This window comes from Abrus precatorius, unplaced genomic scaffold, assembly GCF_003935025.1.
Source record: "Abrus precatorius isolate BTA unplaced genomic scaffold, Abrus_2018 Scaffold5, whole genome shotgun sequence".
In the NCBI taxonomy this organism is placed as follows: Eukaryota; Viridiplantae; Streptophyta; class Magnoliopsida; order Fabales; family Fabaceae; genus Abrus; species Abrus precatorius.
The window spans coordinates 5079827-5151915 of NW_020874395.1; the positions used below are offsets into that span (position 1 = coordinate 5079827).

Consider the following 72089-nt stretch of genomic DNA (forward strand, 5'->3'; position numbering starts at 1 on the left):
AGGAAGAAGACATTTCCGGCACTTTTCAATCTGTATCGGCAGGTTTGATAGCCTCCGGTTTGTTAAATTAAGGACAAACTTTGTGGACCTTTTTATTTAGTGTTTGATAGCAAAACAAAAGGATTGGATATGGATGATCATTGAACTAATAGTGGACCACTGAAAGACCCTTGATGAAATGTGTTTCAGAATGCTGTAATTCTAATCAAGCACTCACAGTTTTGAGTTAGATGTTGACAGCCTAACACGACCCTCATCTTTTATCTTCGCTTGGGAGTTGGGACTGGCTATGTAAACTCCAAGTGAAACCATTAAAAAGGATTTGATCTAAATGGTCTTTCTGAACAACTGGTTTAGGACAAAACACAATGATATCAATTGATTCATGTAGCTAACCTCACCTTGCGGGAAAAGGCTTTGATTGTTGTTGCTATTCATGTATTCTACTTGACAATCTGAGGCAGATATCTATTCCTAATTCACCTTTTTCTTGGAAGATTGCGTGGATATCTTCTATTCCTATTCCTTCATCTTATAAACAGGCCATGGAGAATGAATGTTGGCAGCGAGCTATTGAAGCTGAACTTCTCGCCTTGGAAGAAAATCAAACATGGGACATAGTCCCATGTCCATCATCTATTAAACCTTTGGGAAGCAAGTTTGTGTTCTCTATAAAGTTGCGTTCGAATGGCTCTATAGATCGTTATAAGGCTCGTCTAGTTGTGCTTGGAAATAAGCAAGAGTATGGACTAGACTATGATGAGACGTTTGCCCCAGTCGCCAAGATGACAACTGTGCGCACTATTCTTGCTCTTGCTGCATCACAATCTTGGCAGCTACATCAAATGGATGTCAAAAACGCATTCCTTCACGGTGATCTTCAGGAGGAAGTTTACATCAAACTTCCTAATGGTATGCCTACACCTTCGCCTAATACTGTTTGCAAACTAAAACGATCTTTATATGGATTGAAACAGGCACCAAGAGTATGGTTTGAAAAGTTTCGATCGACATTACTTGGTTTTGAATTCACTCAAAGTCAGTATGATCCATCTCTTTTCCTACAAAGGACTCCTCAAGGAATTGTGGTGCTTCTCGTTTATGTGGATGACATTGTGGTAACTGGCTCCGATCAAGATGCTATCTCAAGAATCAAACACCTACTGCATTCAACTTTCCATATGAAAGAGTTAGGCCAACTCACTTATTTTTTGGGTTTAGAGGTGCATTATCATCATGAAGGCATTTTTCTAAATCAGCAAAAGTATATTCAAGACTTGGTCCAGCTAGCTGGACTCACAAATGCAACCCCTGTTGACACTCCCATAGAAGTTAATGTTAAATATAGACGAGATGAAGGTGACCTTCTAGATGATCCCACTCAATATCGCAAGCTGGTGGGAAGTCTCATCTATGTAACTATCACTCGTCCCGATATTTCTTTTGCTGTCCATACAGTAAGCAAGTTCATGCAATCTCCACGGCATTTCCATCTTTCAGCAACACAACGAATCGTTAGATATCTCCTTGGCACTCCAAAGCGTGGTTTATTTTTTCCTACTGGTTCATCAATGCAACTCCAAGCATATAGTGATGCTGATTGGGCTGGATGTCCAGACACCCGAAAATCTACTACCGGCTGGTGTATGTTTTTAGGAAATGCTCCTATTTCATGGAAATGTAAGAAACAATATTCAGTCTCAAAGTCATCCACTGAAGCAGAATATCGCGCAATGTCTGCCGCTTGTTCTGAAATTATATGGCTGCGTAGTCTTCTTACAGAGCTTGGATTCTCTCAAGAACAACCAACTCCATTGCATGCTGACAACACCAGTGCCATACAGATTGCAGCAAACCCAGTTTACCATGAACGGACGAAACACATCGAGGTTGATTGCCACTCTATTCGAGAAGCTTATGATCGAAGAGTCATCAATCTACCACATGTCTCAACATCTGTTCAAATCACTGACATTTTCACTAAATCCTTGACACGTCAACGACACAATTTTCTACTTGGCAAATTGATGCTTGTAGATTTACCAGCATCAATTTGAGGGGGGATGTCAACGGAATTAATGGGAATTAATGGAAAACAGAATTGTATGGGATTGATTGCACAATTATTTGTAACGGTTATTCTTTTATTTAACATAATTAGCTATAAATGTATATATGGTAGTTTAGCTGATTTATTGGGCTGAAATCAACGTTACAGCTTGTAATATTACTGTATTTATATGAGCAATCTGAATGAGAAGGACACACAGTTCTTGGCCAAATATTTTCTTAATTTGACATCTATCCCACTTTCTGGTTGATATAACAATTGCAGGTTCTTGAATCAGTACTTCCAATTAAAGACGATGAAGTTGTTCTTGGACAATATGAAGGCTATAGAGATGATTCAACCGTACCTGACCATTCAAACACTCCTACCTTTGCAACTGTTATTCTGCGAGTACACAATGAAAGATGGGAGGGTATGAGAATAACTCCAGCAATCTTTTTCCAAACGACAAATTTGTATTGTAGGTTCAGGGCAGGCTATATGGGAATTTGTCAGACCTCCCTTTGTTTTATTTAGGTTGAATGTTTGGAATATAATAGTTTATTCTGTCTGGTTATTTACTTCTTTTTTTTTGTCTCTGTGTATTATTTTTAATTGTTTGTTATATATTTTTTGTGCATTTGATCAATTAAATCAAAATTGAGACATTTTCATACCAAGTTCCTTTATGCTGTTAGGAGTTCCTTTCATATTGAAAGCTGGGAAGGCTCTAAATTCAAGAAAGGCAGACATACGGGTTCAATTCAAGGATGTTCCTGGTGATATTTTTAAGTGTATGGCACCAGACTTTTCAATATTGGGGTGTATTCTCTTCAATGCATGAATTTGCCGTGCATCTTTTGTTGTCTATATAGTCAACACATCAATCTTTGAGCATGATATGTATATATATATATATATATATATATATATTGGATGAGGAGTCACCCATCACTTTCGAAAAATAGGCATTTCAGTTGGACGTTTTCTGTGCTTTGGTGTCTATTGTAACGAGTGCTCAATTCATATCTTCTATTTGAAATAGAAATATTTGGCTGTGTTCATAAAATTATCTTGTCACTGTGGAAAGTTTTTTTTTTTCTTTTTTCTGAGAGGTGGGTCATCTCTATAATGCATAATCATAACTAAGACAACATGCAGGAGGAACCTGTTCTTGATTGGCTGTGACACAGTAAGAATGCTTTGACAAGGATAATTTAGTTAGGGTGTATTATTCCATATCTTGATGCAAATACCTTTTGATCTAAAATATCAACTTGTGTTTAAACCTTATTATTAAACTGATTCTTGTTTAGGTCAAAAGCAGGGGAGAAATGAATTTGTTATACGCCTACAACCTTCAGAAGCTATTTACATGAAGCTCACAGTAAGTCTATGATTCTGATAACACTTTAAAATGAACTATTCTGCCATTTATTTGATCTGATTGCCTCTGAAAGTTCCGTAAATGTGTCATTGAGAAAGTATTTTTCTCTGTAGGATTGGGATTAGGATATTTATTTAGTGTTTATATATTGAAAAATATAAAGATACACTTTCCATGACATTCTTTGGAATCCTGAAATGAAAATGGCAACTTTGCTAGTTAACTTGCTGTTAGCTTCTTGCAAACATTTTATGTTTTTTAACCTGTTATATTGTTTTAATGAAATAAAAAAAAACTTTATGTTAAATTCATCAAATTGCTAAAATAATTCAACGGTTTTTTAAAAAGAATCGACTGACTAATTATATGGACACTTGCAGGTCAAGCAACCTGGACTGGAGATGGCAACAGTTCAAAGTGAACTAGATTTGTCATATAGGCAACGCTATCAAGGGGTAACCATTCCAGAGGCTTACGAGCGTCTAATTCTTGACACGTATGTTACTTTTATTACTTCATGTTTAATTGCTTTTGCCTTGTTTCTACGAAACAGACATTTCAAGATGTTAAACGAGTATAGAAGAATTTGGATTACATGAATTGCGAAGCAAACAGTTCTGTTTGAAGGAAGTAGTTTTAAATGAATATATTCATGAGAATTGAAATATGTTTTGCAGAATTAGAGGTGATCAACAACATTTTGTTCGTAGAGATGAGTTGAAGGTAATATCATTGACATCAATGACATGCTTTATACACTGTTGCAACAGGGCCTTGATTCACACTACAGTAGTTATATTTTGTTTCGCATCAGGCATCATGGGAGATTTTCACCCCACTTTTGCACCGCATTGATAAGGGGGAGGTCAAATCAATCCCTTACCAACCTGGAACCAGAGGTCCTGCAGAAGCAGATGAGTTGTTGGAAAAAGCTGGTTATGTTCAAACACACGGTTATATATGGATCCCTCCTACATTATAGAACGATCAATGAAATACTGGCTTACATTGCCTTGAAAATTTTTACATGCTTTTACTTAATAAAATTGAGATTTCTTTGGTATAGGACTTTATGCTAATGAGTGAGTTTATCAAGCATTTGAATAAATAAGTGGTTGACAATTTATGTAAGTAAGAACGTATTAAAGAGTGAGTTGTTATCTATTTGTAAATGCAAAGAAATGGAGAAACTCATTTGGTAGTATTTGTATTTCATTATTCCCTGATATAAGATTGTAACAACTCTTCACGATAAATTTAACTAATGTCATATTTGCTATAGTATATATCAAGTGTTTAAATGAACATAAGGTTTGTTTTACATTTTAGTAGAATTAATTTTAATAAAATTAATTTTATTTCAGCGTAAATAAAATGTATAGTAAAATTCAATATTTATAAAGTGTCTTAATTTTAACAACTATAGTAGTCAAAATGAGTCAATTGAATGATTTCGTAATTGATCAAAATAATAAAAAATTAAATGCAAGAACTAGGTTAAGTTAATTTAAGTCGTATTCTTAAAAATTATTGGATATTAATTGAATATTAAACACTTTTTATGTATTATATTTAGACTTTAGGAGAATTTTTAATTTGATTTGATCGAACATAATTAAAAATTAAATTGAATAATATTTAAATAAGTAATTGATTTATTCACTAATTACCAATTTAATTTAGAAATTTTCATTGGATTCAAATTATGTTTCTCATTATCAAAATCTAACTTCAATTTGTGATTAATGCAGAATTAACATTTCAAATTTAATGTTTAACTTATACTAAGCAATTAAGAAATTCTTGACAAAAGGTTAGTGAAACTTTATTCCCATATGTTGAAACTTAAAAATATAGTTAGGCTCACCATTAATGTAACTTCAATTAGAAAATTTCAAAATTATAGTTGTCGAAGCAATTTATCTAGATATGTATGTCTTATTAAACAATATAATACTTATCTATACTAATTTTATCATTATTCTGGACATTAAAGAAAGTTTTAAAAAGACAAGTAAAATTAAGTGTTGAAACTTGGAAACCAAAATTATGATTTGATTTCACACTTCAAACAAGAAATGAATATATCAGATGTTTAAGATAAAGATTACAAACATAAGAGGGACCTATGAAGATATGCAAATACTATCCTAAACTAAGTGGGTATAAGCACATTTCATCCATAAAAGCTAAAATATATTTCAAATAACTATCTCATAAATACTCACAAATCTGTTATATATATACCCTTTAAGTCCAAAGAGCATAATAAGTCGAGGGAAAAAAAATTAAAACTATGATTGTGTCCACACATATCTAAATATTTACATAAAAAAAAAAGTTACTTTAACTATAAGGTGATAACATCACGAATCAAAAGATACATTACTTTGATGTAATAGCTATGAATATACTCTTAAACATGTGCAATTTAGCTCTCTTCTTTTTTCAATGCACTATTGATTTACAGTTCTAAAAATCATAAGTATAACAGGGATAAGAAAATCAATCATTTTGTAAGATTGAATATCTCTCCTAAGCACAAGAGAGAATTTCATTGCCACCAAATATAACTTATGAAGTTAAACAGTGGCACTTATATTTAATGGTTGAAATTGAAATTATACCACAACTACTAAGTTTTTAATTTTGGTCAAGATACTAAAACTATTAGTCTAATAATTAATTTATGAGCTTGAACCAACTATTCTTCTTCTTGATGGATTGAGCCAACTTCTTGGTATTTTTTCTCTCAAAAATAATATAAACTAATTTTTATATGAATAATATCAAGTTTTAAAATATTATATTATGTTATTTTAATTGGATCATGCTATTTAATATAAATAATTGGTTTATTTTATGTATTTTATTTTAAAGACATTGATTATGAGACAAATGCCTATATAATAAATTGTAAAAAAATTAATAATTTTTAAATTAACCCTTATAAAATTTTATTTTCTCTTTTAAAATTTATCATTCGTCAAATGAATTAAATATTAATAGATGAAACAAGATATTTTAATAATTTTTAAAAATTTATCATTATCATCTAATAAATTTTAATAATAATTCAACTAAATAACTATATCAATCATTTTTTATATATAAATTGTGAAATCTAATTTCTAAAGAAGAGTATTTTGAAAGTATTCTTAAAGAGAAAGATTTTTAAGCGTATTATTAAAAAAATTGTTTTAGAAGTTTTCTTAATTAGTAGCATTTTTAGATATTATGTTTTTTTTTTAATTATACCATATTTTTTACACCATTTTTTATTTTTTTAATTTAATAAATTAAATATTCAAATGTTTATAATATTTAATTTTTTATTTATTATTAATAATTATAATATTTACTTTTTAATTTATGAAATTTACTAAATTTAAAAATAATTACATAATATATTTGTTTATTTACTTAAAAAATAATCTAATAATATCATGTCGTGTACCAAAACAATTATTAATATTTGTAATAGATAACAAAAATTGTTATAGTATTACTAAAATATTAAATAAATAAATTTAAAGAATATCTAAAGTTAAAACGCTGAAAAGAGTGAAATATGAGTCTAAACTCTTATTGGCTCTCTCTATTTTTTTTCACTTTTTATTCTGATTAGTTAAAATTAGGAAGAATTTCATTTGCTTTCTCTTTGTATTTCTTTTTTCATTTTGTTAAACAAATAAAATTAAATATTAAAACTTGAGAAACAATTATAAATAAAATCAATTATAGTAAAACCATGATATGATATTACTTTCAAATCATGAAGTAGATATACCAAATTACATTTAAGGCAACAATTATAAGAACAAATTGTCTTATTTAAATACAATAAGTTTATTTAAATAGTAAATTTTTAAAACTTAAGAAAATCTTCCACCCGTCAAAATATACAAAAATTGGGATAAAATTAGAGTTTCAAATAGTTCCTTATAGATAATTGTAAATTCATTAAATATATATATTTATTTAATATGAATTATGAATTTTTTTCACTTTATTATAAGATCAAAATTTACTCTTTTATTTATTACTGTTTTAAGTCCAACACAATAAGATGGAGAGAAAAGAAAATCTAAAAATCATATTTGTCATAAATATATCTTTAATGAATAAAATTAAAAATAATTAATATGTTCTCGCTTTTAGGGTTTTTTTTTTCAGTTTCAAGAAACTTTTCCTTTTTTTCAAGAAAAAGAGAGGCGCCGTCGCAATTCTCACCCTAGCTTCTTTGAGGTCTTGCGGCAGAGCTTTTACAACAAAGACAATGACCTTGAAGATGAGCATTCTGGAGTTTAGGCTCTAGGCCAATGGATTGCATAGAAATGGAGCGACACAAGGTAGAGAAGCGCTTAAAGGAAAAGATGAATTTGGTAGATCAAAACATAAAGAAGGTAAAGATGGGACCGAAGGTGTCCATTGAAGCTCAAAAGGAGTACATGCACAAAGAACAATGAACTGTAGAAAAGAAGTCATATCAGGTGTTTTCTAACCTTATTCTTTCTAAACATGTATTGCACAAGGATAAAGTACTAGAGTCAACAAACATAAATCTAATTCTAAATGGTAAAGAAATCATAAAATCAATTTTAGATGAATTTAATTTTGAATATGAAGAAACTAATGAAATAGGTAGTGTTCAAAATCTTTGTTTAGACCTTAAAATACCTTCAGAAGACTATGAAATGTGGTATTCCCTCTAGAGATACGCCGTCATGGTCAAATTCTTAGTCTTAATTACTTTAACTAAAAACTTACTAAGAATTCTTGATTTGAACAATGGCTTCTTTTTAGTCAAGTTTGAGAGCTTGGAGGATAATAATCATGCTCTGTTTGAAGGACCCTGGCTGTTATTAGACCACTATCTTCTTGTTTAGAAGTGGAGACTCTATTTAACACTAAGGATCATAACTTAAGGAAAATAGCAATCTATATTTGTATTCCTGACTTGCCTTTAAAGCTCTATAACAATAAGTTTTTATGGCAGGTTGGAACTTGCCTAGAGTAAATGTTGAAGGTTGACTCTTAGACCTCTTTACTATCAAGAGGAAAGTTTACCATAATTTATATTGAAATTGATCTTAGGAAACAAATAATCCCAACTTTTAATGTCACAATCCCTTTTTAGGAAGGATTTGTGACATGCGTGTCCAATTAAGATCTGTATAAAATTTTTGTATTTTAACGAGAATCGAAACTTAACTCACATTTTAATAATAAAATAAGGCCTCAAAGACATTATCATAAAATTATGAATATATACATATATATGATCATACTTCAACAATATTTACAAGTGTTGCTCCGCGTGGAACTCAAAATAATACAAAGTTAAAAACAAACATTTATATTTCATAACCAAATCTGTAGCTAAATAGTCTAAACTTATGACTAAGACATAAACTAACAAACTAGAGCTATAGATCCCAAAATTGTCAAACTTGAGTCCTTCCTCAGCCAGACACTTTAGCATGGGAAGTAGATGCACCACCTGTTATACCACCATACGGTCATACAACACACACACATCCCAACACAAACAAATGCAAATGTGAGCTTATGCGGCAAATAGTTATAAAATACAAAGATATAACATAATTATTTATACAACTTAGTATATATCCACAATTTTCAGCAAGGTCAATACAATATATTCAATCCATTCCCAACCCATTTAATGCAAATGCAATAGCTCAGTTCCAACTGGTTTTACAGCTCAAATAATCTAGAAAGAATCTACAATTTTCTGGTCTGGGAGTGACCAATCTCGGTATCTGAATCTAGAAAAGTACAACTCAATAATTTTTTTTTATTGTTACATGTCTAACCACCTAAACATGTAACTTGGCTCTAGAATGATAAAAATCATCATGATGTAAAACAACTATATATCCACAACTTGGGCAAGGAGACAATTGGGGTAGTCCTATCTTATCTCGCTTGAGTGAGATTACTCTAGAATGCCTAATTCAGCATGACTCAATCTCGCTTGAGCAAAGAACACCAATATGTTCAACCCATTTCTAGCCTATCTAATGCAAACGCAACATTTTAGTTCCAACTAGTTTTACAGCTCAAATAATCTAGAAAGAATCTATAAATTTCTAGTCTATGAGTGACCCATCTCGGTATCTGAATCCAAATAAGCACATCTCAACATTTTCTCATCGTTATATGTCTAACCACCTAAACATGTAACTTAGCTCTAGAATGATAAAAATCATCATGATGTAAAACAACTATATATTCACAACTTAGGCGAGGAGACAATTGGAGTGATCCTATATTATCTCGCTTGAGTGAGATTACTCTAGAATGCCTAATGTAGTACAACTCAATCTCGCTTAAGTGAAGAACTCCTTGCTTGAGTGAGAAACCCTGCACCAGTATTCTCATTTCCCATAGAAAGAAGGTTTTACAAATTCTATGCTATAATCCATAAGTTATTACACACATAACACACTTAATAGTTGATCATAAACCCATATTGCTAATAACATCAAACAAAACAACCATACAACACTGCAAATGCACGACTCTTTATTCAACAACTATACACTTCACATATTTATATTTCAACATATGAAAATTCATATAACCCAAGCATATACAACACAATTTAAAAGGAACAATATATAAAAATATACAGGTCTTACATTTAAGGCTTTAGGTTAAGAATTTAAAGTAGAGTATGATAATTGCATTTTATTTATTTTTAAAATGTGGAAAGTATGAGCATAAACAAAAACAATGTATAGATACTATAAAAGTTAATCAACTAGTTATGGAATAAGAGGATACCTCAAACAACAATTTTGTAGAAAATGGGAAAGAATATCTAGTAGCCTTAGATCAACTAAGAAAACAGTTGTTGATTACCTAGGTAGTGAGGCTATGAAGAAGGACAACATTTTTGGTCCCTAGATGCTAGCAAAAATAATTTAGGAAAAAACTTAGCCACTCCTAGACATTTAGAACCATTTTGAAAAATGGAAAACCAAAAGATACTCCTATAGGATCCAAATTTGATATTTTAGGTGAACCAACCTAAGAGTTGAAACAAGACTTAGAATATGATAATAGTAAAATCCCTAAAACTCTTATAAATAGTATCGCAATAGCTCTGGAATATACTTCTAATAAATTGGTAAATAAACACAAAAATTGTAAGCTAGGTGTTACCCTAAAGAAAAATGTTAAAACCAAAACTACAACAAAATCTGAAAAGCCAAAAAAAGAGAAAGCAAGTATATCCCATATTGAGAGCCCTGGTAACTTTATTAATGAACAAGATAATACGAGAAATACCTCTGATCAAGAAAGTAAGGAAACCTTGAGACTATTGTCAAGGATCCCAAAGAATATTCAGAAAAATAATAAGGTGGGACATAACATTATGGACCTTATAGGTTTAAATTTTGATTAATTTTGGAAAGATTAGGGGACTGCAAAACTAATCTCCACTTATATGGCACCTAACACTTTTTTAGCAATGGAGGTGGATAAAATAAGTAAAGTAGATCATCTTTGTCCCAGAAATTTTCCTAGTGTTGATAAAGACACAATACTTTCCCAGCATCCTGAGGATGCACCTAAACCCCTTCTCTAGCTTATGAATTGATTATTTTGGAATTGTAGAGGGGCAAGAGGTAAGATTTTTCCTACACTTATTAATCACTTAATTGCAATTCATAATCTAAATTTTGTTGCCCTTTTTGAACCTAGAATCAGCCTTGATAAGGATGACATGGTCATTGATGGATCGGTTAGAGTAGATGTCATAGGTTTCTGGGGGAATTTAGTACTGTTAGAACACTAGCAGAATTAAGGTTAGTATTTTGGAAAAAAATAATTACCTTATCTACCTTAAAATTGGTAATGTGTAGAAGGATATGGTTCTTTCCTCTATTATGCTAGCCCTCAAGAAGGGAGGAGAGCAGAGTGTTAGAAACTTTTGACAAATTTTAACTCGTCTATTAATGATCTTTGGTGTGTGGTTGGGGATTTTAAAACTATTTTATTTGAGAGAGAGAATTTGAAAGGTAGACCCACAAACCTAGCTCTCATAAACCAGTTTGCTGATTGACTGCATGCTTGTGGCCTTTAGGACTTAAGTTTTAAAGAAAATTCCTTTACCTCACATAGGGGCAATATTAAGGAAAGGATTGATAGAGATGTTGTAAATGATTCCTGGATGATGCTATTCTAAAATGGTTCTCTTATCCACATCCCCATTTTAAAATATGATCATGCAACTTTATGGTTAAAAATTAAAGGACAGGATAACACTAGGATCTGTCAGGCCTTTTAAATTCTTAGCCCCTTGGCTATACCATGAAGATTTTAATAACTAAGTAAAAAATTATTGGTTAGCATCTAGGTCTTGGACTAAAAATATAATAAGCTTCACTAATAATATATTTGATTGGAATCTTAATATCTTTGGCAATATTTTCATAAAGAAAATAACGTCTTTCAAATAAGATAAGGGGTATTTTATGTAAATTAACTAATAAAGACAACCTTTTATCTCTATAAGCTCATTAAGTCTTTGTGGATGAATTATAAAACAAAATCTTAAATTATGAGGAAATTTTTTTTATTTACCTATATAAAGCTAAGTGTATTAGACTTGGGACAAAAATACTAATTTTTTTCCACAGAGCTACTATTATTTGTAGATAGAAAAATCAATTTGAGGCCCTCAGAAATGAGAGGGATGAATGAGATTATAACCATCTGAAACTCCAAAACCTACTTGTGAACTATTTTAGTAACATTTACTTATATCCCTACCCTAATGAAAACCTTCTTCTCATTGTTACTAGCCTCTTAAAGAAACTAACCTCACTATAATTAATTATGAGTTAAGAAGTTAAAACAACCCTAAAGCACAATAAATTTTAAATCCCCTTGCCCCCTAATGGCCTTCATGTCTTGTTCTTTAAAAATCAGTGAGACTTTTTAGGTCTGGAAATTTTTTTCAAACATTTTCAATAATCTCAAAGACATTGCTATTGTTAATAACATTGTCATCACCCTTATTCTTAAGATTGATAATCTTGAACACATTAAACATTTTAGGCCTATCAGTTTATATAATGTTAACTATAAAATCATTACAAAAATCCTTGCTAACATAATTAGGGGATCCCTGCCTTATATTATTTCAATCAGTCAAACAAGCTTCATTCCTAGTAGGTAGGGTATTGATAATACTCTCAGTGGATGAAACTATCCACTCTTTTGATAATCTAAAAAATAGGAATGGATTCATAATTATTAAACTTGATTTCAAAAAAGACTTATGATAAACTCATATGAAAATTAATTGATACCATCCAAGAAATTGAGTTTAATCCTAGAATAACTAATCTAATAAACCAATGTATTTTCTCAACCTCTATGACTATCAAATGGAACAATAGAAGAACTAAAATCTTTAAACCTAGTAGGAGAAGTAGGTAAAAGAACCCTATATCTCCTTATTTATTTGTTATGTGTATAGAAAAACTTGCTCACTTAATTTAGGATAAGATTAGTAATGATAATTGGACCCCTTTCTCTTTTAGTTGCTCTACTCCTAATCTCTCCCATCTTTTCTTTGTTGATGATATCATTTTTGTTGTCAAGGTTCAATTGTAATGTTTAACTACTCATTCAAAAAAATATTTCAATCTTTAAATGTTCCACATTGTAATTAAGCTGTATATTATAAACTAGTTTAGTTACTATCTCAAATTTATATTCTTTTTAAGAATTGGTTAGAATAGAGATAATTATTTGGAAAGTGAAACATTAATTAAATTAATTTCTCTTACAATTTCTTATATATATTTTAAGAAAATAAAATAAAAATTAATATGTAAATTACACCTTTTTTACTACAATCATTTTTTCTTTCACCTACATATTTGTTAATTTTATTTTAAATTTTGAAAATTAAAATTGTTATTCAATTTTTATTATATTATATAATATTTTTATATATTTTTATTTTTTATTTTTCAAATTTAGAATTTACTTTTATATTGATCGTTGATATTTAATTTAATTTTTTTACACTATATTATATTTTAAAATTATTTAATTTTATTAAATGTTTATTAATTTAATACACACTATTCATAGTTATAAAATTAAGTTATTTTTTAAATTATTATTTAAAATAGTTATTATATATATAATTATTTACAAAAATATAATATTTTACTCTTTAATTATTAGATTATATGTAAATTTATTATAAAATAAATTAAGTCATATATTGCACGATCTACTAAACTAATTCTTTCCTATTTCATTAATAAAATATTTAATAAATAAATAAAATTTAAATTTATTTTTGTTAAGAAAAAATAAAACTTTATAGATAGTCAAATAAGAAAATTTGAAAATGTACAAATTAATCTTATTCATACATTAATTTTTATATGAATTTAGAAGAATGAAAAAAAATGTGTTGTGAAATTGTGCACCGTGTGATTGAAAAAAGTTAGTGCAAATAAAAGTGCAAAAATGTTAGAATAAGATAAATGAGTACACAGAAAACCAATGAAGTACTATTGTATAAAAGTTTTGAATAAATATATAAAATTACTATGTGAGAATTGCCATAAAATATAATTATATATAATGATATTAAACAATTGGTCCCTTCTTACTGTGCATGCGTTCACACGTGCATGCATATAATATATTATTTAAAAAAAACATTATTTTAATGATAGTAGCTATGGATATGCTTTTAAACAAGTGTTATTTAGCTCTTTATTCTAAATGTTAGGGTTTTCAAAACCGCAAACATAAGAGAGAATCACAAAGAGAGTTACATTGTCACCAAACATGACTTGTGAATAAGACTCTTCCTCTTACTATAAGCAGTGGCACATATGTTTCATGCTTTAGATTGAAATCTTAACACGACTATTAGTCTTATACTACTCTTTTATGATTCTGCTGGCTCAACTTTTCATTGATTAAGCTTTATTTATCAATTTTTTAAAATACCATATGAATTAGGTTAGATTTATGAAATTAAGATTTTTATTTTAATAATATCACATTTTAAAATATTATATTTATTTATATTATACATTTAAGTTAAATAAATTAACAGTATTAAAAAATTACACTGACACATAGATAATAAATTATAAAATCCTAACTTTTAATTCACTAAATTTCTAATTAATACTTATAAATTCTTATTTTCTCTTAAAAGACAATTTTATTTTGAATGAATCAAATATATGTAGAGAGGGGGATGAGATAAAAAAAAAAATACTATAACAATAATATTTTCTTTTTAATTTATAGTTACTTTAATAATTTTAAAAAAAAAATGATCTTTATTGTAATACCTGATATATTTTTATTATAATCCAACTAGATAACTAGAGTAATATACTGTTTATTAATAGAGAGCAAAAAGGGTTACTAAAAAATAAAAGAATAAAAAATTATAAAGCATATCTAAACTTAATCTTCTCCATTTGTTGAGGAGAGTGAGAATCTGAGTCTCGACTCCTGGTTGGCGCTCTCTATCTTTTTTCCTTTCTTTCCTGAATTTGCCAAAATTAGGAAAAGATCTCATTTTTCTTCTCCTATGTATTCTTCTCTCCCGTCTTTTTCTGGTCATTTTTTTTAGTATCCATCAAACCCTAATTTTTCAAATCACATTTTTCTTCTCATAATTCATTCCTCTTCTTCTTCTACCCCATGTTGTATCTACTTCAATCCGCAGTAATACATTGTTATTATCTCTTTCAATGATCCAATTGGTCCCTACCCCACTTGGATTTTTCCCCAAATTTCTCTCATCCCTTCATCTTCTGCCACATTGAATTGGTGTGTTGGGGGCGTGTTTTTTTGTGATTCCCTTATACCCAATTGAAAAATTTTTAGAACGTGCATTGCAGATTGATGGGGTTGTTTTGAGTCTCTATTCTTTGTTTTAGGGGTTGTGTTTCTCTGTTATTGTGAGGGTTATTGGGGTAAAAAATGTCCTTCGAGTCTTCTGGAGGATCGGGTTATTCAGTTTCGCATGAGAAGAGTTCGTGCCCCTCAATTGGGTCAGTGTTGGATGACTATTTGATCAAGAATTGTGGTAATTTTGGTAATTCTTGCAACCTTTGTAGTTTGAATGGGAATTTGGAAGGAGAGCCATGTTTTGAAATGATCAAGGCTGTGTTAAGTGATTTAGATGATAAAGAGGAAGTGGTCATCGATGATGATGCTGATGTTGATGGTTTGCCAATGGATCCTTTTGGAATGAACAAAGAATCTAACTTCACGGCATTCTCGGATTGGTTTGAAGATTTCGAGTGGGGTTTCCGATCAGAGGATGGTGAATTTGGGGTGGATGAAAATGAAACACGTCAAAAGATTGGTGTTGATCATGATCATGATCATCTTCACTTTTTGGGTCTGAGTTGGGCTTGGAATGGCGCAGAGAATTTTCAGCCGCAGAATGTTGGGAATGAGAATAATGACATGTCAGTTTCAGGTGATGTTTTCAATGGATATAAAAATTTTGATGGTGTGTTTGATGAGGGTGTTGTGGTTGATGGAAATGCCGGAGGTTTTTTGAGTGTTAGTCGTAGGGGCTATGAAATTTCAAGCAGTGAAGCTGATGAATCCCAAAACATCACAAAAATTGAATGTGATGCTCAAGGAGGTGCACCACATGATGCTTTGTTTTTTGTGTTAGGCTATCTAGGTATGCAAGACCTTCTCTCCGTCGAACAGGTTTGCAAGTCCTTGCGTGATTCTGTTAGAGGTGATCCTTTGTTATGGAGGACCGTGCATGTTGATAAGCCATTAAACGAGAGGATTACAGATGATGCTCTTGTGAAGTTAACTAATAGGGCTCAAGGTACTCTTCAGGGCCTGATCCTAGTGAACTGTTTATGGATCACTGATAGTGGTCTGGGACGTGTTCTACAAAGCAATCCAAGATTGATGACGGTTAGTATTATTTGTAACATGATCCAAAACCTAGCATGCTAATATTTATTGTGTACGTGCTGTTGTTTTAACTTTAGAACTAATTCTAGGCTGTTGAATCATATTTATCTCTCCTTTATATCAAAGACTATTTCAAGAATGAGCTTTGATTTATATAAGTGTGTTAAGTTTTATGCTGGTGGTAATTTGTATTTATTTGTTGTAAGTACAATGATGTCAATATACAACATCTTATTTTGCCACGGCCAATCAAAGCTTATTAGCTGGATTGCTGTGTTTACTTTAGCTTGATATGAGAAACATAAAGATTCTTGTGCTACTATGCAAATGTACTCTTCAGCTAGTGGTCAGTAATTCAAAAGTGAATTGATCTGGTCTTGATCATCTACCATATCTTTTGCTGTATTTATCAGAGCATTTTGTCTACGTACGTAATGTTTTGATACCTTAAATTTATTTCAAATGATATATATATATATATATATATATATATATATGTATATATATATTATATTATATTTATATATGTATGTCCCATTTCCTTGAGGATAAAAGGTGGCAATTTGCTTGTATCTTTTTCAGTTAAGTGTGCCAGATTGTATTAGACTCACAATTGAGGGGATTTTATTCAACCTGAGGGCTCTAAAGAAATCTGGAACAGCTGGTATAAAGCACTTACGAATTGGTGGGCTTGCTGGTGTGTGTCATGTGACTGACCAGCAATTTGAAGAATTGAAGGAATTGCTGGATGCAAGCACATATTTGCCACAGGGAGACCAGAAGCCACAATTTTACCGAGGAGGTTATTCACATATCATATGTGAGGATGGCCGTGCAATTGATATAGAGGTGTGTCCAAGATGTCAGAAACTGAGACCTGTTTATGATTGCCCTGCTGAGAGTTGCCAGCAGAAACATCAGGCTGCTCAGCTGTGCAGGGGTTGCACAATATGCATAGCACGTTGCATCCATTGTGGACGATGCATTAAGGACTTTGATTATGAAGAGACATTCTGTTTGGACTTGCTTTGTTTGAATTGTTGGAATCAGTTCTTGGATTGTCCAGAGGAAAAGGAAGCTACAAAGTGTACTATTATTAGTCAGAGGACCATGTATCAGTTTTGCGTCTATGGCTAATAGGCTGTCCCTGGCCTATATGGTCTTTTGGCATTGGATAAGAATCTGCACATTTGGCTGTCTGATTTTTTTGTGTGCAAAATTGAGCTGAATGTGCATGGTGTAACATTCGGTTGTGGAGGTTATTTTAATTACTCAGCAGCTGAGCCTTTTTGAACTGCGATAAGGAAGAAGAAAAAACAGATTTTGGAGGGAAAAATAATTGAGATTGAATTCAAAAAAAATCTAAAAAAACAAATGCTTAGTGTTGGATCAAGGGAAAAAAGGGGTTCTCATGTATAGCATTATCTGATCAAGAGCAGCTTCATGATATGTTGTCTTCTGCAGTGGAAATTACTGTCTGAGTTCATTGAAGTGAAGAAGCAAGGTATACTTATGATGAGGCATGCATATGCAGTGGATCAGAAAAACAATTGAGATTGAATAAAAATAAAATAAAAAATGAAAACAAACAAATGACTAGAGTTGACAATACACTGGATCGAGGGAAGAAGGGGGTTCTCACGTATAGCATTATCTGACCAAGTGCAGCTTCATGATATGTTGTCTTCTCTGCAGTGGAACTACTATCTGAGTTCATTGAGGTGAAGAAGCATGTGAGCTATGCTTGATTTAATGACGGGGTTAAGTATTAATTTTTTTCCTAACATGGGTGGCTTTTTTATTTGGTGTGACTACCCTTAACATGTGTTTTTCTTGTCTTTTGATGTAGTGTTAATGCTGGTGCTTGCAGTGGATCTTGTATCTGAGTTTCACTGCAATGAAGAAACTGTTTCTATTGATGGTTTTTGCTATGCTGCTTGCAATAAATCAATTAAAAGAGAAGTTAGATTGTCGAGAACAATGGACTGGGAGAATAATTGAAGGTTTGGATAATTTTTGGAGCTGTGTAATGGCTGAAGCAATAAATTCAACCCTTCAACTTCGGCTGTAGTTACAGTTCTTTGTGTTTTTTGGGTAGAGTTATGATTCAAATTTTCTAGTACTATGATATGCAATAATGCAGCTGTTTCAATACTGCAAGATTCTCCCTCCAAAAAAGAAAGAAAAAAAATAAAAAATAAAAATAGTAAAATACTTTTTCTCATTTTGAGTCTATGTAAACACTGGCCTCTGGAAACTGAGACATTATCCTTGTTGATAGAAACGGTTGATGTTTGACTCATTACTATGGTAAATAAAAGGGGAAGAAAATTTCCAAATATGTTACCATTTGTTCCATTGTTTGCTTTTATTCAGGAGTTCGTTGCTTTTCATTTCAGCTCTCTGTCTTTTTACCTTCATCTGTTATCCTCTTTTGCTTCAGATGCATATGATGTTATATACACATGAAAGTAGAAAGTGTAGCATCCTTAATTTTCCACAATTTTCATCAACAATGGATATAACAGGGCCATGTATGTGTGTGTTCCTTCTACCCATCTGTTTAAATTTTCAAAACTCTACTTCAACACTTGTTATTTGTTGATTTTCTGGATATTTGTTGGGTACCAAACACGCAAGATTATCTTGTAATATGCTATTCTATGATCTTTTTGCCGAAAGTTGAGAGCATGTATGCTACATTTATCTTTTGCCAAGTGAATTTTGAGAATAGAGCAGTGTTGCTTTTGCTTATAATAATTATATCCACTATATTTATATCCTAAATGTTTATATGCTATATGAATAAATTTATATATACAATCTGGCAATCCTAAAAACATGTAATTTAGTGCTTTTTTCCCCCTCGTAAATATTAAAACACTATATATTATTATAGCAAATATATTTGCAAATATTAGATTGATTGTACATCTTCAGCATTAAACAATGTTTCTCTGTGAAATCCTAAAAGCTTACACTTGTAAGATCTGGAATTTTATGGATTCAATATATAAATCTCTTTATATGTATTTATGTATATATATTAAGGGGGGAGAGAGAGAGAGATATAAACTTGGACCAAATCAAAATGCAACATATGACTCATTTTCCCAATAGAAACTTGGAAGGTAACCCGTGCACTTGGATAGAAATGGCAGTAGCCTACGCCGCTGCCTAGTTTGTTTATGCTCTGTTTTTAGTTTTTTCAAAAAGATATTAGTTTTTTTTTAATCATTTTTTAATTATTTTTGTTATCTCTTTTATCGTTATTATTTTTGCAATTTAATTTTTATAAGTGTGATTAATATTTTTGGCAATTAAACTTTAAAATTTATTTATAAATTACTTTTAGAAGTAATTTTTGATTTATTTGACAGAATTTATAAATAATTAGTAAAAATAATTTATAACTCTAGTTAATTCTTTTTAGATGCTTGCTAAGGGACTCTTAAAATTGAGGAGACATTGTATACTTTCTCTAGATTAAAATGTGTGATTTTTTTAATATCTTAAAAATTAAGAGTATTTATATCTTTTTTTAAATAAATCACTAACTTCATTACGTAGCAAAACATAAAATACTTCTTCATTTTAGAGAGTACCGTAAAATTTATCTTTTTTTATTTTATTTTAATAAATTTCTTAATATAACTTATCAAAATAAATTAATTTTAAGTTTACTCTAATAAGATTTATAGTTACATTCAGGACATAAGTTATCATATAATAAGAATTTATTAAATAACATACATTTTATATCTTTTTTTTTTTTTAAATCCTATGTGGGTAGATGATAATTAAAAAAAAAGTGAAACATCATTGAACGAATGAATTAACTGAAATATAATTATTATTTCAGTTTAACATATAATCTTATGTAAAAAATATTTATGGTAAAAAAAAAAAGTGAAACAAATAGCAAAATAAAGTGATATAAATAAAAATCTTCTTTTGAAAGAAATCTAGCCAAAAATCCTGTTAAACCATGTAAATAAGCCTACTTAAATATATACACACTAGTTATAATACGATATACAAGTTCATTGTATTTTTTAAAAATTAATTTAAATATATAAAATATAATCATAAAAATATTATATAATACAAAAGAAAAATGTATAAAAAATACCAAAATTAAGTATTTTTATTTTTGTATTAATAATTTTTTAAATTTAATTTTATATTAATTATTATCAATTTAAAATTATAGTTAATATTTTTAATAGAGTATGTGTATTTTTTTTTATTATGTTAAAAATATTGATTATGCTGTTTTAAGTGGATTACGGTTAAAAAATAAAATACATATTGAAATAATTTATTATAAATTACATTTTTAATACAGTTCACGCACTATTTAAGTTACTTAATATTAAAAAAAAAATATTTCTTCTAATAATATCTTAACAATACAACTTATATTTAATTGTACATAACCAATACATGTATTGATATATTTATACCTATCAATGTCTTTGACTGACACATCTAAGAGTTTCAAAGCCACTTTTTTTTTAACAAGTAAGTAAGTTTAATCTATATTTATTTTAAATTAAGGACATGTTAATTAATTTATTTTTTTACTTTTTAATAATTTATATCTATCAATACTTTTGAACGATGTATCAAAAGTTTCAAAATCAATCTTTTTAATATTTTATCTATATTTATTTTATTTTATTTTATATTCAATTGGGCTAAAAAGCTCAATTAAGATCAAGGTTTTAATCTAAGTTATGTTTGGGAAGAGGTTTTTAGAAGAGTAGGGAAGAGAAGAAATATTTTTTAATTTTAAATTAAAAGAATTATATATTATTTATGATGACAAATATATTATTAATGCATTAAATTTTTGTTAATATATATAATTTATATTTTTTTATTTTTAAAAGATATTATTTTTAAATATATTTATTTAAAATATAAATTTTGCTCTTCCCTCCAAAATTTCCCTTTCCAAACAACTCTCTAGAGAACTAAACACCTAAAGAATTCATACAAAGAAATGGGAGGAGAGAAGGGAGAGGGATAACAATACATTAGGAAAACAAAATATTTTTAAGGCCTAATTTTGCTAAGTAGTCAGCACTTTGATTAGCTTCCCTACAAACATGTCCAAATATAATAAATTGAATTTGTTTGATAACTTTCCTAATTTTACTAATCAAATAAAAAAGTAGATGAGTAGAGTCTGCACATTAAGGACTAGAGATAAAACTTTTCTATAATTACTTTCAATCCAAATGATCTTCTGCCTGTTTTGAACAATGAGCTCTAATTCAAATAGGATGCTTCATAGCTCAGTAGCTAGCAAAGAACATGGAGATATATTGTTGCAGAAACCAGCCAAAAAATGACCTTGAGCATTTCAAATTAATCCCCCACAAGCAGTAGTCTCATAAAGAGAGAAACAGCTCCACCCACATTGAGTTTCCATTTATTAATAGGGGGAGGAGTCCACTTAAGCATAATTTGATCATTCACAAACCTAGAAATGGAGTTAGTCAAATTTCAACAGCTATTAGATTGACACTGGAAAGTAGATAAGACTTACTGAATGATAAACATAGGTTGAGCAAAAGCATAATTCAAGATAAAATTGTTCCTTTCTTTCCAAATGTATCAAACAATAATTTCAAATAATCTACCCCATTGAGGACAAAAATTAGAGTTCTGATTAGACAATTTGAAAGTTAACCAACCAACTAATCCTTTACTAAAGAAAGGAATAAAGTTTTGGAAAAAAAAAATGATCTCAAACATCCTTAGCAAAAGAACAATCTCTAATGACATCAATAACAGATTCATCATAATTACCACATCTATCACAAAGGAAAGAATTAGTCATACCTCATTTATGCCTTTCAAGGTTGGTCATCAACATATTGTGAGCATTTTTTCAGAGAAACAGCCTAATTTTAGGGATACCTTCCCACTTCCACACAGAATCAAACAATTTTTGACAGCCTAAAGGAGAATCATTTATGTAAAATAGTAAAGAATAAGCTAATTTAAGAGTGAATATCTCATTATTTGTCAAATTCCAAAAAACAGAATATGGTCCCCATAATGTGAAGAAGGATCAATATTAAGTGTCATTTTACTAACCAATTCAAGGAGAAAATCAGCAAATTTATCCACATTCCAAACACCATTAGCAGAAAACAAAGCCACAAGGATATCCAACACCAAATCAGGCATATGATTAGTAACATGTTTAATCAATTGACCATATCAATACACTAGCTATCATACTGTTTGGGATAAGGAAAATTTTTTAAGTTATAAAATTATGTTGGAGGATTTACTTTTTGAGGAGTTTTGAGAGTCTAAAGAAGAGCCTTTGCATGCTAAAAATTTGTGAAGAATCATGAAAAGCCTCAATTCTTCATCAAAGAGAGAGATCATATTTCGAGTAGTTTTGAAGGAACATAAAGCAACTCAGTGTTGCTCGAAAAATAAGAGTGATAGGGAAATATTCTAGGTCCACAAAATTAGAGGCTTTTTCGAAGAGTTTTTGAGGAGCTTTCAAGTCCCTTACACTCAAAACTGCTTGAAAAATAGAACTGTCAAAAAATTATTCTAAGTCCACAAGACTGGAAGTCTTTCAAGGAGTTTTTAGAGAGTTTTCAAGTCCTTGACACCTAGAATTTGTCAAAAAATAGGATGTGGTCAGAAAATAGTCTAAATCTACAAACCTAACTAAGCGCCATATTTTCTCCAGAATTGCTCGAAAAATAGAAAGTGGTCAAAAAATATTCTAAGTCCACAAACTTAGTTGAGTTTTCGATTCCCTCCAGAATTACTCAAAAAATAGAAATCGAGGAAGAAATTATTTTAAGTCCATAATGCTAAATGAGCCTCTGAGACTTCTCTCAGACACTGCTCAAAAAACCAAGAAATAAAAGAAAAAGATTCCAAGTCCATAAGAGACATGAAAAGATTCAAGAGCTATTACAAAGTTCAAAAGCAGTTATCAACGGTTACCAACAGACGAAGATTCAACAACACGAAGTAGGATCTTGGATGATAGCAGTTATGAAAGAAACTGCAACCGACAGCACGATCAGAGTCAGTCACGAATAATGAATAGGAACTAAAGACAGTTACTAAGAAATGCCTGCAAAAGAGAAAGAACGATGATGGTCCTCCTACCTATAAATATTTCAGAACTTCATTTTACAAAAGATAACTTTTTGTACCCAGACATCGCACCTAAAATTCTCCACATGCTAAAAATCTACACCGCGCCAAACACCAGCTACAAGAAGATATACGGTTGTTGGTTGTCATTAATATGAGCCGTATGTTTACATTCTTGCACATTTACATTACTATTCTTTATATTTCTAGTTTGTTTTACATATGTGTTCATGCAATTTCCTTCTTATTTGATACACTGTAAGCATTGACGTTCAGTTTAATACACGTTTCTATTTCATAATTCTACTGTTCCTGCTAAAATTGTTTATTTTACGTCAATTCTTTTGTTACGTTAACGATACACTTAAAAGAATCCAAGAGGACCTGAATCCAGTCCCCAAATTGTTCTTGGATTATTTGTTTAGAAACTGTTATTTTTCATCGTAAATAAGTACCAAAATTTAGTAGTTATCCCATCTCCAATTATAAAGCTAATACCTTGAGAAAATTGAAGCCAAACAGAAGAGAGGCTATTCCAAATGAGAACTATTATTCCTTTTCTTATTCATAGGATTCTGCCCAATAGTAAAATGGTATTTTTTATAGAGAACTTGAGCCCATAAGACAGATGGGGAAGTGTATAATCTCTACCAAAGCTTTATAAGGTAAGCTTTGTTTAGCATGCACAGATCTTTGAAACTCAAGCCCCTTTTAGATTAAAGTTTACAAATTGTTGGCCATCCTGTGAGATGATATTTTTTACCTCTTAAGGAGCTCTAAATAAATTATTTGCATACGCTATTGATTGAATGACAAATAAAGGATGAGATTAATTGAGACTGCATTACATAGCTGGGAATACTCATAAGATTTGTTTGAGCAAGAGTTGTTCTACCAGCAAAAGATAGAGAATTTATTTTCCAAAGAGAAAGTTTCTTTTCCTAATTTTATCTATAAGATAACTATAATGCTCTTTAGATGGTCTAGTATGATGTATTGGAATACCTAGGTATTTACCTAATTTGCTGATTACAAGGATACCTAAATTGGTACTATGAAAAATAGATTGATCAGTATTGGCAGATAAGTACAAAGAAGACTTATTGAAATTAATTTAGAACATCTTTGATAATAATAGCTTGCTGAGTGGTGGCTTTGACTACTAAGATCAGATCATTAGCAAAAGATAAATGAGAAATATTAGGGCCCTATTTATTAAAAGGGAAGGGGTGACAAGTTTTATTAGCTACTTTATCATTAATAAGATGGTCTTATCTTTCAATACATAATACAAAAATATAAGGAGATAAAGGATCACTTTGTCTAATACCTATGGAAGGACTAAAAGAGGCAGTTGTTCTATTGTTCCAATTAATGAACATTGTAGGATAAGAAATAAAATGGTTAATAACATCTACCAACTTATCGTTAATACCAATTTACAGAATAGTATTTTTTATAAAGGATCACCTAAGTTTATCATATGCTTTTTCTAAATTTAAATTAATAATCATGTAGCTATTTTTCCCCTTAAGTTTGAAAAATGAATGAATTAATTCTTGAAGAAGAAGCACATTATCAATGTCTTGTCTCTCAGGAACAAAACTAGTTTGATTGTTGGAAATTAGATAAGAAAGAAAATTTCTAATCCTATTAGCAATTATTTTAGTGATTATTTTATAACTAACTGATATATTATATTTTATGTTTACATTTATAGTTTTATTTTGATTTATAAACACCATATGCTTTATTTTAAGAGTTTTTACCATTTTCTAGTTATTTGAATAAATTAGGCTTGATACAAATAAATGTTTTAATTTTGTATTTTCGGTTATTTTGACTGAATCTTGTATGAGGAATTACATTTGGACCTTTATTATTAAATAATTACATTTAGACTTTTAGATATTATTGAGGCACCATTTAATTTATCTTATTCAGAACCTATAAATACACTAATAAAGTTTTGAATTAGGGTGCGATTAGAAACTTTGAGTTTTTGAGATTTAGTCTTTAATAAGAATCCTTGTTTTTACCTTCTTTCGAATTATCTCATTCTCCTCTCATTCTCGCTTAGGTTAAGTGTTTCAATGGAAGGTTAAACATCTCGTTCAATCCACGAAATCCAAATGGTGTAAATCCAATTTAAGTTTCAGGTCAAATTGCTCCAAGTTTGTTCTCTTTTTCTCTAATATCATATTTGTGTATTACGATTATGATTAACTTTTATGTGGTTAGAATTCAAATTAGGATTCCATTGATATTCTAATTTGATAATTAATTTGTTTTAGGTTAAATAATAATTTGATTTAATTTGTGATCTAATTCAATTAGGTTATTCTATTAAGTTAATAATTAAATTGAGTAATCGTTCAAATTCGGATTAAAGTTTTTAAATATTATGATGATCAAAGTTACATGCATTTGAGATTTTGTAGATTGATAATTCTTAATATGTTTTAATTTCTGTTAGTTTCATTCGTAGCTTTAATTTGATTAATTCAAAGTTTTTAAACCGCCAAACTTTACTTGCATTTTAAAAAAATCTTAAATTGAATTTAACTGAATATGCGTATATGTGAATCGATCTAAGTTAAACACTATACTGCAAATACCTAGAAAAACTTAGATGTTTTGATAGTGAGTTGGCATTGTCTATCACTAACATTGCACAAGGAAATTGGCTTATATTAGTTTATATATTTAGACTTTTCAATCTTAGGAAATAAGGTGATTCCAATCTCATTAACAACCTTGATACTAGCAAGATTAACAAAAATATCATTTACAAATTTTATTAAAAAATGGGGCTAAATTGTTCTATTGATTTTTGAAAAATAAAGCATGCAGTCCATCAAGACCAAGTGACTTAAAGTTTCCTATACTAAATAGAGCAACCCTAATCTCTTCCCTAGATATACTAGCATCTAATCTAGTTTTATCCTAGTCTCTAAGAGAAGGAAAACTAGTTTTAGTTATGAGGTCAGGGCCATTAGGGTAGGGATCAGAATAAATATCTTTAAAGTAATTTAGGGCAAGATATTTTGACTTATCAACGTCAAATTCCACTAGAATTATTTTTCAGAACTTCAATAGAATTCTTTCTCTTATGAATAACAACTTTATGAAAGAATTTAGTATTTTTATCACCTAATTTAAGCCAATTAGATCTATATTGGTGGAACCAATATGATTCCTCAAGATCCAAAATTTTCTGATAATCTTGTCAAAGGGTTTTAGAAGTTTATTAAGATAAGAGTTAGTTCCTTAGCCTAATTTACGATATATACCTTCAATCCTGCTAAAGATCCTTTTCTTTTGATTGAATATATTACTAAACATATTTTTATTCCAACTAAAGATATTGGCAATAAATCTGCTAATATTTTAAGATCAAGAGGAAGAAGGGATCCAAGAATTTTTAGCTTAGTTACTAAAATAAGAATGAGAAATCCAATTAGTAAGAAATTTGAAGTTTTTCTTATACTCTATTTCATTATTGCTGTCTTTAATTTTTAGCCAAAGTCCAACATGGTTTGATATAAGTACAGGTATGTACAAAACAGAGCTATTAGGGAAATAGAACTCTAAAAATCATTAATTACAACTATCTATTCTTTCTTGAAAAAAACCTCTACTCCAAGTAAAAGGATTTCCTTTAAAACCCAAATAAAAAAGATTGTATTAATTTAAAAATCAGCAAATTTATTCATTTGGTAAATATTGACTTTTTGACCACCAACTTTTTTATTATTATAAAAGACAATATTAAAATCCCTAGCAATATACTAGGGAAGATTAATGGCTTTACTTAGCTCAACTAACTCCTTTCAACATTTAGTTTTAAGTTTTTCAACAAGACTAACATAAATGGAAGATAATAACCAATCCTTCTTCCCAAAATTTTTAATTTTCAGATGTATGACAAATCTAGATTTTGCAAACACAGAAGCCTTGATCTTATTAGTGTTTCATAGGCACCATATGCCACTAGAGAAGCCAATAACATCAACTTTTTCATTCATATCAAGATTGATTTTCATAATAATTTTGTCAGCTTTATCTTTGCTAATCCTAGATTCAAATAAGGCAATAAAGTCTAATTTATACAAATTAATGAGGTCATTAACTAATCTATGAAAAGACTTATTACCAACTCTCCTACAATTTCACAAAAAATAGTTCATGAAACTAGATTTGAGTAATTAAATAGCATCCTTAGGATGCTTAGTAATGAACATAGCATATTCCATCCCTATATTATTAGCAGGTGTCGCATTATTTTTTAAGACAATTTTTTGTTATATTTATATCCACAGATGATAGAATATTTAAAGGTTTTTCACTAGGATCCCAAGAGTTATGATGACTTATTCCTAATAAATCCTGAATAGAGCCAGTTTTAGAAAAGTTTTGATTGGCTTTATTTTGTAACATCTTCACAAGAGAGTTATTCATCCTAACATTATTGACACCTATGTCATTATTGTTTGATATCTTCTAAGTTTTAGATTTACCAAAATTTCTATTTCTCTCGTTATTAATTTCAGTTTTAATATTACTTTTGAATTGAGTATTCTTTTTTGAGTTATTAGTATTAGTAGGTTTTGAAACATTCTTTCCTAAAAATTTAGGTTTACTCAAGTTCCCTAAGTACTTTTCCTCATAATTTTCTACTTTTTGGTTTCTTATTACAAGGTTCAAGTTAGACAAAAATTCTTGCTTCTTACTGTCCTTAGTTTCCCCTAACAAATAGAACTTAGAGCCAGATTAAGGATTCTTTCCTTTACTAATACCACTTAGAGAATCAAAATTTTTCATGGAAATAAGTTTTTTCCTAACAAGTTTTTTGGCTAACATCCAGGAACCAAACTTGCCCTTATTCTTCCCACCTTCTTCCTCCATGCTAAATTGGGTACTACTTTTTGTAATAACCTTTGAGGAATCATTTACCTCATTGTTGTTAGCTTCACACTCAGAAGAATTAGAAGTATATGGTTTTTGATCTTTTGTTAATCTTAGGGTTTCCAACACAAGTTTCTATTCTATGTCCATACTTACCACAAGTAAAGCAAATGAGATGTAGACTTTTATATTTAATCCTAAATTTCCTCTAGCACTTTAAAGGAAGAAAAAAGTTTTTTATTCAAGTCTAACTCAACACATATTCTAGCAAATTTTCTTCTAAAAACTAAGGAAGTGTGGGGATCTATTTTTAGCATACTCCCTAAAGAAGCCCTTACTTGCCATAGAAATTTCTCATTATACAGTTTTAAAGGCAAGCCAGGGATATGGATCCAATCTACTAATTTTTTTGAGATTATAGTCCTTAGGTTTGAACAAAGGTCTCCACCTCTAAACCAGAAGATAGTGATCTAATATTAGTCAAGGTCCTTTGAATAAAGCAAGTTTATAGTCATCTAAATTTTTAAATTTTACTAGATAAAAATTATTATTTAAGTCCAAAACTTGAAGATTACTAGTCTTTCCCCACATAGCCCCTAATTTTTTTATTAAAAAAATTAAAACTTATGAATTTTCCTAAAAGTTTAACTATTAGGGTAAATTTTCAAGTCGAGCACCATTACTCATAATCCTCCAGAGGAACTTTAATCTCAAGGCATAGATTTTGGGTATCGTTACTATCTAAGGAAGAATCCTTACTTTCAGGAGGAATATTAAGCTCCTCCAGCACAAGTCTAATTATTTCCTTATCACCTAATACCATATTTATGTCTTTGGATCCAAAAACTTTATCCTGCTATGAATTGCAGATAAGAGAACTAGGGATAGAAAGAACCTAATTTGTTGGGGAAGAACAAAGAGTGTCTTCCTGCATACGCTTGTTTAAATCTTCCTGACCAACCACAACCTTCATTTTGACCTTCTTCTTGCTTTGAGCCATTAGATCTGTCTCTTTTGTGGATAATTTTTCAACTTTCGCCCTCACTATGAAAGCTACATTTTGTGAGCCAATAGGACCAAGGGCAAAAGCCCTTAAAGATCTCTAGAAAACATCTCTCAAATGAACCTAGTATTGTAGCAGCACTACAGGAAAAAGAAAGAAAATAGAGTTAAAAAAACCCTAGTAAAAGAAAAAATGACACCTCTTTCTCCTCAATTCAGAAAAAAGAGTTTTAGAGAAAAGTTTGTATGTATACTATATTTATTTCAAATTAAAGGCATGCAAATTTGTTATTTTTATAAATTTAAGAATTAATGTATAAAATATATTTAACTTTTAAAAAATAAATTATGTAAAAATGCATTTGTAAAAAAGTTATTTTTTTTATTTAGAGTGTGTTTGAGTAAGTAGTTTGTAATATAATAATTAGTTCAATAATAATTATAATATATATTTAATAAATTTAATTATAATATTTAAAGTAATTTATATTCTTTTTATCTTACTAAGTCAATTTAATTATATTTATATGTTTGTCACGTGTAATTATTAATTAAATTTAAATAAGTAAACATATTTTTTTACATAAACAATTTTTAATAATTTTATTTTTTTTATTTTTTTAAAATGTCTTCTAATAAAGAGAAATAAATTTATTTTGATATTTTCATATTTTATAATAAATAATTAAAAATAAAAATATTGTAATTATAAAAGATTTTAAATAATAGAGCTGAGTCAAAATAATTAATATATAATGATTGATTATAATTTATAACATAAATTTTATATCGTATATTACTTTTTTAAAATTTATAAGTTTATAATTTTATATATAAATTATTAAATAAAATAAAATAAATATTTTTATATATTTAATTAAAAATAAAAATAAATTTCATTCGTATTGACTTTATTTTAGTATATGTCACATTTTAATTCATTATAATATATTTCATATTTGATTGAAAACTAACTTTATTTGTACTATACTCATTATAATATATATATATATATATATATATATATATATATTCAAGTGTTTATTATCATTTTTAAAAAAATTATAACAATAAGAAATTAATATATTATGTTATTTATATTTAAAATTTAACAGTTGTTTTTTTGCTTTTATTTAAATTAATTAATGTTTCTTTAATTATTTATTTTATAAAAAATTATTTATTATTATATAATTAATTTATTATTATTAATTATTAATCAAAATTATAATTAATAAATATAATACATTAATTTAATTAAAAAAATAAATGTAAAAATTAAACTAACAACATACCATAATAAAGTATTTTATAATTTTTTGAAACAATTGTATTTAATATTAATTTTATGATGAATTTTTAGTAGAATTTAATAAATAATAAAACTAGTTTTTTAAATTAATTTAAAAATAATTTAATATAAATTATAGTATAATTACGAGTTCAATATACTTTTTAATTCCTTTACCATAATCTTCAATGATTACTTTTAAAAACAAGAGACTTCAAATTATACTTCTTTAAGCTACATACAATTGCAAACAAAATTAAATATAGAAAAATAAATATAAAATAATATATAAAAATATGATTTTTTTTATACTAGTATAAATTTAAATTTTTTTATATTTAATCTGAACTTTTTATTTAAATTATATTTAATAATTTATTATTTCACTTAATATTAAATATAAATTAAATTAAAAGTTGAGATAAAATATAAAATTTTTTAAACTGATATAAAAAATTATATATATATATATATATAAATATAAAAGAGAGTTTTAGTTTAATTTCTTAGTTTTAAATTCTATTTACATTTTTCTTTTATAAATTTTATAGATTAAACTGTGTATTTCAAATTTTAAAATTACAAAAATAAAACATTAATTAAGTTTAATGGATGATACATCCTACTTATTATTAATATTTTGATAAAAAATAAATATATTATTATTATTATTATTATTATTATTTCACAAAAGGGTGAGTTATTCCTAAAGTAAAACCCTAGTTGGAAGTTAGAAACCAGCTGAGTTCCAGACTTGTTGTTTGGGAAGGTGCTGTTTGGTCTGATTGAGCCGTTACTGTCGTCGGCGGCTGCAATCTCGCCGTCACCGGTGAAGCACTCACCGTCATCGGTGTGTGTTGGTGTTCTTGTATCATCTCAATTCACTTTCGTTTAGGCTTTTGTTCTTAGCACATATCTGAAAATAGATATTGTGTTCGTGTTCCATTTCGAGTTGCTTAGAGACTGAGACCATTGCGCCAATTGAAGCTAGTCTCGTGCGACTCTTGCACGTCCGCTACCACAGTAAGACATTGTTGTGTGTATCAGATTCTGTATGTGTGTGTTTGCATCTTCCGTGGTTTATTTTTCTGTTATGTTTGTTCTTGTTGCTGATTATTTTGTTTATTGTACTTGGGTTTATCTTTTGCTTGATTGCTGTTATGTATGTGTCAGTGAAGCTTAGTCGTGTAAATAATTCTTCATTGCTCTTGTTATTATTGTTCAATGTTATTTCTCAGCATATTTTTTATGCAAATTTATTTGTATTTTTGTTGAAGGTTTTCTTGCCTCTTTGCTATTTCCTGACTGTTGGCTTGCTGGATCTATTTCATTAATATCTTTATGCTTTCATTTGGAGCTATATTGTTATTTGTTAACTTGAGATTTGTGTTATGTAATTTTAGGTCTAAGACCTAATTCCATGTGCTGTGCTTGTTAATTTAAGCTGTGAAATCTATCTGCATTACTTAGAAGTATAAAAAAGTAGCCCTCAATTTTTCTGTAAAGAAAATTCAGAAAGTTGGATTTAAACTTGTATGATTCATGGATAAACATCTGCCAACACTTTTACAATGAGGAGTAAACAAAATAAATGTGTAACTGTGTAAGTATATAATAGATCATTATCACTTTATGGAAAATGTATACCAACCAAGTTTAGAATAAGTTCTCTTAGCTATCTAGTAACATAAGGTTAATATTTAATTGGGACACCTTCAGGATAAAGAAAAATATAGGTTGGTTAACTACACAATAAGGATCAACAGAACAACCATCATATGTATGAAACAATAAGTATGACACTAATATTCATCTTCTACTTTAAACTTTGAGGATTACTCTTACAAACTAAATAACTTTTTGAAAAAATTCAGGCCATGGCAAAGATTTATCTAACCCCACAATAACTTTGAGGATACTTTTACAAACCACACCAACTACTCATCTATTAAGCATTAACATTATCCAAACTATGATAATAATAATAGTAATATCAGTTCTAACACGGTAATATTTCTGGAAGTAATACTAATTGGCATTGTATATTTTCTGAATTATGGCTGCAAAGAAATTGCAAAAGAATAAAAAGAACTTGCAAACAATGGGCCAAGGACAAAGTCACTTCCTGTTAGGTGGACATTTGGTTGGTTAAAATGCGAGACACAGATTGTAAATCCTTTTTCCTTCTCTTATTCCCTTTATAAGACTTACTATAAGTCTCTTTTATGGAAAAGAAAAAAAAAAACTAAGATCTTGGTAAAGTCCATGCTTAAATTATAATTTGGAAATTATTTTTTGAACTATTTTTTTCCTAGTTGTACTATCCTTTTTGCATTGCTTTTAAAAATTTAATTCTAGAAGAGTATGTAATATATTTCAAAATTAAAAATTTGGAAAAGCTACACTTCCATAATTAAATTCTTGAAAGAATCTTTAATTTAGAGGACTCTTGAACGTATCCTGGGTCATTCATCTTTGTATTTCTCTATCCTATTTCAGTCTTCCTCCATATTGGGGCAAGGTTGATTCTAGGGAATCTTGAGCAGTAAAGACATTATTTTTCTCTTCATATTTTTCTGATCCAGTCTGTTATCAAATTCTTTGTTACATGTTTTGTTAGCTTTGTCACATTGGTGTGGGTCTTTGGGCTTGTTTGTTGCTTTGGTGCTAAGCTTTTGGGTGCCCCATTAACATTGACCAGAAAAAAATTTCAAAATTATTAGGGATCTACTTTTTGTATCTTTTTTTTTAGCTACACCACCCTTTTTTACATCTTTTTGAAAATTTTCAGAATAGAAGATATAAAATGATAAATTAACATAATATACTAATAATTTATTTATTACCATAAATGACATAATCCTCTTAATTTAAAAATAAAATAAAAAAATTGTCTTCCTTTCTCTTTCACCAAAACCCTTCTTCCTAAACAATCCTTGAAAGTTCAGGTTGATGTTTTGTTCTGCATCCTGTTTATAAAGTAGCTATCTGTACTCCAAGCAGTCAAGATGTATAATGCAAACTTGAGGAGAACTACATTCACCTCTCCGCAGAATAGAAGAAACGTATATGCAGTGTGTTTAATTTATGAAGATTTGTACAATATGTAGAGTTTTTCTAGAGTTTTTAATAGTTATGTTCCTCCCTGAAGTGAAATAAATTTGTCTTTCAGAAGAAAGTCATGGCAATGATCCATGCCAGGTCTGTTAGACACATTCTTAGCACCAAAGAGGCAGTTGGGTTTGCATGGAAACGGACTTATGCAACTGGTAAAGCAAAGAAAGGATCTAAAGGGGGTGGAGCTGCTGATGCACCCAAACAATCAACCCTTAGCAAGGAAGTCAAGTCAAGCACAGTTGTAGGTGCCAACATTCTCAAGGATGGAACTGATCCAAAAATCCTGCCTGATTCAGAATACCCTGACTGGTTGTGGCACCTGCTTGATAAACGCCCGGCTCTAAGTGAATTGCGAAGGAGGAATATTGAAACACTACCTTATGAAGATCTAAAACGCTTTGTTAAACTGGATAACCGAGCAAGGATCAAGGAGAATAATTCTGTCAAGGCAAAGAACTGATTCAATGTTCGGAAAGAGAATTTTGGGGATGAAATAACAGTGGAGTTGTTTCCTTTTCTTTTCTTCTATTTTTTGTGTTTCTCTTACCTTCTGGGATTCCTTTGAGTAAATTGGCGTGCATATGTTCAAATCATTAAACGGAACAAAAGCCAAATAATTGCATGATTTAGCACTTTTTATTTTTATTGTTCTGTTTGTCCTACTTCTTTTCTGTCTGTTATTCCTTGGTATTTTTGGTTGATTCAACCTGATTATCTTTGTTGATTGAAAAGAACTGTCAATAATTTTTTCCTCTCTTTGCTTAACTTGTTAAGACTAATTAGAGGGTTCTTGTATAAATGGCGAAGAAACCCCCTTCCCCTAAAATTCAAAGGATTGTGGTAAATAAGAACTGGTAATTTGTATTAATTTACGTTCAAGAATGATTTTTATCTCAATACGAAATTGGATAAATCAAGTGTTGTCGTGACTCCGGAATGGTAGTTGTACAACTGTGCGTGTCGTTTTGCTTTCATTCAAAAATCACGTTGTGTAGCTAAAAAATTGGATAAAATTCCTCTTCAGAGTTAAATATCACTGTCTAAGGAACAATTTGTTTAGAGGAAGATCAATTTAGAATTTTAGTTTTTCTGTTAGAAATGCAATGAGATATATAGTGAGAGGAATAATACTAACGTATTCTTTTAAGCACATCTTTTGTGTTTAGTCAGTTTCCTAAAAGGTAAAATAATTTTAAAAAACATTGATTTAGGAGCCAAGTATTTAACTTTTTAAAATATGTATTAATCACAAGTAATATGTTAAAGAATATATTTAAAAAAATGTCACTAACATTTTTTTTACGCTTTACTGTGATTGGCATTACTCCTTTTATGTGATTCTACTTACAGAGGGGTACATTGTTGTTTAGAAAGTTAAACTAGTTCCACCATGCAATAATTGTTTAGTATTCTATTGCTTCTTGTCTACATGGGCCATAGTTTTGACATTGCTATCGAACTTCATGGGTGGATGCCACCATCTCCTGTCCCCCGGCTACTGAACTTAACCAATGGGGGATCAAATAGTATCTCACTTTTGGCGGTTTACTAAAAATGCATATTGCTATTTCCCTTTTCTATCATTGACATGGTGGAGCCCTCTGTTCAGGATTAGTCATATACTGGAATGGGTTTGGTGAACTTTTTATTTGCTTTATCTAAAATGGTTGTACTATTCTAATTTCACTTTTTTTTTTCAATAATTTATAAACTAAATGGTTGTACTATCTAAAACATTTTCTCCTAGTACACAAGCACCAAGTGTGCTTCTATCTTTGATTTAATGTATGTTAAATTTATGGAGTACTTCAACTTAAATCAAAGAGGGATTCACTTATTACTTTTCCAATTTATACACTATATCTCTTTAAAGGAGTCAATTTTATTTAAGAATTAATAGTTATACCGATGAATATAATGTGTATTGATCACAATTTAGTGGTCCCTGTACTGTACTTATCCCACATGTTAGACGGTATAGCGTGGTAAGCATGCAAGGATAAATGATAATGAAGTACTGTAGGTTAAAAAATTATAAACGTAAATTTAATTCAAAAATTATAATCAATAACATTAACATAAACATGAATTTATAATCGTTTAAATATAAATTGAGACTTACATTATCGATCACGTGTGTTTAAATTTATGTTAAGAAAATAATAAATATAAATTTAACTTAAAAGTTATATAACTAGTACCATAAATAATCTTCTATTTATACACAAACAGATGCAAAATTAAACACACAATATCTAACCTTGTTCACTAAACGGGATATTGGGAAGTTGTTAGTGTGGTTGTCATGCTACTTGATCCCATGTGAAGGTGTGGTTTGATGACCCCCCACTAAAGGAAGAAAGAGACTAATAGAAGTTAAAAGAGGAGGCAAGAAAATGATACTCTTGGAGGGAGGAATTGGACATGACATGCATCATCATTGTTGTTAAAAGCAGGCAACCTGCCCTATACAGCTTTTGGATGCAGTACCTATGTTAAAAGCTGCCTTTCACATGTTCACTTTTGCTTTTGAATGTTGTGATTCCAAGATCAATGAACATCAATGGTTGGACTAAGGTCACTATTAAGCAAGCACCTTGCAAAGACAGCTCACCAATATCTTTAAACGTAATCCCTGCCACCATCATGTCCTAAGCAAGGTGAACTACCACTATCTCAAGGGATTATCAACCATCATTAACTTACATTAAGGCCATTGCTTCTCATTATGTGTTCACCCATCAACTTGTACGTTTCAGTTGGGTGATAATGTTTGTTGGTTTAGGAGATAATGCTGGCTTAGCTACTACATTTATCTTCAAATATTGGAGGGTTTTTTTCTTTTTAATCTATGGTTGAATTACATTCAAAATGCTAACTTTTGACTTGTGCATAACTTTGATGTTCAGTGAGACATGGGAGCAGAAAAACTAGGAAAATCTGTTAGGATTAGTGAGGTTAGTATTAAACTTAGTAACTTTGATTAATGAACACTCAAAGAATCTCAACACCCCTTTGATATCCGTTGTATCTCTCTCTTTCTCTCACACTCATCATATTATCTATTACTTCTCTATTTCCTTTTCTAATATCTCTTCAAGTGGAGGTATGTACTAAACACTTTTTTAAACATTCTTGTTCAGTAAATCTCTAATTTAGTCTTTAAAACTGTATGAATTAACTTTCTAGTCTTAGAGTTTCTAATTTAACAATAGCCTTTTTTTAATGTAAAATAACATTTAAAAAATAGAGTAAAACATAATTAAAATATTCTTTTACAAAGTCAAAAATTAACAATTTTAAAAAAAAATTAGATGATAATATATCTGATGACAAGAACTATGCTTTCTTCCTCAATTACTGGATAAGATCTTTGTAGAAAAGTAGAAACTTTATAGACGGGATATTTTCAAGAGGAGCACATCAGCCTTGTCCACCACGCGTGCTTGTTTTTTTGTAATTTACACTTCATAGTATGATAATGTTAAATTACCTCATGTCTACTTGTTCGTTACATTAATCTCTGTATTCTTTGTTTAACCATAGAGATAGTCCTAATAGACTGATTAATTAACATTAATTATTGAGTGGTGCCAATGCCTAGTACTTGTTGAAGGAACCGTGGTTAAGGATGGAAATAAATTAAGTCACGTGTGACTTAAATTTTTTTTTAAGTTAACTTAGTTTGACATTTTTTAAATAATAAATTTAATTTAATTTTTTAAAATATTTAATTTAATATATCATACTTAAACTTAAGAAAAAAAAATTATAAGACTTAGTAGAATAAAATATTTAATATTCATAAAATTTATAATAATATATTAAATAATTTTATATAAAAATTATATTATATTAAATAAATGAAATTTTAAATTAAAAATCTTAATCATTTTTATTAGAATTATAACATATTTCTACTCGTTAGAGCATTTTCTGTTACGGATACATAATTTGTCTTATACACATAAAGTTGATCTATATTTGTATTTATTGAATATTTAGTGATTTACTTATTTAAATTAAATATATAATTTTTTTAATTAAAAGGAATAAAAGTTCAAAAAATAATAATTAACTTCCTAATCTAGGATTACAAACACATAATGAATTTAATCTAGGATTACAAACACCTAATTAATTTAAACAAAGAAAAGGAGCTAAGGCGGGAGGATCCTTATTTAAACAAGAAAAATCTACAACAAAATCAAGGCTAATTTTAACAAGCATATCATCACACTTATCCTTAAATATAATGAAAGTGATACATTTCAATATATCATCACACTTATTCCTAACTGCACTAATCAAATTTCACACTTATTCCTAATTGCACTAATCAAATTGAAATAAGGATAGTTACAATTTTGAATATTTAGAACTAATTGCAAGACATCCTTAGTGTCTATTTCAATTCAAATAACTTAGATGTTCTTTTTGGTTACTAACTGCAAGTCACGTAAAAGACCTCCATAATTCTGCCTCTAAAGGGTACAAAATTCAAGGCCTCTATGGAATTCAGCAACAAATTTTCCGTTGTTGTTGATACTCAACATCTTGCACTCTCCATAGCCTAGGACACTGTCCCATCAACATTCAGTTTCAGATGACCTAGGAGAAGGGAAAGCTATCAATCATAGTCTTGAATATAATTAAATTTGTAATTTGAAAGTAATAAATAAAATTATGTAATTTTATTAAAATTATTCAAGATGCTGAACTATTTTTTTAATGACTTATTTAGGTATAAGTCTTTTGACCTTTACAGATACATATTTATTTAGATGATTTAATAATTTATTTATAAAAAGACTTAATAGCCTATTAAAATTTTGAATATAAAGTAGATGATTAAAAATTTATTAGAACAAATTAGACTTTTTAAAAGGTTAAACTAAATTCTTAATAAAAAGTTTATAATAAATAATAGATCAATTTTAAACTTTTAAATTATTAAATAAATCAAATTTATTTACACAAAATTTAATCTATTTTTATCTCTAATTGTGGTTGAAAAGTTTATTAGATAATAAAAAAAATTAAGAAAATCAAAATATTGCCTCACCTTGGCTAATATTTCTTTGGCATTTTTTTTAATAAAAATATGAATTCTAAAGACATATTCTATTAATTAAAATACAAATTAAATAAAAAAAATTCTTTGACATCTCTTTTAGAGTGTATACTATATTAGGGATGGCAATGGATAAAGTATCCGATGGGCACCCGTAAAATTTACCTACAATGGGTAGGGTATTTACCCGCTATACGGGTATGGGTATGGGTATGGATAAAAGCCCGTAAATTTTAATGGGGATGAGTGCGGGTATGGATATCTAAGTACCCACCCCGCCCTATACCCGCATATATATATATATATATGCTTGAACTTTATTCTACAATTATGTATTGAATTTTTGTATTATTATATTACTTATGTGAAGTTATATAAAATTAATATAAAAATATATTTAATAATAAAGTAAACCAAAAAATTTATTTTGGTTTATATTTTTAATAGAAAAATTTATTTACTATTTTATATCATTTAATTAGGCTAACACAATTTAATTATTACATAGTTAATATGAGATTGACTTTTTTTAAAATATTATTTATATATGACACACATAAAATATTTTTTACACAAATATTTTTGTTAATAAAATCATATTGATGTTTAAATCATAAAGTGAATGATAAATAATAAATATATTATAAATATTTTATAAATTTTACAATCACCTACTATTACCGTAAACTTGTTATTTATTAATAATATTTAAATTTTATTTTTTATATTTTAATTAAAAATAATATTTTTTTATGCAACATATGTATTACAAGCACAACTATAATCTATTGAATCTAAATAATATTATTCTTACTATTTATTCACATTCAAAGAAGTTTTTGAAAAGATATAAATATAAAAAATTATTGTTAATTTTTATTTGTTAATTTTTTTCAGATAAAAAAATATAATTTTTTTAATATACACGTATATTTCTTTATTATAAAATTTTATTGTAACTATTTATCTTTTATTCAAATTCCTTCTTTTAAAATTTATATACATTATAAATATTTAATTCACTAAAATAATTTTTTAAAAATTTATATTTTTGATAAAATACTTTCGTATAGTATGAGTTAAAAAATACTAATATTAATATATATATATATATATATATATTAATTATATTATATTATTTTAATTAAATCTATTATTTTTCTTACAATTTCAAATTCAAAAGTTAAAAAAAATATTTTATGTATCCACTTTCTATTGTTAGTATTGAACTTCTCTACTCTAACTCTATTCTCATTCTCAATGTCTGTCTCACTAAAACTTAACAACTATGAAACGTTACTTATTAGAATTAGTTGTCAACGCCGTCACAAGAAGTTACGAAATGATACCACACGAAGGGACAAGCATTGTACAGATCTATTTCGTTGTCGCTCTAACATTACTAATCAATCAAATCTCACACAAGATAAGATTATCACTGACAAATAACTTGTGTGTTTAGTTTTGCTTATTATTTCTAAGAATTTTAGTTTAGAAAATTATTATATTAAAATACATTTAACGTTTATGATCTTTGAATATTTGTTTGTTATCTATGTTTGTACCTTGTTCGGCAACTACATATTAAATTTTTGTATTATTATGCTACTTATCTGAAGTTATATAAACATATTTTTCTTTATAAATATTTTTTTCTCAAACAAGCGCGGGTAATGGGTACAAGACGGGTATGCGGGTACCCAGAGGATACGGGGTACGAGGATTAATATTCATACCCACGCGGGTATGGGGCCGGGTATGGGTATTTTTTTAAAACGCAGGTATGGGGATAGGTACTGTAGTACCCTACCCATACCCTACCCATTGCCATCCCTATACTATATATAAGTTTAATTTAGATAAACTTTTAAAAAATTATAAGATAAAAAAATTAACATAAAAATAATTTTTTTTTTCATTTTGATTAAGAAAATGCTGTGAAGAATCAAAAAGTGTAAATGGGTATAAAAGATTTAAAAAAACTAATTTAAAACATTAATAGAATATAGACAATACAATTAAGCTCTTTTAAATGAAACTTTTCATTAGGTAACTTTATTTTTGACAGAATTATTTTGAAGCATTTTAATTTATGACAAAGTATATAAGTAGTGAAAAATTACTTTGATTTTTGTTTTATTTGTCAATAACTTAATTTTCGTGTGAGGTCTTAATTTAATATTATTGTATTTCTGTTTTTCTCTAATAAAATGATGAATATATTAAAAAAATTTGTGAAAATAAAAATATCAATTATACTATTAAAATTAATACCGTATGTATTATTATATATAATTACTTTTATATTTAGTTACCTTTTATCTTTTTTATATGATTTTATTCCAAAAATATATCATAAAATATAAACAGACAGTTTTAAGTGTCCTAAAATTATTTTCCTAAAAACATAAATGAGCATAAAGTTCAACCCAAGAACAAAAATGCACAAGAAAGTTCAATAAGGTAGACGTTTATTGCTCACGACCTAGTTAATTTCACATGTGATATTTATTTTTTTCCTAAATACTTTGTTTAATGGCACAAATTATCCGTGTATGATACTTATAAAATAAAAGTGTTAATAACATATTTTTTAATATATTTTTAATTATTAATTAAAATTTATTAAAATATTAAATTAAAAATAAATAAAAATATAATATATAAAATTTATATTTTAACAAATAATTAAAATGCAAGAATATATTTTTAGGTTTTTTTTATGGTAAAATTTATAATTAATCAAATTATATGGTTTATTCAGTTCATGTTGGCATGCCAACAAAGCAATTGTTGATTATGCCGACAAAATTTGATTTATTAGATCGCAAGAGCAAACAATTCAACTACTTTAATGGTCGGTGAGTTAGGGAGACTATTATTGAGAAACCCCAAATCATATTTTTTCCTAAATGAAAGTTAATGCTATTTATACACTTCTTCTCTAACCTTTTTTCACCTCTAATCTAATCATACAATATTTTCAATTCCAAAATGATTGTTTTCTGGAAATAACATATGTGATTGTAGACTAAAAAATATATACATTATTTATTTGCATTTTTCTATAAAAAAATTTAAATATTTTTTTAGATTACAAGTATATTCTATGAAAAATAATCATATTTGAATTAAAAATTTGAATTCAAGACTATTGATTAAGTTATAAAAACCTTTTATATTCATATACTTCTTGACAGATTTAGAAACATAAATAAAATTTAAATCCTAGTCAATTTAGTTAATGCTATTTGACAAGTTAAATATTTGAACCCCCCACCTCTGTGATTTATAAGACCAACAACTATCGGCCATATACATATACAGATTGTTTGTATTTTTTTCAAAACAAAATTTGTTTATATTGAATTGATAAATCATAAAGAAGCATTGAAAAAATGTAGATAAAGCAAGTAAATTTTCTTTAAAAAGAAAATGTGAATTGACAACCTACCTATTTTATTTTCATAGATGCTATATTCTATATTATAAATGTGTGGCTGTGTAATGTGTTGCTACGTTGTGATAAAAAGAGAGTCAATTACAATAAAGTTAATAAACTTTGTCCAAAACATTCCAGAGGACTCAGTGCATTATTAGCTTTCCTTTCATCCCAGAAAATACTTTCTATTTTTACTTTTAAAAATAAGAATACTATTTTAATTTCTTTTATAAAATTATACAAAATAGTGAAACAATATTTTTCACTTTTTTTTTTATAAATTTTTTAAAACAAAAAATTAAAAGAATATAATATTTTTAAGTAAAAGTAAAAATAATAAATGAAATTAGAAAATAAATTGTCCAAGTAAAGAGTCCCTTTATTTCTTTGAACACTTGTATTGGGATAGCTCATAAGATGTGGATTGTGGAACTATCACTTTAACCATATCTTCATAGAATATAATTGATTGTTCAATGACTATGATAATTTATTTTATTACAAGTAGCACAAAGCATTTGATGGTACCATGAGTTCTGTCTCTGAAAGTGAAGAAAAATCACCCTTCTTCAGTTTAGCCTCCATAATTACTTCAATATTTTTGCAAACAGTAAGATCTCTTTTTGCATTGGTTCAACTTCCTATTCTACCATCATTGGAGCCAAACCCCTTTTCATTATTATTCACTGTTCAAAACAATAATCATCAATGAAACTTTTATAGGCATCTTAGAGTTCCCTTTAAGATTCCAACCTTGACAAAATTTTCTTGGAATATCACACCCCTTTCTCATGTTATCTTCTGCAAATGGTCTTGTGATCACTTTCATAAAGAATATTATTCTTTGCAGTGCCTGTTACCTTTTCTTGGTTAACTTTGTGAGAACAATTATAGCTGTTTCCTTTTTCATACTATTTACTTGATATTATTAATTATGATCACACCAACAACCCACGTAAGCAACCTCAAAGACCCTTCCTTTTCTTTGTTGTGCTCTTGTGAAACTCTATATATTTAATTGCACAGTGTTCTACAAGAATTTCCCAAGTAGTTCAATTTCAATTTAACCCTTTAATTTATTATTGGTCTCGTATGTTGTCTTCATGTGTATGCTTTAGTGCTTTTCTACATTTCTTACATGTGGGTATTTTGGTTCTCTTTGTACTTGTCCGTTCTGCTGTATAAGTTTTTGGTATTCCTCACACAAGTTCAGTTTTCATTACTCTTTATTGTGCTGCATCAGTTCTATCCTCAATTACTTTGCTTCCCTTTCACTTTTGCAGTCTTTAGTTTCAGTGTGTGAGGTTGAGTTGAGTTGATTTGGTTTTTGTTCTTCTAAGTTTTGTTAAAAGTTGTTAAGGTTCTTTAAATCATTAGTGCTTAGCCTTTGAATCTTCTCAATGCCTCCTACATACTTTCCTCTTCGTTGGGAGAGTACTGGGGACCAATGGTGGTATGCATCACCAATAGATTGGGCTGCAGCTAATGGCCACTATGACTTGGTTCGTGAGTTGCTTAGAATTGACAGCAATCACCTCTTCAAGCTCACTTCATTGCGCCGAATTCGGCGCCTTGAAGTGGTGTGGGATGATGAAGAACAATTCAATGATGTTGCAAAGTTTAGGTGTCAAGTGGCACATAAGCTGCTCCTTGAGTGTGAATCCAAGAGGGGGAAGAATTCTCTCATCACTTCAGGCTATGGTGGATGGCTAATGTACACTGCTGCCTCGGCCGGGGACTTGGGATTTGTTCAAATTCTTCTTGAGAGGAACCCTTTGTTGGTTTTTGGTGAAGGAGAGTATGGTGTCACTGATATTCTTTATGCTGCTGCCAGGAGCAAGAATTGTGAGGTTTTCAGGCTGCTATTTGATTTTGCAGTTTCACCGAGGTTTCTAACAGGAAAAGGTGGGATAATGGAGGAGCATATTGGGGACATTCCTTCCGTTTACAGGGGGGAGATGACCAACAGGGCTGTTCATGCTGCTGCTAGAGGAGGTAATCTCAAGGTTTTGGAGGAGCTTCTTGCCAATTGCTCTGATGTTTTGGCTTATAGAGATGCTGAGGGATCAACTATTTTACATGCAGCTGCAGGCAGAGGGCAGGTTGAGGTGATAGTCTTCTCTTTTGTTTATTTGAGTTTTGTTTCATTTTTTTGAACCAAATGTTTGGGGCTAGTGTGCTGCTGCTATTTTTTCACCTTCTTTCTCATATCCCTTTTGGAAGATTATTATGCTGGTGTAGTAGTAGGGGAGTTTTGAAAGTTCTCAACATCTCAACATACAATGTTTTGTTGGTGTTGATTGAACATGGATTTATTTTCTCTTCATATATACAATGAAAAACCACCTCGCAGAGACTAGTTGGTATGGAATATGATATAACAATAGAAATAATCAGATATTTAGTAAGATCCTTATTGTTGTGAGTAGTTCTTGCATGAACAGTGACTATGTGTATAGGCACAGCTAATTAAAAGCTTAAGATAACATTAAAGTGATTTTTTCATGGAATTTGTTGCCTTTTTTTATTATTCTAATTCATTTTTTGTTATTATTTTAATTCTATAGGCACAGCTAATTAAAAGCTTTTGATTGGTCGTGCCTATAAGCACTGTACTCATGAAAGAATTGCTCTATTGTTGTTGACCTTCACATATTATGGCAATTATGGTCTCAGAGGAGGATCAACTAACCCTTGCTTTTTCCTGTGTCATTTGTTGTGATGCTATGACATCGATTCTGAACTATTCTTGGCTATGATGCAGGTAGTGAAATATCTTACATCATCCTTTGACATGATCAACTCGACAGACCATCAAGGCAACACTGCTTTGCATGTGGCTGCATTCAGGGGCCAATTAGCTGCAGCTGAAGCTCTGGTCTCTTCATTTCCCACATTGATCTCTCTCAGAAACAACACTGGAGAAACTTTTCTCCATAAAGCTGTGTCTGGTTTTCAATCTCCTGCATTCCGAAGATTGGACCGACAGGTTGAGCTTTTGAGGAAGTTACTTTGTCTGAAGAACTTTCAGGTAGAGGATATTATCAATGTAAAGAACAACGATGGTAGAACTGCTCTTCACATGGCCATCATAGGAAACATTCACACTGATCTTGTGCAACTTTTGATGACTGCTCCATTAATAAATGTGAATATTTGTGATGTTGATGGCATGACTCCTCTTGATTACCTTAGGCAACACCCAAATTCTGCATCATCAGATATACTAATAAAAAAGTTGATCTCAGCTGGGGGAATGTTTGGTTGTCAAGGTTATAGTTCAAGAAAAGCCATTGCTTCACACTTGAGAATGCAAAGCATTGGAAGTAGTCCAGGGACATCTTTTAGAATCTCAGACACTGAAATATTTTTGCACACTGGCATTGAGAATGTATCAGATGCTAGTGCTGATCACGGAAGTGGAGGAGTAAGTTCATCTTCATCAGAACACGTTCCATATGACCCCAATGCCATCGGGAATCGGATCTCAACCATTAGTAAAAGGCCAAGTTCTGTAAACTATGCAGCAGCAAAGTTGAAAAGGGCCCTTCAGTGGCCTAAGGTGAAGGACAAGAAATCTGAAGGATTCAAAAAGTCTTTAGATGAGGGTTCAGTGGAATCATTCAAGAAATGGACTAATAGTTGTGATGAAACTCCAACTCCACTTAGACAAAGATTTTCAAATTCTAGGCCATCCTCACTTCCCAACAACAAAAGAACTCTATCTGTGAGGAGTCAACAGTCAAGTCCAAATGCAAAGAAGAGATTTGCTTCAGGACTAGTGCATGGAGTTATGCAATCCACGCCACATGCAAAGGTTTCAGGCAGATCTAGGTCTAGTTCCTTTTCAAAGTCATCAATTTCTTCACCTAGATCAATAGACAAGCAAAAGGGTATTTACATTGACAATAATGACATTGCTGGGCCATCTTGCTCAAGTCAAGTACCACCACCTGATGATGGATCCCCAAAGTTGGTAAAGAGAACTTCTGTTGGTAAGAAGTTGAGGGGCCACTATTTCTGTTTTGGCACACCTGGCATTAATGTCAAAAACTCAGTTCACAGGCAGCAAGAAAGCCAGGCTTACAAGGCTCATGCTGTTGCAGTGGCATAATTGGTGGGCCTTAATTATTTCCTGACCAAGCTAATGTAAAATAAGGAGGGGAAAAGAAACTTGATCACTGTGAAACTGCCCTTATAAGTTTGCTAGGAGAGGGTTCCTTAAGTTTTATAGATTATGTTTTGTTACTTAAGATTAGCTCATCCTTAACCACTTGTTAATGGAAAACTCGTGTTAAAATATTCCTCTTATCATGTTGGCAACAAATTAGCGCAATTTGGTGCCTAGTAATGTGAGAATTAGCATTACCAATGTACTTATATATTTTTGTTAGATGACTGACCCCCAGACATAAGAAATGTATAATGTAAGCATTCAGAGGGGCAAACAAAGACGATTACGAAACTATAACCTTTTCTTACAAGGTGAAGAAAGTTATATGAATCATAATATTATTCACCATGAGACTTATTTTAATAATTTTTTCTAAAATTTTTCTTATCCACTTTTTAACCCCTTTCATATGAATAAAAATCTCACTGATCAAATCACCTTATTTAATTTTTTTCCATCTCTTACTCGGATAACTGTCCCACCAATGTCTTCTCATATACAATTATTTAATTTCTTGTCCATTTTAGTGTGGCAAGCAAAGACAGATAGCAAATAATACTCTTCCACCTAATAATATACTTACTAGATATAAGCATCGAGTGTGGATGATCCAAACTTGGGAGAGCCAATCATTGTAGTCTAGTTCATTAATTAACTATTGTAATGCAATTGTTACAGGAGGAAGAGACAATCACAAAAAGATGTATAGCAACCTTAAAAAGATAGATGATGGTAAGAAAATATGAGAAGACAATGCATGAAAAATCACTTAAACATAATGAGGAGTTAGGAAGGAACTGAAAAAGCTAAAACCGTTTAGATTTTATTGACGTAGCTTAAAAATAAGGGATAAAAAAATAACCCTACAGTTATGAATTAGTAATTTTAATAAACATTAAAGATTGATTAATGGAGGAATCAAACAAATTAGAACATATCATCCAATATTCCACTAAACATTGCAGTGGAACAACTAATAATGACTAACTACAAGGACTTCATTCGGCAAAGGACACTCATCAATAAGCTCAAGTCGTTTAGGCCCAGAGGAAACAATATTCTTTGCTTACAATTTAGGGCCCATTTTTCACACCTCATTTTTTTTCTCACTTTCATAAATTAAATTCTAAAATTGATTTATGTATTATTTTATTTTATTGAAAATTAAATTTTATATAGTTTTTTTAGAGAAAAGTAAAGAAACAAGCAAAAATAAAAAATAAAAAATTACAATCTCAACATGGGATTTGCCTAACATCAACTTGAAGAAGTACTCTCAAGCCTATAAGAGGTGAGATCTAATATTTAAAATCATAATATGTAGAAGCTCTCAACTTAGCTAAAAAATTTATACATGTTGCATTCATGTAGAGTGTGTCTGATAGTGATTTGCTAATCTTTGCTCAATTACTCCTTTTTGCCGATTAGCATGCTTAAGGAAAGATAGAATGATTTTCATCACAGGATTTATGACGTCTATCACGTTAGAGTAACACAAAAGATATTTAATATTTATATTTCAAGTTATTTTCAACCCTTGATGCATGACTATGAGTTTAGCGTGTGTATTGTTAGAAATACCAATGAACTCATAAGCTCTTATAAGTCAATTTCTATTTCTAATAAGAGCATTGAATTTAGCTCTTCTTGGATTCCTCAAGCATCCCATTAACATTAAGATGAATTCAAAAATTTTGATTATCCTCCCAATGAACTCAATGCTCTAAGAGGCCCTGAGATTGCTACACTTGTTCACATAAATGAAGTTGGTTTGTAAGGCTCATAACATCAAGCATAATTTTATAAATTTAATCATTTTTTAAGCAATGCAATCAACATTCGGCCCTCCATATCCACTATAATATAACTAAATGATTCCTTTTATATTGTAAAAATATTATTGTTAAAGGCTCTTTCTTTCCATTAGATGATCCTCCAATATATACACCTTACACCCATAACATATATCCTAAAAATATCCCTATAATCTTGTCTATATACACTTGTAATCTTTGCATGAGGTTTGGTTATAAAATATGTATGGTAAATAAAGAAATAAATCAAACAACTATTGTAAGAATGTTCAATCCTGTAAATTAGGTGAATTGATTATGTTACTGCATTACCCCCCCTCAAGGTGGTGCATAAGGATTGCAACGCCCAACTTGCCAAGGAAAGCTTGGAATTGTGGGTGTCCCAAGGCTTTGGTGAGAATGTTTGCCAATTGTGTATGTGTAGGGACATAGGATGGATGAATATTCCCATTAAGGATTTCATTTCGAAGTAAGTGACAATCCACCTCAATATGCTTGGTACGTTCATGAAAAACTGGATCTTTAGCTATGTGTAGAGTTGTTTGACTATCACAACAAGGGTGAATGACATCCTTTTGAGAGATTCCAAGATCAGACAACAAACTTTGAAACCACTTAAGTTCACAGGTAGTAGTGGCTATACATCGATATTCAACTTCAGTAGAGGTGTGAGAGATAGTTGTGATGTCTCTTGGTTTTTCAAGAGATAGGAAAGTGATCTAAGAGCCTAAAACACCCATTGAGAGAGTGGCGAGTCAAAGGGCAGCCTGCTCAATCGGTATCATACCATCCTTATAATTGGAAATTAGACGTGCTACTAAGAATTATTCCTTGACCAGGACTTTCTTTGAGATATTTAACAACTCGAAGTGCAGCATTCTAATGCTCCACATGAGGTTGCTGTATAAATTGTGATAGGATATGGACATAGATAAATCAAGTATGGTAAAACACAAGTAGATGAGATGACCAACTAGGCATCGATATTGTTCAAGTTGGTTAAGAAAGAGACTTATAGCAAGGGTGAACTGATGGTTCTGCTTAAAGGGCGTGGATACAGGCTGGACACCAAGTAAACCCGCTTCTTAAATTATATCCAAGACATATTTGTGTTGACACATGAAAATCGCACTTAGGTTCCTTGCAACCTCCACGCCAAGAAAATATTTTAAGGTTCCCAAATCCTTTTTGTGAAAACATCTATCGAGATATGCCTTAACCTTTTGAATAACAACGAAATTATGCCCACACACAAGGTGAACATATACCAAGACAACTAGTTGCAACTCATGAACAAACAAGGTGAACATCAAGTGGTCAGAGAGCGATTGACGAAATCCAAACTTTATTAAGGTATAAGACAGTTTGGCAAACCAATATCAAGGAGCTTGTTTCAACCTGTACAATGACTTCTATTACTTGCAAACCAAGCTTGGTTAAGACGTGCAAAAACCTGGGAGTAACTTCATATAGACATCTTTATAAAGGTCACTATGGAGCAAACAATTGTGAACATCCATCTGATGGACCTCTCATTTCTTTGTTGCCGCAATAGTGAGGACAAGATGAACTATAACCATTTTAACCACAAGTGCAAACTCTCAGCGTAACTAATCCTTTCAACTTGATGGTTGCCAAGAATGACAAGTCTCGCCTTATATCTTTCCATAGTGCCATCAGAGTAATATTTGATCTTGTACACTCATTTACAACCAAGAGATTTCTTCTCAAGTGGCAACGGTCGAAGTGTTCAGGTGCCATTACTTTCTAATGCTTGAAGTTTGTTGCATTGCAAGTCTCCATTTCATATCTTGTGCGGCTTCAAACAAATGAACAGGCTCACATCCACCTTTTTTTACCACTAAGATATCCAACAAAAATGTAATGTTGATAAGTTTGTGTTTAGGCCCTCTTTTGCAGTCTATATATTCATGTTTGGCCTTTATTTTAATTGGATTTTACACTGATTTACATATTAACTGTACAGTTTAATATAAAAAGGTCACAAGTGGATTATAGGTGCGTTTTGGACTCAAATTGATGAAAGATTATAGCTTCGCAACAGTCAGCACGCCCAGACCCTTTCAACAAGCACGAGAGTGCTTCAAGCCTATGCATGGTCGTGCTTAAGGCCTTACACGACCGTACTCATCTACGGGAAGCTCAATTATAAAAATCTTTTAAGATTTTTAAACCCTATAAAAAAGAGACCTTAGGCATCTATTTGATGTCATTTTTATATCTTGTCTTTTGCTCTCTAATACACTTCTCATCTCTTTTCTTTTGCACGAGATCTTTGGAATACTCTTAGCGAGACTTAGAGCTTCGAGCAATCCTACTTGAAAATCAAGACCTTATCTCATACTCTAGTTTGCTATTTTTTTTTTATTATGACTTTGTTTACAATTATTTTAGTTCTTTCCTTTAACATAAGTAATTAAGTCCATAATTAGGGTTATGAGAACTATTGTTCATGAATTTAAGAGATTTTAATGTTTGAATCTAAATTTGATTTTCGTTTGTGATTAGATTTTATCCTATTTCGATTCTTTGTTAATCCTAATTAATTATATTGTCAGACGACCGTATCTCAGTTAATTAATAGATCTATAGGATAAAACGAAATAAAGGATTAGGTAGACCAAACCAATCTTTCTTTGTCAATTGTTATTAAATTAACAAGTTCATACATGTATTATATTTTCTTTAATTGATGTCTTGCATAACCATTGAGGATATTAATTTAGAGAAAAAAAATATTAATATTCCATAACCATTGGGTATTAATAGTATTTGTATGAATGATTAGTAATCACAAGAAAATTGAATTTAAAGTTAAATGAAAAAATAACATAAAATATTGAATGAGAAAACTTATACGCTCTAGGTTCCTCTCCTATAAGTTCAACCAAGACGTGTGTTATGTTAATTGCTTTTATTTATAATTAAATTTTGATTCATACTTAATTTCATATCTTTTACGCTTAAACAATTGAATTAAAAAAATTTTAGTAATTGAAAATCAATTCTTGTGGGACGATATTTCGGGAACTTAATTTAAGAACCTCTTATTATTTCTCTGCGGGTGCACTTGCCCATCGAATAAACTTTGACTTTGATTGACAAACTCATCTCCTTTTCGCCCCAAGTTATATACATAACATAAGCTACCAAAAACTTTCAAATGATCATATGAGGGCAACTGACCATGCAACATTTCATACGATATTTTTCCATGTAGCATTAGAGTGGGTGTGCAATTAATCAATATCCAACAATCAAGACACATTCACCCCTAAAATAGATTGGGAGGTTTCCTTGAAAATATAGTGAACAAGCAACATTAAGAATCTGTTGGTGCTTCCTTACTACTCTCCCACTTTGTTGTGGTGTTCCTAGACAAAAAGTCTGAAATAATATTCCATATTCATGAAAATAATTTTTCAGGGTAGTAAATTATGTTCCATTATCACTGCACATAGTCTTAACCCGCTTATTAAATTGTCTTTCCACCAAGGCAAAGAAATTAATCAATGTTTGGGATACTTCCTTTTTATCAATCAATAAAAAAATCCATACGGCATAGGAAAAGTCATCTATTATTGTCAAGAAATATGATGCTCTACAAGAAGGTGTCTTATATGGCCCCCACAAATCACAGTGTATTAAGTCAAAACTACTAGTAGCATTATGAGTACTTAAAGGAAATACATCTCTAGTTTGTTTAGCCCACAAACATATATCATAGGCTTTATTCTTCAAGTCACTACTTTCACTCCTCTAATGGATAACTAATTGAGTCGCCTTTAAATATGGATGTCCCATACGTTGGTGCCAAAGATCAAATTGACAGATTCTACTACTTTTTTTCACTGTAAAATCCCTAGAAAAAATAAAGCTTATCTCTTCATTCACCTGCTCCAATCAGCATCTTTGAAGTGTAGCCCTTCATAACACACAATATTTTAATAAAATAGACAACACCATTTGTTTCATCAAATAATTGGGAGACAAATATCAAATTGCATTTCAATTGTGGCGTATAAATCACACTCCCTATTTTAATCCTCCATCAAGTATCATGTTCCCTACTTTGGTTGCTAGCACTTATTTTCCAACTAGGAGATCAATCGGGCAACCTGCTATCTCTTTTATTTCATGCAAGAGATTGAGGTCTATGGTCATGTGACTTGAAGCCCTTGAGTCAATAATCTGTACACGACACATTTACCTTTTATCTTGTCATTTTCATTCCCTTTGTGATTATTGTAAAGGTCAACGAACATCTATCACTACTCATTACTTAACCTAGTTAGCGCATTCTTGTTTGCATCAACTCCTACATTACCGATTTTTCCACTATTGTGTGTTGCATTGGCACGAACACCATAACTTTTTTTCTACTAAGTGTTACTGTTATTGATATGCTTCAGTCACTTTTTTTCTGTTTTTTTTTAAAGTCAAAGATTGTTTTTCAATAAGTCCTATTTTCTAGGAATTTGTTAGTGCTTGATAGGTTGTCACCACTGATCATGCAACATTAGTTTTTCTGTTAAGTCTTTTTTCTATAAATGTATTGGTTGATGAATGAAATAATATGATGGAGCATATATCAGTTTTTCATTCTCCCATACTCATTGCCTCCACACTTTGTTTTTCATTCCTTTAAGTCTAAAAAAATTAACAATTGGTATCCAGAGCCACATTCTTAAGGGATTTGTGATTAGCCATGGATGGAGAATCAAGCTTCTCCACTTTTCCCCAAGCTGCCCTACCCGTTTTTTATGGAGAAAACTACCAGCTTTGGGCTGCAAGGATGCAAACTTACTTAAAGGCTTTTGATCTATGGGAAGTCGTCAACACAGATTATGAAGTCGCTCCACTGCCAAACAATCCGACGGTAGCTCAGATGAAAAGCTACAAAGAGAATAAGCTCAAAAAATCAAAAGCCAAAGCAGCACTGTTTGTTGGTGTCTCAATAACAATTTTTACTAGAATCATGACTCTTACATCAGCTCCAGAAATATAGGACTACCTTAAAAAGGAATATGCGGGAGATGAGAGAATACGAGGTATGCAAGTTCTTAATTTAATAAGAGGATTTGAGTTACAAAGGATGCATGATTCTGAAACAATTAAAGAATACTCAGACAGACTAATTGGCATTGCCAATAAGGTAAGGCTTCTTGGCAGTAAATTTAATGATTCAAGAATAGTTGAAAAAATTCTTGTTACGGTGCTTAAAGAATATGAAGCCTCAATAACTACCTTGGAAAATACTAAAGATTTGTCTAAGATCACATTGGCAGAACTATTAAGTGCTTTATAGGCTCAAGAACAAAGGAGACTTATGAGACAAGAGTCCACCATAGAAGGAACCTTGCTAGTCAAACACCAACATGTCTAGAAGGATAGCAAAAGGAAGAACTTTAAAAATAAAAGTTATGAAAACAGCCACATGCAAAGCAAAGGTAAAGGCACAAAGAGAAGTTATCCTCCTTGCAAGCACTGTGACAAAATAGGCCACTCACCACTTAAGTGTTGGAAGAGGCCCAATGCAAAGTGTAGCATTTGCAATCAACTTGGACATGAAGTTGTGATTTGCAAAAGCAAATTGCAGAAATCAGAAGAAGCTCATGTAGTTGATCAAGATGAAGAAGATCAAATGTTCGTGGCGACATGCCTCTCCACAACGGTCACATCAGAAAGTTAGCTTATTGACAGTAACTGTACAAATCACATGACTTTTGACAGAACTCTTTTCAAGGATCTAAAGCCTACGACAAAGACAAAAGTGAAGATAGGGAATGGTGGTTACATTACAGCAAAAGGAAGAGGAATGGTTGCAATAACAACCAGGTCAGGTACAAAAACTATTTTAGATGTTCTTTATGTGCCTGATGTTGATCAAAATTTGCTAAGTGTTGGCCAGTTAATCGAAAAAGGATTGAAGGTGTCCTTTGAAGATGAGCATTGTTGCATTTATGATGCTGGGAGAAAGGAGATTTTGTGTGTTAAAATGAAGGGTAAAACCTTCTCATTTGACCCTGGGGAGGAGGAACACACAGCCTATTCTACCAAAGTTAACATCACTGAAGTGTGACACAAAAGGCTTGGACATTGCCATCTTCAACGAATGCTCAACATGCTAAAAAATGAAGTGATAAGAGGTGTACCAAATCTGACTGATAACTTACCAAATTGTCATGCTTGTCAATTCGGTAAACAAAGCAAAAAGCCCTTTCCCAAGTCATCTTGGAAGGCGTCACTAAAGCTGCAACTTGTTCATACAGACATGAGAAGACCTCAAAGAACACCATCATTTCAAGGTAGCAGATAATATACTCTCTTCATTGATGATTTTTTAAGAATGTACTGGATTTACTTCTTGAAATTTAAGTCTGAAGTTGCTAGAGTTTTCTGGAAGTTTAAGAAAAAGGTGGAAAATCAAAATGGCTTCAAAATTCAAATTTTAAGGTCTGATAATGGAAAGGAGTATACCTCTGCAGAATTCAACTTGTTTTGTGATGAAGCTAGCATAGAACATCAGCTCACTATTCCCTACACTCCAGAACAGAATGGCGTGAGTGAAAGAAGGAATAGATATATGATGGAGATGGCGAGATGCATGCTGCATGAGAAGGGGTTGCTAAAAACCTTTTAGGCAGAGATAGTAAACACTGCAGTGTTCTTACAAAATTGACTTCTAAGTACAGCAGTTGAAGGAAAAACACCTATTGAAATTTGGTATGGGCATATACCTTCCCTAAGCTTTCTTAAAATTTTTGGTTGTTTGTGTTTTGTCCATGTTCCACAAGTTAAAAGGGACAAACTTGATAAAAAAAGCAATTCCTGGTATCTTTGTCGGCTATAGCACAATTTCTAAAGACTACAAAATATATCACCCTCAAACTCAAAAAATGGTGATTGCAAGAAATGTTTACTTCAATGAGAATGATCGATGGAACTGGGAAGATACACAGGAAACCACCAAACCTTCAAAAGAACTTAAAAGCAATTTCTTTGAGGAGGAGGAAACCCCAGAACAATGGCAAAATGAACTAGAAGATGACTCACCAGTTAGAGGAACAAGATCTATTTCAGACATATATGAAAGATGTAATATGGCTTTATGTGAACCTACTGGCCCTAAGGAAGCTCATAAAGATCCAAAATAGAAGAAAGCTATCGAGGAAGAGATGTCAATGATTCACAAGAACAAAACCTGGAAATTAGTAAACAAACCAGAGGACAGAAAAATTATTGGAGTAAAATAGGTGTACCGAACAAAGCTAAATGCTGATAACTCCATCACTAAGCACAAAGTAAGGCTCGTAGTCAAAGGGTACGCTCAAAGTTTTGGTGTTGATTATTCTGAAACGTTTGCTCTAGTTGCTAGATTAGACACTATAAGGTTGCTGCTAACTCTATTGGCTTAACAAGGCTAGAAAGTGTTTCAGCTAGATGTGAAATCAACATTCTTAAATGGTGTCTTGGAAGAGGAAATTTATGTCGAACAACCCAAAGGATTTGTTGTGCAAGGCGAAGAAGATAAAGTCTATTTACTCAAAAAGGCTCTTTACGAATTAAAGCAAGCTCTAAAAGCTTGGTACAGCAGAATTGATGAACATTTGCTGAGTTTGGGATTCACAAGAAGCTTGTCTGAAGCCACTCTTTATGTAAAGAAAAGGGGTAAAAATACTCTTATTGTATCTCTGTATCTTGATGACATTTTGGTGACAGGTGATGATGAAGAAATGGTTGAGGATTTCAAACAGGAAATGATGCAAGCCTTTGAAATGACAGACCTTGGTCTTATGACTTACTTTCTTGGAATGGAGGTCTATCAAAGCCAATGTGAAGTATTCATATGCCAAAGGAAGTACGCAAAAGAAATTTTGAAGAAATTTCAGATGGAAGAATGCAAAGCCATGAACACACCAATGGGTCAAAAGGAAAAAAATGAGCAAAGAAGATGGTGCTGATAAACTTGATGAAGGTCATTACAGAAGCTTGATTGGCTGCCTAATGTACCTTACAACAACAAGGCCAGATATTTTATTTGCTGTAAGTCTCTTATCTCATTTTATGCATTGTCCCAGTCAAGTGCACTTAAGAGCAGCAAAAAGAGTATTAAGGTTCATTAAGGGCACTCTTGATCATGGTATCAAATTCAAAAAAAATAAGAACTTTAAGTTGAGAGGTTTTTCTGATAGTGATTGGGGTAGTTCAATTGATGATATGAAAAGCACATCTGGATACTGTTTCACCTTCGGTTCAGGTGTTTTCTCATGGTGTTCAAAGAAGCAAGAGATAGTTGCATAATCCATTGCAGAAGTGGAATTTATTACAACAACTGCAACAGCAAACCAAACTTTATGGCTTAAAATTTTTTTATCTGATTTACATTTCGTGCAAGACAAAGGTACTAAAATTTTTGTTGATAATCAAGCGAAAATTTCTATTTCACGAAATCCAGTTTTTCATGGAAAAACCAAAACATTTCAACATCAAGCTTTACTATTTGAGGGAAGTGCAGCAAGCTGGAAAGATCACACTTGTCTATTGCAAGTCTGAAGATCAAATGACAGATTTGTTTACAAAACCACTCCCAGAACCGATTTTTCTACTATTGTGTGTTGCATTGGCACGAACACCATAACTTTTCCTCTACTAAGTGTTACTGTTGTTGATATGCTTCAGTCACTTTTTTTCTGTTTTTTTTTTAAGTCAAAGATTGTTTTTCAATAAGTCCTATTTTCTAGGAATTTGTTAGTGCTTGATAGGTTGTCACCACTGATCACGTAACATTAGTTTTTCTGTTAAGTTTTTTTTTCTATAAATATATGGTTGATGATTGAAATAATATGATGAAGCATATATCAGTTTTTCATTCCCTCATACTCAGTTGCCTCCACACTCTGTTTTCCATTCCTTTAAGTTTGAAAAAAATTAACAGTTACTCTGCCTCATTGTCAACCTCTTCCTTGCCCATCAAATTTTTCTTCACCTTGCAGCCTGTCTCTCCATCAATCAGGATAACCAATCAACTAAAAAATAACTTTTAGTTTCATGTCCTGCTCTTCCACAATTTGAACATCCCACATCTTTGTCTTTTATCTCAGTACATGCTCTAGTTCTTACGCTTGCTTGCACAGAGAATCCCACGACTTCTCTTCGCTCCCCCTTTTCTCGAGACATCATTCCTACTCTTTCTTCTTGTACCAGAGTGGCATACACCTTATTTAACATAGGCAAGGGATCAGTTGCAACCAAATTAGAACAAACTTTCTTCTTTGCATCATTTTTCCAAGTTGCTTCCAATGTTGCATGTGCATCCTCCACCAATGCAAAGTTGAGTCTTCTAATAATTTGCCAATTAATCCCACAAAGTTTTTAGCCTTCCATAGTACGCCATCATGGTCAAGTCATATGATAAAGAAATCTTACTTATCACATCATCTTATTTCTCTGCATTGGTCATTTCACATTTCTTTGCCATGGATAGATACGTTTGCACGTTCTCATCCAGGCTATAATGGTTTTGATATCATAAAAAGATTATGTTTAAAGGCTCTTTCTTTGCATTAGATATGTTAGGAAATAATATATCAGATTGTATATTACCTTATATAGATGATACGGTTGATTCAGTCTTGGTTTGATTGAGTCGTTTATTCCTTAATTGTAGGATCTAGACATATTGTAATCTCTATTATTGTACTCTGTTCATAGTGAAATAAAATTGCACAAACACAGTTTTACCAATCCTTATATGGTATCAGCCTATCTTCGGTCCTAAAATTCTTTTATCCTTTCTTTTCCTTGTCTTGCTTCATGGCCACTCCTGCTCCATCATCCGAAGGTGCTTTATCCTTCAACCCTATGATCCATATGCTAAACATTCGCCTCACATCCACAAACTTCATCCTATGGCGTCGTCAACTTCTTCCTCTCCTACAAGGACAGGCGCTTTATGATCACATTGATGGAAGCACTCCCGCTCCTTCCCCTTAGCTACCAACCACTGATGCCTCTGCCACCCCCACTGATAATCCAGCCTTCCTCTCCTGAAAACAATAAGATCAGCGATTTGTTAGTCTTCTTCAAGCCTCTCTCACGGAGAAAACCTTGGCTGAGGTTCTCCACCGTGATACTGCTCAACAGATCTGGTCTACTCTTGAGTCCTTTTATGGTGAAGACTCTAAACAAAGAGAAATAAGTATTCGTGACCAATTATTACATCTCAAAAGAGGTTTATCTTTGTTCGAGAATTTTCAAAATCTTTTCAAGCACTTTGTGATCAACTTAGCCTCATAGGCAGACCTGTCGATGAACTTGATAAATTACATTGGTTTCTCCGAGGATTGGGTCTGACTTTTACTAGCTTTGGTGCATCGCAGCTAGCAATGCACCCACTGCCTACTTTTAGAGATTTGGTTGCTGCTGCGGAAGGATTTGAGTTATATATATCTGCTGTGGAAGATACTCCACCTCAGGCTGCTTTTCTTTCCAATCATCATCCCCACCAAAACTCTCATTCATGTTATTTGAATGCTTTATGTGCTTCCTCTCATAGTCGACGAGGGCATGGACAGAATTCTGCAAGACGTGGGGGTCGTGGTCGAAAAATCGAACCATTATTTGCCAAATCTGTCGAGGAGAGTGGCATTATGCCACCACCTGTCATCAACGCTATGAAAGCGCTTCTCCTCACTCTGCAAATCTTGCAGAGTCCTTTGCTACAGCATGCAGTGTCTCCTCCTCTGAAAAATCAGATTGGTAGCTAGACACTGGTGCCTCAGCACATATGACACCAAGTTCCTCGCTGGTAGACTCTATGGAGCCATACTTGGGTAATCACACCGTTTATGTTGGAAATGGTAATACTCTGCCCATATCCCATATTGGTTCTTGCTGTTTGGCCTCAGATTTAAGTCTCCTAGATATTTTGGTGGTGCTGGACTACAAAAGAATCTTATATCTATTAGCAAACTTACTCATGATTATCCTGTTGATGCTATTTTTTCTGACAAATCCTTTATGCTTCAGAAAAGGGGCACAAGGGAAATTCTAGCAAGAGGGAGGCGTGAACAAAATCTCTATGTTTTAGAGCATGGCCAAGCTGTTTTTCTTTCTGTTTTGAATTCAAATAAATTACGAGGATCCTTTGATTTATGGCATTCTCGTTTAGGACATGTCAACTATGATATTATTTCTCAATTAAATAGGGCTGGTTATTTGACAGTATCTTCCATTCTACCAAATCCTTCTGTTTGTGATTCTTGTGAACTAGCCAAAAGCAAAAGATTACCATTTAACATAAATGAAAAACGTTCCTTACAACCATTAGATTTGGTTCATTGTGACTTATGGGGACCAGCACCTGTGTGTTCTAATTCTGGTTTTTGATACTATGTCATATTTGTGGATGAACACTCGAGGTTTACTTGGCTATATCCGTTGTGCTTAAAATCATAATTTTTTGATATCTTTGTTTGATTTAAAACCTTTGCAGAAAATCAACTCAACACCACAATTAAGGCTTTTCAAAGTGGTGGTGGTACTAAATTTACAAACAAAAGACTCCAAGAATTATTCCAAAAGAGTGGTATTCTTCACACCATGTCATGTCCCTATACACCAGCTCAAAATGGCCCGGCGGAATGCAAGCATCGCCACATCACATAGACGGGTCTTGCCATGCTCTTTCAATCACATTTACCCATCACTTACTGGTTTGATGCCTTTTGTTGTGCTGTGTACACCATTAATCGGCTCCCCACCACATTGCTTCAAGGCATTTCCCCATTTGAAGTTCTTTACACTACCAAGCCAAATTACGCCAACTTTCGTCCCTTTGGTTGTAGAGTCTACCCATGTTTGCGAGATTATGTCTCTAATAAATTGTCTCCTCGCAGCACTCCCTGTATCTTTCTTGGATATAGTAGCTCACATAAAGGTTTTCGATGCCTCCATGTTCCAACCTCCCGTCTATATATTACCCGTCATGCCAAATTTGATGAGCTTTACTTCCCACTCTAAAAAACAGGGATTGTTTCTTCAATTTCTGCCTTGGGTTATTCACGCTTTGATGAACCCTCTCAAGCCACTACCAATTCATCCACTGCTGAGTCTCAACAAGAACAACAGCTGCCTCCAAACCCTGTGCCTCGACCATGTGGATTATGTCCCTCGGAAGATACATCACCAATTGCATCTCAAGCACCTCTACTGGTTGCATCTCCACTGGTTGTGCCTACCCCTCTAAGCCATCCCATGGTTACTCGTTCTAAGGCACCTTCCGACCTCGCTACTTTGTAGACATTTCAACCTATGGGTCTTCTCCTTTATTGTATGCATTACTTTCTACTAATGAGCCAAAAGGTTTTAAATCTGCTGCCAAAGATCCAGGTTGGTTAGCTACCATGAATGAGGAGTTAACAGCATTACATTCTAACAAAACATGGGATCTTGTTCCGCGCCCACCAAATCACAACATTGTTGGATCCAAATGGGTATTTCGAACGAAATATTTGTCTAATGGCTCCATCGATCATCTCAAAGCTCGCTTAGTGGCACAAGGCTATACCCAGACTCCGGGCTTAGATTATAGTCACACCTTCAGTCCCGTCGTAAAAGCAGCTATTGTACGCGTTATTCTCACCCTTGCGGTGATGAAAAATTAGCCTCTACATCAATTAGATGTCAACAATGCCTTCCTAAATGGATACCTATCAAATCAAGTGTATATGGAGCAACCTTCTGGCTTCATAGATCCTCGATTCCCTAACCATGTTTGCCGCTTGCGCAAAGCTCTTTATGGCCTTAAACAGGCTCCTCTAGCATGGTTCCAGAGATTCAGTGCCTTCATTCTCAAACTTGGTTTTCATGGCAGCAAGGCAGATCCATCACTCTTTATCTTTCATCAACAATCTATCACCCTATATCTCCTTGTATATGTGGATGATATTATATTAACTGGAAGTAATTAATTGGCCATCAATAACATTCTGACCAAAATCAATACAGAATTTGCTGTCAAAGATCTAGGAAGACTGAGTTACTTTTTGGGTCTCGTGGTACATTACACTCCCACTGGTATTTTTCTTAGTCAAGCTAAATATGCACATGATATTTTGAGCAGGGCAAAAATGTTAGATGCCAAACCAGTGGCCACACCTCTTGTCCCTGATATTCATTTAACAATGGTGATCTGTTTCATGATCCAACTCTTTATCGATCTTTGGTGGGCGCTCTTCAGTACCTCACAATCACTCGCCCAGATCTTTCTTTTGCTGTCAACAGTGTCAGCCAATTCTTCCAAGCTCCAACTATTGATCACTTCCAAGCTGTGAAGCGAATATTGCGGTATGTTCAAGGAACATTGTCCTTTGGTTTAACCTTTAGCTGTGGGTCTGCTCTCACTGTTCTTGGATACTCCGATGCTGATTGGGCTCGCTGCATTGAGACTCGCCGCTCGACCTATGGATACTCTATCTACTTAAGAGGAAATCTTGTATCTTGGAGTGCCAAAAAGCAACCCACCGTTGCACTATCAAGCTTTGAATCTGAGTATCAGGGTATGGCAAATACAGCAGCTGAACTCATGTGGTTCATCTATCTGCTGCGTGATCTGCACATTTCTGTGTCAACCCCAACTGTACTTTGTGATAACAAAAGTTCCATATTTTTGTCTCAAAATCCAGTTTTGCTCATAAGCGCGTCAAACACATTGACATTGACTACCATTTTGTTCGAGAATTAGTGTTATCAAAGAAGGTTATCACTCAGTTCATTCCTTCTCATCTTCAAATTGCAGATGTCTTCACCAAAAGCTTGCCTCGTCCTCTGTTTCAGTTCTTTCATTCCAAGCTACGTGTTGGCCCAAATCCCACTCTTAGCTTGAGGGGGATGTTAGGAAATAATATATCAGATTGTATATTACCTTATATAGATGATACGATTGATTCAGTCTTGGTTTGATTGAGTCGTTTATTCCTTAATTGTAGGATCTAGACATATTGTAATCTCTATTTATTGTCCTATGTTCATAGTTAAATAAAATTGCACAAACACAGTTTTACCAATCCTTATAAGATAATCTCCCAATATATATACCTTACACTCATAACATATATCCTAAAAATATTCCCATAATCTCACCTATATATAGTTGTAAACTCTACATGAAATCTAGTTACAAAATATGTATAATAAATAAGGAAATAAATCATAACAAATTACAATTCCAAAGAATGTACAATCCGTAAATTATGTAGGTTAATTATGCTACTACACTATATTAAGTTATAATCAGTTGTTGGCATCAAAGAAAGTTACAAATTCTTCATTTTATAAATTTGCGCAAATCCATATTTTTTTAACTGTCACAGTGTCTTAATAGAGAGTGTGTTTCAGTTTAAAGATTTAATTTAAAAAAGGTGATTTATAAATCACTTCAAGAATTAAATTTCAAAATAAATAAATAAAGAATGTGAAAAAAATTCTCAAAAATTTAAAAGTACACTAAGTTGAATGGAAGTGGCATATATCCGTCTAGGATTATGTTCTTAGCTTTGCATGTGCAAAACAAAAAAAATAAAAGTAATCACCACAACAGGAAACTTGTTCACTACACATTTGTTACGTAATTCACTAAGATTTGAAATGTCAATAACACAGTAATAGCTCTTTGATGGGTCTCTCTGAATCCTCTTAAGAGTAACATGTGATTTATTTGAAATCTCCATATACCGATACCATCTACATTATTAATAAAACCAAGTCATGTATGCCATATCTAAATTAAATGTATTTGAACAAATAAAATTTAAGTTAATCCAAAGGTTTGAAAATTAGTATTATGCTATCAAATGATAAGTGTTTGGCTACTTAGTTCTTGCTATTCAAACTGTCTCAAGCTACACAGCAAAAATGTCAAATTTGGACGGAAGCATGGTAAGCTATTCGAGGTGGACTAAGCTGAACAAAAGCGACAAATGGCACATAATTATGAGAGCTTTGACTGAGATTAAGGTTTTGCTAACCTAAACAGTTTAGATACGCGTTTATACAATAAACTAAGAGAATTTATGATATAAATTTATTGAAACAAATTACAAAAAGTTTATAATTTATAAGTTTCTAATAAATTCTTCTAAACACTCTTAAAGCGTTTTTTTAAAAGACTGTTTGAAAGAATTTATAAACAGTTTATATAAAAATAAACTATTTTTATTTTATTATATTAAGCTTTATAATTAAATTTATGACACATTAAAATGCATGCAAACACACCCTAAACCTTTCATTATTTATTTTTTTAAGTTTCCACGAAGTACAATCGAAATTGCGGCACATATAATATACACACATATCTGGTGTATCAATCTGCTGATGCGATACAACGTTAGAAAAGATTAGTGAATGTGATGCTTTCTCTTTTTCATATTGTAACAATGTGGAATAAATTTGTAGACTTTTTATACTTCATAAAGAATTCATTGGAACGTGTTTTGACGCTATACACTGAAATTCTGAAATTAAATTTTTGGTTAAATAAATATGATAAATGCTGATTAGTAAGAGATGATTAAAAGAAGAAGAAAAAATGAAGGTTAACTCTGATTTAGGTGATAAATCTTCTTTACTCAGTGTAAGAATCAAAACAAAATTTCACTTTAACCACAAAGATTAAGGTGATAAATCATTAATGGGACTCAAAGCTGGCTCTTTTGCAAAATTAAATTGATTAAAAATCAGTATTGAAAACTAACGTTAGGTTCCGTGGGTTATCTACACATAACGTCGGAAGAAAGAATATGAAGGAAGATTCAGTGCAAACGCAATGTTTTCCTTACTTTGTTTAAAGCTTAGTTTGGATTATTTTTCAACAAATATTTATAAAATTAATAAATAAAAAAAATAAACTTCTGTTATAAGTTAAAATCAACTTACACGTTTATATTTTTTAAAAGTTTTATCATAATTACTTTTTTTAAAATCAACATGCATAGATTAATTTTTATTAATGAAAAGATTATTAATTTTATTTTTTTTATTTTATTTTCTTATAAATACTTGTTTAAAAATTTCTCCAATCTGAGCATAGGAAATATATGAACTCATTAGTTGCCTCAATTTGATGTTTAAAACACGTACAAGGCTTCAATTCTGAGAATTCAGTTTGCGAGTGAAAGAAAGAAAGAAAGAAAGAAAGAAAGGATGGTGACTATTGAACAGCAACCTTACCTTGATGGCTTATTGGCTTAATATGTATAAACATTATTAATATTTTCTTTGTTGGGATTTCACCATTTTGAGTAGTGAATAACTCCATTCATTTTTAGCGTTAAAATATGTATTATTGGACCAAGATCTGTACAGTGTTTTGGTTGGCGAATAGAATTAAGTTTATTCTCTCTAAATTTATATCTGAAAATTAATGTTGTTTTGTGCTTGGAAGGTAAAAAATTAATAATGAGATAATATTATAATAATTAATTCATTTCTTTAAAGGTATTTAGAGAAAAAATATATATAATTTTAAAATTAAATTTCATAAGACTTATGATAATTTAAGATCGAATTTTATTAAAGGTGCATTAGATAAAATTAATTTTAACAAAGAACGGGTAAATTTTGTCCTATGATTATATTTCTTTTTATTCTATACAAATTATCTAAAAGAGTGATCTTGAGAGGTATTAGGCATGTAGATCCTATTTTTTCTTATATTGTTGTGCTTTACTTAGAAAAATTGACTCATATTATTTAACATAAAATTAACATAGGGGCTTGACTCCCTTATTATTTTAATAAGAAAGGCATGCTCTATCTCATCTATTTTATGTAGATGATTTATTTTTAGTGGCTAAAGTTTCAATGGATAGGTTATTTGGTTAATTTATTTTGGAATAATTTTGTGCTGCTTCTGGTCAACAAATAAATAAAAATAAATTCTCAAATTTTTTTTCTGTAAATTCTAGTTATAATTATAGATTTTACCCATGAAATTTGTTCGTTATCATTTTTTCCTCCCTTTATGGTTTCTCTCCTATGAGAGGATCATTATGAGATTTGTTTCTCCACATTAGTTTGTTTGCTTTATCTTGAACTTTTAAGGCACATTTATTATAAAATAATTAGTCTTAAAATTATTAATTCGTATCAAAAATAAATTTTTGGAATAAGAATTTTATGTGTCTAAAAATAAGTTTATGAAATTAAGATTTTATGCTTCTAAAAATTAATTTTTGAAAGTGTAGAATTTTAATTCCAAAAACTTATTTTAGGAAGTGATTAATAATTCTGAAAATTAATTTTTGAGAATGTAAAATCTTAAATTCGATAACTTATTTTTGAAAGTGTAGACTCTAAATTTAAAAATTTATTTCTAAAAAGAATTTGACAATTTCATAAATTAATTTCTAGAATTGTGGAAACCTAATTTAAAAAATAATTGTTTTAACTAAAAACCATTACAAACATATTGTTGGCACTTAAAAGAGCTCTAGTTTGGCAGACATTGTGATCAAACGAAAAATAATAATAATAACACTTTTTGGCTAATATGAAATTTGTACTTCTTCTAAATGATAGAAAATATATTTGGAGACCTACCAAATAGTAATTTTTACAACAAATATCCTTTCTTAATTTTGAAAATTTATTTTAAAGAATAATTAATATTTTTAAAAAAATTTAAATATCTAATTTCATAAATTATGCTTCACGTCACGTCAATATATAATGTCATCACCTAATATAGAATTAGTGATTTTTTTTAGTGGTAGAAAATATTTTTTTTCAGCTTTAAATCAACAAAAGTTTTTTTTTCGTGACACTTTCAAAATTTTAATTTTTGGAAGCATACAATTTTAATTTAGAAAACTTACTTTTAGAAGTGTAAAATCTTAATTTTGAAATTTTTTTAAAAAATTAATAATTTTAAATTTTTTATTATCATAAAAAATACTTTAAAGAAAATGTTTCACAATTTTTTAAGATACTTGTTAAGATATTCGTAAACTTGAAAGAACATTTTATATATTCTTTAAATAAATGGCTGTAATTTTTTTAATATCTTAAAGATTAAAAAATATTTATGTTTTTTAAAATAAATCACTAACTCTCACTATCTATTAAATATATTTAATATAAAATCAACTATAATAACTATTTCACATATGAGAAAACATAAAATATCTCTTAATTATATAACATATCATAAATTTTTTTAATAGAAATAAAAAAAAAGAGTGCAAAAGTAACTCTTTTACTCATTGAATGATTTCAAATCTATTTAAAATTTAACATCTTAGAAATAAAATAAATTAACTGATCATTAAAAAAAAACTTAATCTCATAAATATTCCTCCCTTAAAAAAGTATATCAAACAAAGAAAATTTGACATATTTTTATTTAAAGATATGTTTAAAAAAAAATTAAAAAAATTATTTAATATGATAAATGTTTATCTAATTTTTGAAAAGGAAAATAAAATATAATATTTAAATTTTGATTATTAATAATATTTTATGAAGGTCAGGAATGTCCATTATATGAAAAAGAGACTAAATTTCATAACGATAAGCAATATGCGAATGATAATGAATGTGTCTAAATACTGCACAATTGGCAATAAACAAGAAATTACAAGACAAACTCAATATGTTGTGCGTAAGAATGTATCAAAATCATTGACTGACGTTTGAACTAAGGTGGAAGAGAGAGGTAATGCTGGTGGCCAAAGCTATGCAGATATGGTGAAGGGAAAGGATGTTGTTGGAGGGCCAAACACGAATGTAGTGTGGGTACCTAAGAAAAAATAGTAGTGTCACAACGAGTTCCATATTGATCAGGATAGGTTGAGAGGTGGGTGGTGGGAAGGTTACACCTCAATAATGTGGCTGACTTCCTTTTACGAGAATTAATACTAAATGTCAAGGTCATTGTCATGGGTGATGATATGGTTCTGTTGGAATCGGAGGATCTGAGAGGTAATAGCTAGGTGTAAAGATACTTGTTTAAGTTGTTTTATACTATTGATTGGTGATATCCTCGTATGGTAAGGGAACGTAGGTTCGTTTGTATGCCATGCCATATTATGCTTAGTTAGAGGTATTCTTTCTAAAGATGGTATCACCGCTAAGAGATTTTGTATGCATGGAAGATTATACGAATTCCTGAAGATGTATGAATTTTACAAGAGTTCACCCATGAACTCAAACACATGCGCCCTGATTAATGAAGATCTAAGGATTCATGTTAATATCTCGTGTTCTCAATCTAGATGATCGAGGAACATGGGAGAGAATACTTTCAAGGAGGGTGGTGGTATGATGATTCAAATACTTCATCGTTGGAGAGTTATGACGATGCTTCGTTGGATTTAGACGCTTTGGAGGATGAAAGTTTATATGATGATGAGAAAGGTTGTGATTTAACAGTAGGAAGCACAGTGAAAAAGTAGTGACCAAGGATGGTGTGAATAGCAACGGAGGAGGAGGGAACAAGAGGTGAATTATCAAAGACAAAATTTACATGATTTTGTACTAGACATTGCACAATATCAGGATGAGTTTGAAAGTACGAAATCAAATTCCATAAAGAGCATAACAGATGTGAGAATGAGAGAGAATTTAAATTATGAAGTGAATATTAATAATAACTTGATTTTCAATAATAATGTAGATGTTGTGCGATTGAATGAAGATGTGTTTGAAAAAGAGACTCACCGAGGTGGGCCTTTGTTGGTCGGAGGAAGGTAATTAGTATAACATAGGAGCTGATAAAGGATTATGACAACTAAGTGTTATTGATAAGGGACCAACAGAAGCAATGATGTAACAAAAAAAAAGTTTATTGACAAATCTGATGGACTAATTATTGAGCTTTCTCATAGATCAGATGAGGTTAATCACGTATTAAGTTAATGATTAAATTATCTTTAATCTAATATTGTTATTGAGACAATAATGCAAAACAAAATTAATGTAAGGAGTGCACTTCCCAATACGAGGAGAAAGAAGCACGACTCCAACTCTAAGTTACAGGCTTGATCTAAATTTATCAAAAATAATTTTACAAAAGGATCAAAGCTTGGGTCAAATATTTGAAATATGTATCTTGAAAGTGACTTGCAACACCTTTGAAAAGATTAATTGTATATATGAATTTGCATATTCGAATTAGATTAATGATTTTTTTTATATATTATTAATTTTCTTTAAAGTTGCAACGAGTTAGAGTACTTTTTATACTATAAATTTGTTTTTAATAAAATATTGATGTTTAAAAAAAAGTATTTTATATTATAATTTATGTATAATAGTAATTTTTATTATTTATTTTTATTTAATTTTATTTAATTACTTATAGTTTTTTTTTTAATCATACAAGTTAATCAATGATATATTTTATGTTTAGCTTTTAAATTTTTTTAATTTTAAAATAAAAATTTTAATTTAAATAACTAAAATTTATGAAATTAAATATGTGCATAATTTAATGTAACTAACTATTTCATGTTAGTTTAAGGCTATCCTTTAGTCAGAGTTATATTTTAAAATTAACATTTATTTCAAAACCCCATATATAACAACTTCTCCAAGTACATTCTGGTTTTCAACCAACGAACATAATTAAACGTTCTTGCATAAAATAAATAACATATATTTGAAACTTACTTCTAACGATCTATAGCGCGGGTACACAGTATACGGCGTCACGTCTTTTATTTAAAATTTTCTAACTAATTGACAAATAATAACATTAGAATATACGGACGTTATCAAGTTATATAATCGGAAGTTTTCTTATATTGCATAAATATTATTAAACTAAAATAATTTTTTAAAAGAATAAATATTATACTATTTTTAAAATTTAATAACTTTAAAAATAATAAATAATTTTATTATTGTTATTATGAGAAATAAATTTAAAACAAAATTAGGTTCTAATTAAAAGAAAAGCATTTTGTGAACCATTAAAAATATAATTTTTTTTTAAATTTAGAAATAAAAATTTGAGTTGTATTTTAGATTTTTGACTTTATATAATGAAATTTGGTTTTAATTTCAAGTTCTTTTTAAATATAATTAGAATATACTCAAACAGTGTAAAGTTAAAAGTTTTGATATTCTTATTCAAATATTCATACACTAGATATAATTTATGAGTATTTATTTTTAAATGAAAATATTTTTAAATAAAAATGCTGTAGAAATTTTTCTTAATATTTCATATATTATGTATTTATTTTTAATTCACTGTTATTTTGAATTTTTGATATTTTATTTTTAATTTAATATAAAATAATATTTATTATTAATAATTATATTATTTATTCTTTTTAAATTTTATTAAATTTAAAAATAATTGTGTGATATATTTTTAATTTTTTTATTTAATAATACCTGTCAAATAATTACTACTGCTAATAATAATTAAACGGTTAAATTTTCCAAAAATGCTTATTGACAGTGAGAGATCTAAGTGTAATTAAATAAAAATATTGGAATGACATAACGTAGACATTTCTCAAGAAAAAGTGTGACGTATTCCACGAAAATTTGGACACGGTGAAAAAACAGTTGTTGCAAAATAGACCAGAAAGTCAACGTTTCCCCTTGTAAATTTCAATATAATTTCCAACAAATTATATATACGATTTCATGTTCGTCACGTATAAAAACTCTCCCTTCTTCTGACTTTTATTCTCAACGCGTGAAGATACTTTGTTAAATTTATGTAAAATATAAATTAATTAAAAATATTTAAAAAAACTATAAAAAAAAATATGGACAATTGGTTTAAGTTAAATTTAAAATCATTACTTAAAAGAGAATATTTAAATAGTTCATATAAAATATATAATAAAATTTAATTTTTAAAATGACATTTATCACTTTCTGAGAAATAATAAACTGGAAAATTAAATAATTATTAAAATTTATATTTAATAAATAAGAATAAACAAGCAATATTGTGTATTTTTTTAAAATATGAATAATCATTTTGATTTTGAATATATTTTTCTTATAAAAGTTTAATCTTTCTATATGATATTATTTTCAATTCAGACCTTATATACATGCAAAGATTAAAATCCAATATTTTTACATACGACTACAGAAACAGAAACTAATATAAAAACTTTTCGTATAACAACTGAATTGTCAATACATATAACGTAAGAGGAATAAAAATTAAATTTAAGCCTATAGTATCAAAGGTTGGAATACACGTGGCTATAGATACCACTGTTCCAACCCTTTAAATACTCATGCATTAGGCATTTTTCAAAGCTGAGAAGAGCCACCCTTTGTTCTTACGAGCAAGCAAATACAACAAACACCCTTTGTTTTGCTCTCTCCTTTGATTTGTGCCCTCTATTTTGCAAGACGAGTGCTCAGCATTTGTGCAGTTATGGCAAGTTTGGAAATTGAATCAGCAAATGGTCACACCTCTGGTCCTCACAAAAAAACAGTGAGTTTCTCTCTAAATCATTTATCATGCAACAATTTGTGTTGGAGTATTATACTTTCAAATCAAATATTGTTAATTTTATCATAGTTCTTCATCATATCTTAATGCTCTATATTTTGTTTCATCTGTTATTCTCTGTTCGCTTACCATTTGATGGCTGGAAAAGATGGCCACACTTACTGAGAGGTTTCATGGAGAAGAGAAACCACTTTCTTAGTACACATGTGACAGGGGTAAAACTGTAAATCCATGGATTTATATAAGACCACAAAAATAATAAAATTCTCCTTATCAAAATTTTAATGTAATTACTTACACCTTCCAGGCTTGAACAATTGAACTTGAGGTTACCATCTTTACATGCTAATTTACATTCATACTTGGTGGGTACTAATGCTTTAATTTCAATGTATAAACTGGTCCTCAGGCTTTAATAGTATGCTTTAAATAACTACATATTGATTAATTATTGTACCAAAATATAATTATCTATAAATTTATCAAAAGTTATTAGTTTTTTTAACAAACTCTAATGTTGCTCATAAACTAAATTATTTTCATAATGATTTGTTGTGGTGATGTAGTATTCAATTATCTAATAAAATTTAAACTAAGATGTTTATCAAATTGTAATACTTCAACAGATTGAAATAAGTGAGAAGCTATTGGAAATAACTCTTGTATGATGAGATTGAAATAAATTAAAAATGCTCTATTTTTATAAGTTTTCTGCAAGTTCTTCTAAATATCTCCTTAAAATCCTCTTAAATAAATATATCATGTTTCTATAAAATGTAGTAAGTGTCAAATTTAATTTATTTTTAAAAAATTTATATTACCTTGGAAAAATGTATACTTAAAATAAAATAAAAATTGGTTGGCATTTGTTAAAAAAATATAAACTTGCATGAATGCTGTTGATTTAAAATTAAATTCGTGTACCCACAAGAGATGGCATATTTGAGTTCCAAAACACCACTTTATCACTCTATATCCAAAGAAAATTAACATCACTTGTGTGTTGATGCCATGAGTAAAAAAAAACAGAGATAGAGAAAATTTCCCTCAAATGAGTCAAAATCATGTGTGTTCTTAAGTCAAAAGTCAAAAGTCAAAAGTGTCGGGCTCTCGTATAGAAGAAATAAGCACTTCTACAGGACACGATTCAGTTTTAGAATTTTGCCACCATATTTTTATGTAACTTT

The 72089-nt window shown here is 30.3% G+C and overlaps 4 protein-coding genes across 6 annotated transcripts in view; all 4 read left to right on the forward strand.

Moving 5' to 3' along the window:
* The first annotated feature begins 14942 nt into the window (after nucleotides 1–14942).
* On the forward strand, nucleotides 14943–18753 carry LOC113867274 (F-box protein SKIP14-like). 2 transcript variants are annotated; one of them, XR_003505154.1, is made up of 3 exons: nucleotides 14947–16418; nucleotides 17001–18178; nucleotides 18268–18621. XR_003505154.1 is itself a non-coding variant. In XM_027502479.1 (2 exons), the coding sequence occupies exons 1-2, from the start codon at nucleotides 15453–15455 to the stop codon at nucleotides 17553–17555; spliced, it is 1521 nt and encodes a 506-aa protein (XP_027358280.1). In that variant the 5' UTR covers nucleotides 14943–15452; the 3' UTR covers nucleotides 17556–18753. The 2 variants fall into 2 exon arrangements, 1 of the variants encoding a protein (XP_027358280.1); XM_027502479.1 differs by having other exon boundaries at nucleotides 14943–16418; nucleotides 17001–18753.
* Nucleotides 18754–31496: 12743 nt separating this feature from the next.
* On the forward strand, nucleotides 31497–34509 carry LOC113867909 (54S ribosomal protein L37, mitochondrial-like). Its single transcript, XM_027503419.1, has 2 exons — nucleotides 31497–31788; nucleotides 33938–34509. Exon 2 carries the CDS (start codon nucleotides 33947–33949, stop codon nucleotides 34340–34342), a length of 396 nt encoding a protein of 131 aa, XP_027359220.1. The 5' UTR covers nucleotides 31497–31788; nucleotides 33938–33946; the 3' UTR covers nucleotides 34343–34509.
* Nucleotides 34510–42873: 8364 nt separating this feature from the next.
* LOC113867147 (serine/threonine-protein phosphatase 6 regulatory ankyrin repeat subunit B-like) lies at nucleotides 42874–46778 on the forward strand. Of its 2 annotated transcripts, XM_027502222.1 has the most exons (3): nucleotides 42930–44506; nucleotides 45163–46167; nucleotides 46216–46773. In XM_027502222.1, the coding sequence occupies exons 1-3, from the start codon at nucleotides 43799–43801 to the stop codon at nucleotides 46510–46512; spliced, it is 2010 nt and encodes a 669-aa protein (XP_027358023.1). In that variant the 5' UTR covers nucleotides 42930–43798; the 3' UTR covers nucleotides 46513–46773. The 2 variants fall into 2 exon arrangements, with proteins under 2 accessions (XP_027358022.1, XP_027358023.1); XM_027502221.1 differs by having other exon boundaries at nucleotides 42874–44506; nucleotides 45163–46778.
* A 23961-nt stretch (nucleotides 46779–70739) lies between these two features.
* The window catches only part of LOC113867827 (lysine histidine transporter 1-like), a 4786-nt gene continuing 3436 nt past the window's right edge, over nucleotides 70740–72089 (forward strand). The window contains exon 1 of the mRNA XM_027503319.1: nucleotides 70740–70884. Within this exon, the coding sequence (XP_027359120.1) occupies nucleotides 70825–70884 (60 nt within the window). The 5' untranslated portion in view covers nucleotides 70740–70824. The remainder of the gene's footprint in view (nucleotides 70885–72089) is intronic.

Excerpts from the sequence above, each read along its gene's own strand:
- LOC113867274 (XM_027502479.1), top strand. The coding sequence starts at position 15,453 with ATGTCCTTCGAGTCTTCTGGAGGATCGGGTTATTCAGTTTCGCATGAG. Across the intron at positions 16,419-17,000 it reads GCAATCCAAGATTGATGACG|TTAAGTGTGCCAGATTGTAT; the intron begins GTTAGTATTATT and ends TATCTTTTTCAG.
- LOC113867909 (XM_027503419.1), top strand. The coding sequence starts at position 33,947 with ATGGCAATGATCCATGCCAGGTCTGTTAGACACATTCTTAGCACCAAA.
- LOC113867147 (XM_027502221.1), top strand. The coding sequence starts at position 43,799 with ATGCCTCCTACATACTTTCCTCTTCGTTGGGAGAGTACTGGGGACCAA. Across the intron at positions 44,507-45,162 it reads CAGGCAGAGGGCAGGTTGAG|GTAGTGAAATATCTTACATC; the intron begins GTGATAGTCTTC and ends GCTATGATGCAG.